This window comes from Cavia porcellus, unplaced genomic scaffold, assembly GCF_034190915.1.
Source record: "Cavia porcellus strain 051 isolate PalLab524CR breed Dunkin Hartley unplaced genomic scaffold, mCavPor4.1 scaffold_9, whole genome shotgun sequence".
NCBI lineage: Eukaryota > Metazoa > Chordata > Mammalia > Rodentia > Caviidae > Cavia > Cavia porcellus.
Window position 1 is genome coordinate 16,482,515 of NW_026947492.1, and position 72,089 is coordinate 16,554,603.

The window sequence follows — 72,089 nt, forward strand, 5'->3', positions numbered from 1 at the left end:
TATTTGGCTACCCAGATATTGGCACAAATATAAATCACAACCCTATTACAGTACAGGTGTTTACATTTCCCAAGAAGTTTCCCTCAGAAATTTTCAATCAGTTCTCAAACCCCAAATCACCTCTTTTGATTTTTCACATTACATTAGCTTTGTCCTTTCAGCCTTTCAATGCAAATGTATATACCTACACATGTTACTTTGGGCTCAGATTCATAAGCTCAGCATAATTTGTGTGAGATGCAACTACTTTTCTGTATGAACCATTAATTCACTTTTCATTATTTGATAAGATGTTATGACAGGATATACCATTTTTTATGCATTCACCAAATGATTTATATACAATTCAACTAACACTCTTAGGCTATTCTACATAAGCTATTGTAAACATTTTTGTGTTATTCCTCTGTGAATATGTTTTAATTTCTCCTGTGAGAAAAACCAAGGAGTGAAGTTGTTGAGCAAAACTCAGGCACATATATTGCTTTATTGAAAACAAAGCTTCTAATGTGAATCTACTGGATATGGTTTTACATTCCCATCAGCAATGCATGAACTTTCCTCCTGTCTCACATTATTCTTAATGTTGTGGCCAAATTTTATGTTTTTTTCTGAGCCTCACAGTTGTTTTATATTAGCTCAATATTACTGAGGGCTGGGGATATAGCTCAGTGGTACAGTGCCTGGCTAGCAAGCACAAGGTCCTGAGTTCTATTCCCAATACTAAAATAACTATAACAAAGACATTGCTAGTTTGTGTCTTTGAACACTTATTTCCTTTGCTCATTTTGAAATTCATCTTTGGCCACTGGAATGCTCACAATGCTTTGTCTCCTCTCTGATATATGACAGCCAGGCTGTAACATGGTGAGTGTTCTGAGAATACAGTAAACCTTTCTTGTTTCAAATGATCTCTCTATTGGCTACTTCAGCTTCCTTACTAAAAATTTCTAAATTGCATGGAATTTTAATTCCCCAGAGAATACTTTCAAGGGAAATAAATGATAGATGCCAAAAAATATGTTTGGAAACCAGCTTGGAATTAGTTCTCCGTGTTTTGTTGGTGATGTCTGCCCTAAAGTTCACACAGATTCAAAGAAGGGTGTAAACCCTCCTAGAGGTGGAAGGGGAAATCACAAATTCTAGAGCACACTCTGGGGCTGAGGGGGCCACAGACCGATCCAGCAGTTTCCCTCTAAGATTCACATGCAAAGATTAACCCAGGGATTCTCTGCAAGGTTGCCAAGGTCTTCGAACCCAGAGGCCCATTTTGGGGTGTGCCAATCATTCCAGCTGACTCCCTGCTTAAATGCCATGTCAGACACTGGATTAATTTCCCCTGAATGGGCTACGCCTTTAGAAACCATCATAATCAGAGAGCTCCAGGAGATAAAGACAAGCTCCTAGCCTCACCCCATACTGAGTCTAAATCTTCCTACCACAATGCTTCAGACTTAGGACACTCAGCATCTAAGCCTGCTGCCACTTGAGCTCCTTAAAGAATGGGAGCCATAATAGTACCATCCAGGTTCAAGACCCTTTTTCAATCTTGGGTATTCAATGATGCAAAGAAAAACTGAGCAAAACTTTTGAGGAACCTGGAAAGTTTGCTGATGGATGACATACCATGACAATGGTTTATATCTGATCTGTAATGATTTCATGTCATTAAAATCTTAGTTAATGATCCTCTATCACTTCTCAGGAAGGAAAGCCACTTGCTGAAGCACCTTCCTCAGGGAAGATTTTATTTTCTTACTTGTCAAGCTGTAGATCACAGGATTCAGCATGGAAGTGACCAGATTGTTGAGGACCTGCACAGTTGCATTAAGCCAAGGGTTTGGAGTTGGCTGCAGATAGATGAAGACCACTGGCATAAAGGAAAGCAGGATGGCCATGAGGTGGGCACTGCAAGTGGAGAAGGCATAACATTGGCCTTCTGCAGAGTGGATCTTCAGAATGGAGAAGACAATGCAGCTGTAGGAGGTCAGGATGAGAAGGAAGCAGCTGAGGAGCATGAGGCCAACACTTATGAACCCCACCATCTCCAAGGCCAAGGTGACTGCACAAGCCAGCTTCAGTATCACTGCAATATCACAGAAGTAATACTGTACCTCACTGGGGCCACAGTAGGGCAACTGGAAGGTGAGAGTGATGAGAAAAGTGGCCTGAATGCAGCCAAAGAATGAGGTCCCTGAGGCCAAGATGGCACGAACTTTGTGGCTCATGATTATCATATAGCTTGGATGGCAATGAAGTGGTCATAGGCCATCACTGTGTACAGGAAGCACTCGGTGCAGCCCAGGAAGTGGTAGAAGAAGAGCTGGGACTCACATCCTGCATAGGAGATGGCTCAACTGTTCCCTGCGAGGTATAACAGTATCTTGGGGGAACCCACAGAAGGGAAAAAAATGTCACATACTGATAATTGCACAGAAAAAAGTTCATGGGAGTGTGGAGCTGAGGGGAGGAGATGATGGCCAGTAGAATGAGCAGGGTGAAAATGTAGAAGGACAGAAACAAGGCAAAGAGCATGGTCTGCAGACCCTCTGTGCGTGGGATGCCCAGCAGGATGAACTCAGTCACCACTGAGAGATTCCTCATCCTCCCTAAAATGCGCTTCACAGTGCACCATCTGACCCCAAAGTGTACACCCCTCTCTCACACGAAGAGGCTCCCTGATGGAGGTTTTGGTTTTATTTTTATCAATCCACAATCAACCTTCTGATGTTGGAAAACATCTACATAAAAACCCAAGATCAACATGTGATTTACTTTTTGTTCTGGTTCCTTTGGACTAAAATCACTGTAGTTTGTATTTCTCACTAATAGCATAGCAACTTCAGATAATAAAAATTACATTCTAAAGAACTCTGAGCAGTAATCAGAAAGAGACAAACTGGGAAAGGAAATAAAATCTGGAAAAGATACCTGAGCAAATGTGAGTTTGTATTGTTTCCTATCTTTCCTCTTTTAGATAAAGTAGGGCTAAAAGTACAGAATTTTGTGTGGTGGCTATGAGAAATAATGGAAATATAATAATTTACTCATCTTTTGACAAGAGAACCTGACAAAACACCCTCTGAGAGCAAAATATGTGAAGGAATACCTGTTACTTCATCTCTCTGTGTATCTCAGTTTTCCTCTTCTCCTTTCTTTTCTTCTGTTTCTCCATTTCTTCATGCTCAGTTGTACCCCAAGAAGTACTATCATTTTGGGAGCAACATACCAATAGTGCAAAAAGTCAAAACTTGTAGAGAAACTTTAGTGAGTGGGTAGTAGATTTCTGAAGGATAGCATGTGTGTGTGTGTGTGTGTGTGTGTGTGTGTGTGTGTGTGTGTGTATTTGTTGGTGGGGTATACAATTCTGTAGAAAAGGGTACTGAGGAAGAGAACATAAGCAAATCTTACTCTAAGCTACAAATACATTTCCAGTGAAAGACTCAGAGCATTAAACAAAAACTTGAAATATACCTAGGTGTCATATTACCCTGGAAGGGCAAAATATCAAGCTAGTCAGTGATACATTTTAAGGACAAACACAATGCAGCAAATTAAAGGCTTTCAAAGAGAAACTGACATCAGAAACATTGCTTACAGAAGACAAGAGGAAATACCTCTCTGAATATAAGGACGATGACAACCCACTAAAAATAAATAAACAAAGTAATGATTCATAAAGAATTTTAACATAATTGAATCTAACTAACATAATAGAAAAGTTTCCAGAAAGCAATATGAAAGTGTTTAACATTTAGAAATAAAAAAAACAAGAATATATCACCAATTTTTAAAAGAGATTACCCACACATTGAAATTATCAAAGATAAATGTTCCAGGAAGCACAGACAAGCCTATGAAAAATGAATGAAAAGGTAGACATTTTGTAGGAGTGTAAGAATTATTAAAAACCATACAGAGATAAACTATGGTGTTGAAAATTATAGCTGATGCTTTAAATATCAGAAACGTTTAAATTGTAACCACTGTTACAAGGAAGAAAAGCAAAATGCAAGAGAATGAAAATAATAAAAAACTTTTCAATAACAATGTGTTTATTCTTTAAATAAATCTCAAAAAACTATAATAAATAGTTATGAAATTAATAAGCAAATTTATCAAGGTAACTGAATATATTAACACACAAAATTTGCATCACTTTCTTATACCACTGATGGAAAGCTTGTTAGAAACGAATTTCCAAACTGCAACACAAAATCCACTTATTTATCACAAAGTACCAAGGCTGCAATTAAACCTAAACATTCATATTTTAGTTAGAAAAAAAATTCATAGATTAACTTTTTCTGATTTAAGGTAAATAGAACATGTGCCATAGGGCCACTACCACTTCTAGAAACTAAAATTAAAACTGATAGTGCACTAGTCATAACACCAAAGTACACAGTTTAAAAGCTAGCAAGATATTTCAAACCATTAATAAAAGCATTACTCAAAGCTGTATAAAAAGGGAAACAAAGTGCATTTACAATCAGAAGACTCAGTGTTCATGAAGTGAGTCCCAAACTAACCTATGTAATCAGTATAGCCAGAATTTGTACCTTAATCACTATTTTCTTGATATTACAATGCTTATTGCAAATTAAATTGAAAACAAAATGTATTAGAAAAGCAAATTTGAAAAATGGTAAGCTGGAAAGCTTGCATCACTAGATATTATAATCTAATATTAACTAAGATCACATATTTAAGAAGATCATTAAAACCCAAATAGAGAACCCAAGAAGATATACAAATACATAGTAAATTGATTTTTAACAAACTATTTGAAGCCTAACAAAATAGTCTTTTCATTTTTGATCCTCCACTGATTTATGGAACAATGGATCCTACACATACAAAAGCAAAATAAAACAAAAATCAGCAAATTACAATAATACTGTGCAAAAGTATACTTTGCATAAATCATAGATTGAAATGAAAAACCCAAAACTACAATAGCTCTGGAAACAGATAGAATGTGCTTTTGACCTTAGTTTAGGCAAGGGTATCCAATACACTTAAAGAATAACCCATATTTTTTAAATGATCGCTAAGAATGCCTTGAAAATTACACCTTTCTCTGTTGAGGCAAGAAGGATAGTTCAAAAAAAGCATTGTTGTGAACTAAAAGAGTCTAAAGAAATAGAGTAATTGAAAAAAAAAATAAATAGAGTAATTGAAGGCAATGAGAAACCCTCACTAGGATTCTGTCACCAAAAATTAAAAAAAAAAAATAGTAACAATAAAAAGACTTGACTGATGAATTAGTCAATTTAAAATAAGTCTTATTAATCACAATAGTATAAATATTATTATGGATTACAAATACTAAATTCCTATAAAGTGTAACTATTAAGGGATTCTGGGTAACAGATATATGGAAAGTCTAGATATTATTTCTGATTGATTCAGAATAAAAAGTTAAAAACTTGAAAACTTGGGGTTGGGGATTTAGCTCAGGGGCACAAGAACCTACCTGGCAAGTGTGAGGTCATGAGTTCAGTTCCCAGTAGAAAATAAACAAAAAGAAAAATGCAAACTTCTGTGAGAATCACTTATGGGAGAATTAAAAAAAAATAACTGAGACTGACAAAGTTATTACACATCACACATTCAACAAAGAAATAGCATCCAGGATATATTTATACACATTTCCCTACCTAAAGAAAAAAAGGCAAATTACTTAAGCAGACATTTCATTTAAAAATATATAGATGCCAAAAAAAATCCATTAAAAGATATTCGGTATCATTAATCAACAGAAATACAGATTAAAACACATCTACTAGATTGAGCTGGAAAGTAGCCTGACAGAACCAACTCTCATGAGAATACAGACTAACTACACTTCTCTTTCATGAATTTAATTCAAGGGAAGTGAAAACTTGTTATTACAGGGAAACTTGTCTGTAAGGTAGTGAATTTGTAATCCTCTTCATTTCTGAATCTTTTCCATGAATTATCCTAAAGAAACTAAAACTCCAGTCACTTCCAACATTGGAATTCTAGTAAAAAATCTGTCAAATAAAGGTAAAGAAAAATAAATACAAGCATATGCATTTTGCACAGGAACAATGGTGGTACTTTCTACTGTGCTGTAAAAGACAACCTAGGTCATATTCTCTGGTCCTCAGGAGACCACAGGAGCCCAGGCTTAGGAATTGATACTCAGTATTTCTATAAGGCGTCATGGGCACCTGCTGTGGGAATTTGAATAGATTTGTTCCCTTTGGGTCAACCCTTTCCAAACTCCTGTGAAACTTTCTCATGACTCAGTCATTGGTTGCTTAGAGGGAGAAATTAAAATTAACCATATTCACCATTCAAGTACAATAATACGGAGACACTTTGAATTGCAAAGTGCCTGCACCCCTTTCTGTTTTGTTCCTTTGAAGAATGGACTCCCATCTTCATGCTAAGTGTATCTTCTATTGCCTGTCCCTTACACCCTTAAGCCCTTGTATATGATAATACTGCCCCATCTCCACACTTCCATTACATCAACATTTCGGGGATTACAGTGATATCTACAGTGAGCCTCAGTATTTAAGACAGGAATGAATAAATCATGAACAATTACTAAGTCATCTGCTGTATTCTAACAAATACATGTTGCGAGCAATGTTAATAAACTAAGTGCACTCAAACAAAGATGATAATTTGTAAACTGTTTATAAGCAATTCATTTTTAATTATTTTTATGAATAGCAATTAATATTGATTGAGCATTTCCATGAAATTGGGGTTGTATTATTTTCCTTGTGCTCAGTAGCTCCTTTAGAGTCAAAAATTGACATTGGTAAGTAGGACAGGAAACTAAAGCATCAAGAGGTTTCCTCATGGTTGGAGTATGGTTAATACCTTTATCATACAACTAGACAATGACTTAACCTTAAATCCCTCTGACATCCAAGTCAATGTGGCCATGACTATTTTTCCACTAAGAGCAGTAGACATGATAGCTGTCCATAATGTCACTTGTGTGTGTATGCTTAGGTTCATTTGTTCATTGCTGAACATATCAAGTAAAGCCATATATTTTGGTTGAATGCAAAAAAAGAAATTATTCTAAGCTGCCTCTGAAGAGGTGGAGGGGCCTGTTTGCTTCCAATCACAATTTCCCGCACATAGGTGGGTAAGAGTCCTTCATGTGGGAGCACAGAGGGATAATGTAGATCTCTGTGCCTGCTGTATCACTTCCTGCCTTCTTTAATTCACTCCTCTTTCTCATGGGAAGAAACCTGGGCTCTGTCCTTCTGGGTCTATATCTCTTTATTCTGTGACTTTTGGGGAAGCTGAGAAGAGATGGGATGTGGCGATGACTATGTGCTCAGCAGAAGGAGGCTAGGAGAGTTTGATTATCTTTACAAGGAAGATTCTGACATTTGCAGTTGTGTTTTGCGGGACCAGTTTGATGCTACCTAGGTGTATTTTATACTTTTCCAGTGACCGCTAAAAGACCATTAAACTAATAAAAGCTTACTTTTCATTTTAGTATGGAAAGAAACAAGAGAAGAGAAACAGTAAAACGGATTCCCTTGAGAAAGAGTGAATTCACCATCAGTGAAAATAACTAGATATGGATTAAAAGACATTCTTTCATGCACATGATGCAGGACATTGCTGATTAGAAAGTGAGGTCATCCTTACATCTGCCCTCTGTATTTCATGACTTTGAGACTCCTTGATTTTATTATAATGTGTTTTTGAATATATGTAAGTAGAGAAAATGTTCTGATTTAAGTATGACAGGCCTTATCTACTTCTAAAACAAGAAGAACTATTACTTTAGCTATATCAGTAGTAGCAATAATAATGGCAGTTTAATGCCATTTGGATGCATTCTAAGAAGCAGAGAGACACAAACCAGAGAGAAGGGCAGAATCCTGATGAAGATTAGTCCCTGAAGATTTGGCAACTCATGGACATACTTTTTTGTAAGAACCACAGTTAAAAAGCAAACTGAAAACTAAATTAGATTTAAAAAAATATCTCCAGGCATTATAACAATTGCTTTAGGTTACATAAAATATTTCCATACCTACTTTAAATCTAAGAGACAAATAATATACACTCCCATTCATTTGGGAAAGTGAAACACAGAGAGTTTAAGTAAATTTTTTAATTTCTACACCTATAAATGAAAAGAGTTGAGATGTACACACAGTACAGTGAGAATGGCTTTTAGAGTAGTTGCTAATTCTGACTTCCTAAAATTCACTAATAAAAAATGTTAGCTTTAAATTATACTTGTTCTTTATAATGCAATTTTGTGCTCCTCTGAATCCCACAAAATCACTTTAAAGTTGTAGCAAAGAGCACCAATTTTCAGATAAAGACACTGGAGCTTAAGCTTTTCTGGAAAGCAACTCCTACCCAGATCGCCTGACTCCAAGTGTAGTGTTTTTTTTTTAACTATGCCACTCCCAGCTCTGAAAAAAAAAATGTATACAAAATTTGGCACTTGGTGAAGAGGAAAATCATTCAGCTTTATTCTGCAGATTTGGGGAAGTCTTCCCAGTATGCTTGCGACCATTAAACATCTTTACCTACAATTCTCTAAGTGGTTATGGCACCAGGTAACAGTTCAGGAATGTAAATCTCTTAAGATTACACAATTTTAGGTAAATAGCTCCCAATGTACAGGGATATCTCACATTCTGAAGATGATTCCCAAATGTGCACATTAGATTATGGTGTAATTTAAGCACAATTTCCATCATATTTGTTCTGTTCAGAAATAGCAGCTTGTTCTGTATGTGGTGGCACAGGCCTGTAATCCCAGTACTTGAGAGGCTAAGGCAGGAGAATTGTTGCAAGTTCAAGACCAGCCTGGGGTACAAAGTGAGCTCAAAGTCAGCTTGAATTGCATAGTGAGACCCTGTTTAAGAAAGAAAGAATGAAAGAAAGAAAGAAAGAAAGAAAGAGAAAGGAAGAAAGAAATTAAGAAAGAAAGAAAGAAAGAAAGAAAGAAAGAAAGAAAGAAAGAAAGAAAGAAAGAAAGAAAGGGCCTGAATTTTTCTTCAACTCCTATTTCTGAGTCTCTATATTTATTAAACCTGCAGACTTTCTTGCTTCATATATATAGCATGATATTATCTTGCCTGTGAAAGTAAATCTCTTTAAATGGTGCTTAAGTTTACTATTTCAAGTCTTCACAATTTTAGTACATTTATATTAACACAAAAGCATTCGTGTAAATAAGTATCCATACACTATTGAAGTGTATTTTGGGATGCAGAAATAGATCCTAAAAAGAACTAAAAGAGGAAATTATCAACTCTGGTTCCTTCAATATTTTGAAGATTCATTAATGTAGCATATATTAAAAAGGAAAAGTAATTTTTCATATGATTCAGGATATCCATGTGAAAAACTGCTTAATCAGAATTTGATAGGAAAATCTAAAGTTCAAACTAGATACAGTTAATGGTGTAAATTTCTAAATTATCTTGCAGAAATTAGCCTTTGCCAAAAAAAACCTCTATGATATTGAATTTATATCATATTTCTTTTTCCCCTAGGTTTATGGATACAAAAGATTTCTGAGTAACAAAAGACGGGAGAGACAAACCTGGCTTAATCATCTTACTAGATAGTATTTCCCTATGATTTCAAGCAAAATAGTTAGATTGGTTAGGTATCTGTCTATTGCAGACTTCAGAAAGGAGAAAATTCCAAAAATTATGCATAAATACTCTGTTAATCATTACAATACAAACCTTTCAGAAACATCTCCAATTTTCATTCTAACAAAACATCTCTGTCTTAGTCACTTTTTACTCGTCGCTGAGACAAAATACCTGAAGCCCAAGTTGGGAAAAGAAAGATTTATTTCTTTCAGTTTTTGGAGGTTTCAGTCCATACTCAGTTGGCTCCAAGGCAGGCAGGCATGGCTCATGGTGGCTGCAAACAGCAGGCAGGAACCAGCAAAGGACAAGGCACACCTTCTTCCTGCCATTACATCACATCCTGGCTCCACCCCTGTGTGGGTGGAGCACTGACACCATCAATCCAAGCACTAGACAATGAGCCATCACAAATGAACAATGCAAACTCATGAGGCCTGGGGGACACAACATAAACCATGACAGCCTCTTACAATAAATACCTACCCTTAAAGACAAAAACAGGCTCAGGGAACTGCTGGTATTTTTTCCATTGAAAGCAATCTTTTCACATTTCCTGATTCAAAATACCTCAAAATTTACCAACATTTCCAAAAGTATCGGACTCATCAGTTATCCATAAATTTAAGTCACGTTGATACTCTGACAGTACTGTCTTTATGTATGGCCTTCCTATCAACAGGGCACAAGTCCGCAGGCAGAGAAAAGCTTTGTGCTCATATCAACTGTTTTATTTTCTTAAGTGGATCTTTTTAAAGCAAAGAAAAATCATCTGACCTATGAGAACTCATTTTCCAAATTTACTGACATCCTAAATTTCCTTCAGTGTTAGGCTTTTAAATAAACAGTTCTTCTTATTTATTAAGGATAGGTGGTACTTAGGAATTCACAGTGTACATTTTTCTCTTTATTTTTAGTGGTTATCCAGAGTTTACGATTTACATTTACATCCCCTCTAAGTCCATATTTCAGCCATACTATATCATTTAATAGGTAGTGCAAACTTCTAAATTAGCAAGAGTAATTTATCCAACTTGTGTTACTGCTGTTACTCATTTTATTTCCACATAAACATAGAGAGGTAATTAAACACGTCATCGTGATTATTAATCTGAACAGTGAAATCAATTAAGAGTATGAAATGCACCTTCTCTACTCCTCTTTACTTCTTTATATAAGTCCTGGTTTCTTATCTACATTTTTCATTCAAGAAACGAGAAAGTAAGGAGGGAGAGACAGGAATGTAAAAAGAATTAAGATGTCTTATGTGCATGTGTGTGTCCCCACAATACATGTAATAGTTACATAATGCAAACACATACTAATCAAGAATTTCTAAAAAGAAATACTTTAAAATGAATGATAATAACTAGAAACCTTCTGAAATTTAAGAAGTTTTCTACTCTGACATTTTCTAGTTCACAGTCAGATATATGTAGAGCATAATTTGAAGACCTTTGGAGAACTAAATGGATGCTGTTCTCCTAAAAATGTACAGTAAATTAAAATATCCCTGAAAAGACATTTTTAATAATACTATTGGAGGGAAATCTAAATTAGATAAATTTTTCTACATAGAATTATGCATGAAAACTAGGCAGAAAAGAAAGACATAGACAGAAAGAAAAAGAAAAATAAAGAGTAAAGGAAAGAAAAATTTAGGTGAATTAGTGATTGAGTATAGACAATATGCTATGATAGAATGTAAATCATGAATGTATTTTAATTTTTTCAATGTTTATTTAAGGTTTCATAACCTGTATTATGACACAGTTGACGTAAAATTATCTCTCTATACTTAAATACACAGCTTAGTAAGGATTTTTCTCCCTGTCCACATCCATAGAAAATTACATGTACGTGTATACACGTGACATAAAGCCATCATCATTTACATATGTGCAAATATATATATATATATATATATATATATATATATATATATATTCAGCATCCTCAACATTTTTCCTTCACCTGTTCCAGGTAAATAACTATTTGCCTCAGTGAGTCCATGCTTTTTAGTGAGATATATGCACTCTAGAGATTTTTCATTCAAAAGTTATCACACCTGATGTTTGATTTACTACAGGAGTAAACCCATGCAGATATTTCAAGATATGTTTAAAAATCAGTTAAAAATAAGTTCTCAAGCTGATTGTTGAAGAATTCTCCAAACTTAGACATAATTTGTTTGAATTAAAAATGAGCAAGTTGTGTGTAGCAGTGGAGTGGAATAATGAGAGGCCGCTATGTTGAGTGTGCAGGTTTCACACAATCACTGTACAGGCCACATAAATATTAAATAAATGAAGGGCTTATTGCGTAGTGGTGCTCTCCAGGGACTGGGGACTGTGACTGAAAGATAGATGTGGAGGCTGCAGTATATGCAGAACTCAGAAACAACCAGTCTTTTATAAAGCTACAATAATAAAAGATAATTGGGGACCCATTAGACTGGGCATATCACAGCATGTACATGGGTCGGTAACAGATTTTACACTGTGCTTAGTTTTATTAAGTCAGACAAACAGCAAATAACCTTAAAGAAGACAAGGAATGGATTATGGTGGGGAAATACTTGTCTAGCCTAGAGCCAGTCAAAGCTAACGATTACAGGTATAGAGTTGATTTGAGTCATGTGATTTTTGGAGTTGGTAGATGAAGAGTGAGCACCAGTCACTGCTGGAAGTTAGTGTTTTCACTGATCTAAGGACTATGGAATGAGCACATGAAGAAAATGGAGAAAGTGATGGAGATGGCCTTAGGAGAATGCATGATCATGTCATCCTCTGTTTCTTTTTTTAGTCTGTGTCTTAGTTATACCTTTGAGATAATCTAGAGAGAAATAGCCTTAAAGGGAACATGATAATAAAGAAATAATGTCAGCAGAATCCCAACCAGTGAAAAACATTTTTGCAGACTAAAAATTACACACATCAATCCATATAGTAGAATATTCAAAGACTTGGGTCTCATGATGTGTATAAAAGATGTCCTCCATAGTACTTTGTTCACAGGAATATTCTTCTCTCTAACATCTTCTTCAGAGCAACATTGACATCTTTATTCCTCAGGCTATAGATAAGGGGGTTCAGCATGGGGACAACAATAGTATAAAACACTGAGGACACTTTCCCCTGGTCCATGGAACTGACTGATGATGGATTCAGATACATAAATGCAGCAGAACCGAAGAACACAGCAATGGCTGAGAGGTGGGAGCTGCAGGTGCTGAAGGCTTTGGACCTGCCCGCAGTGGAGCGAATGCGGAGGATGCAGGCTATGATGAAGATGTAGGAACTGAGAATGGTCAGACTGGGGACAAGGATATTAATTCCACTAAAGACTAGTATCAATAACTCATTGATGTAAATACTGGAACAAGAGAGCTTTAGGATAGAAATAAGATCACAGAAATAGTGGTTGATCACATTCAGCTTGCAGAAATAAACCCTAACCAGGCAGCCTGTGTGAACTGATGCACAAACCACACCTATTGCATACACTGCTGAAATCAGAGAAATGCAAGCCTGCTGACACATGGTGACACTGTAAAGCAAGGGGCTACAGATGGCAACATAGCGGTCATAGGCCATTGCAGCCAACATGTGACACTCTGAGATAGCAAAAACCAAGAAGAAGTAGAGTTGTGTCATGCACTCGGGGTAGGAGATGATGTTCTTCTTTGTCACAAAGCTGATCAGCATTCTGGGGGTGATGACAGTGGAATGGCAGAGGTCAATGAAGGACAGACTGCTGAGGAGGTAGTACATGGGGGTATGCAGGTGAGGACTGAGCCCGATCAGGATGATCATGCCCAGGTTCCCCACCACTGTGAACACGTAGATTCCCAGGAAGAGGAGGAAGAGGGGCAGCTGGAGCTCTGGCTGCTCTGAGATCCCAGTCAGGATGAATTCATTGGCTCTGGAATGGTTTCTGGATTCCATGTCTTCTGCAAAGTTTCTGAAGAGGAGAAAGAAGAGAAAGATTGGTTTTTGAGGTACTCCATCAATTTTTCCATTTATATAAATGTTCTCCCTATTTCTAGTTAAGTATTTCATTGGTCTCAGATTATTTAACATAGCTGATTTACATGAATAACTTTTTCTTAGTTTAATATTTATTAAGCGTTATTTCTCCATTAGCAATTTTTTTCAGCACTGAGCTTGAAGTCAACCTCTTTTCATGGAACTGCACCTCCAAATTCCTTTCTTTGCTTTTCAGCATTTATCTTTTTTTTTTTTTTTTTTTTTTTTTTTTTTGGCCCTGAGGATGCGCATGCCACTCAGGTGCTTTTGCTGTTGGGCTAAATCCCTAGCCTCAATTCCTTTCTTTCTTAAGATGGGGTCTCTCTATGTTGCATAGATGGGCCTCAAACTGGCAGCACTCTTGCCTCAGCTGGGACTGCAGGTGTCTGCTGGGACACACAAGCTGTCATAGCAATGTTCATAATCACTGAGTTATTTGCAATGTCTATACCTTATTCGGTGCTCTTTTGGAGTACCTCTCTCTTACACTGCTTTCTGACCAATGTTTCTAATTCAAAACTTGCAAACTCACATATCCAGGGAAGCCAAGGTCAAATAGTAAACCTGACTTGAACCACAACCTAAGGGAAAGCAAGCCCTTTCTATGGGCATTAACCTTTAATAAACTGAACTTAATTTCTTGCAGGGATGAATGAAGATACTATCTTCAGACATTTCAATACATCACAAAATCTAAGTCCATAACATGCGCAGGTTTTCAAATATTATTACAGTGCAATGACATCTCTAAGCGCCTTTAAACATTCCACTGGGTAGACTGATTCTCAATTGTTCCAGCTTGTGGTCTCCAGATCAATGTTTGAGAGGACTGGGATCAGCAGAGGTTACACACCCAGGCCTTAAGTGCCTGTGTTCGTACTCAGACCCTCCCTTGTAACAACTGACACCCTGGGACTGGTAAACTAGTGTTTATTTAACTTTATAACTCTATGTGAGAAGTGAAAGTAAAACCTAATTCACAATAAAATTTGCAGAGACTCAATAATGAGATAATGACCTATGTGGTTGTTGTATTTTGATCAATTAACATTCTATCAGTTGGAAAGCAAGGGACAGAGACTGGTTCAAAATACACTAATGAACATCCCAATTATTCATCTGGATCATTTATCTGTTATAAAACGAGGCAGTGCAAAGCAAAACACATACACTGGGGAAACAGAGTATTTTACGTCTTATCACCTAGTGTTTTAAACTGTGAAAGATAATTTAATCACGGCATACATAAGTGAAATCACAAATGGATTAGAGTTGAATTATTAAAAATGAGAAATATAAAGCAAATCTAAAAAGCTATACCTTCCTTGTATGGGAAAATAAACCTAAATACAAAGACATAAGCAAAGAGTCTGGAAGAAAATACTAAAGAAAAATCTTTGACATGTTGGAGAAGTTTAAGATTTCTTAAAATGGACATTTTCACCAGTGTAAAATACTAATAAAAACAAACCAAAAGAAAAAACTTAACTCTAAATATAGGGAATTCATATTTGAATACAATTAAGAACTGTTTTTCAAAAGGCATCAAGGAAATGCAGCTCAAAACAAGCTGGGCATGGTGATGCACTCACATAATCCTAACACTTCAAAAGCTCAAGCAGTACAATCATTGCAAATTTGAGCTCAGCTTGGACTACAAAGTGAGCTCAAGACCAGTTTGTACTGTGTAGTGAGACTCTGTCTCAAAAAAGACCAAAAAACACAAGTGCAAACCAAATGCACAAAGGACATTCTTCAAAATATAAAATAGATTCATAAATGATAGTAAAATGATGAAAAATTTTAATAAGCAAAATATGGGAAATATTAATTTGCTTTAAAAACAGTCAAAATCTGTGAGAAATAGTCAAAAAATATATGTCATATTCAACAGTAAAGAAAACATGATACTTCTGTGCACTTACACAGAAATGGGTTTTTAGAAAAACACAATTTCTCAAGATGAATTGAGAAAAATTTGAAAGCTGATTAATAAATGTAAAATAAAGTTTTGAAAGCATTTTATAAGTTACTAAAATATATACAATAAACACAGATTCCTTTGTTTAATATAGATCTCTAAATCCCACACCACACTTTTCTTTTATTTTTGAAAGCATTTCGTAAATTACTAAAATATTTACAACAAACACAGATTCCTTTTTTTAATGTATGTCTCTAAATCCTACATCACAGTTTATGAGTGACAATCTCTTATGGTAGGGCTTAGAAATTTGATCGTTAAAAACATTGAGATAGAACAAGAAATTACCCCCAATACCATTAATGCAGTTCTTGCGATCAGCTAGACGTGAAAGTGACTGGATTAAGAAAGTAAAATCTGTCTAGTGCAATGGTGGTGAAACTATGGCATTCACTGCCGTTTCTGGCTGTTCATTATCAATGAGAACTGAAAGGTTCACCATCACTTTCTAGTGGGGGCTTGAAGGGAAGCTTTTCTCTCTTCTACTTTTTCCACCTTCTCCTCTCCCCTCCCCTACTCTTGCTCTATATGTTTCTCTCAAAGCAAATATTTATAAGAGAAAAAGAGATAAGACACTAACCTCAGACCTACAGATATCAAAGATAAAATGAAACCTACTCTGTTGTACTAGAACTCATAATTCTTTCCTGTATCAGCATTTTAGTTTCCCTTAACATGCATGATCACCAAATTCACACATGGAATAAAACTGGAAGTAATAGGCAGTACAATCGATAGCTGAGTTGTTTATTAATTCATGGCAATTAACTCGTGCTAAGAAATAGAGAAATATTTTATTATCATTCACTAAAATGATGTGTAATATGGCAGTAAAACTGGGATGAAGTCAGATAGGTGTAAAACATTGTAGTATTTCCCCTGATTCAAAGCTGTGAGGATAAATATATTTGTGTATAGCCTTTACAAATATAATTTCTATTATTTAGTCATTCTAAAACCCTAGAATTAATACAAGTTGTGAAAAATGCCTTTGGTAGTGAACCAAGTCATGGTCCTCTATACTCACAAGAACAGATGGAGAACACAGGACTTCTTTTCTGTTACACTTAATCATGCTATTAAACATGGACGGCTAAAGTCAGTAAAGGGTACACTAGGTAACACCCAGGAATAAGGTAGTGTACTGAACACCATGATTAGTAAAGACTTTGTATCACACACTCTGACTTACACTTGATTATCTGAGTTACAGTGCAGGAGAGAGTTGGTGTCGTTGGAAAGAGATCTGTGGAGTTAAAATTTATGAATGTGTGTGTGTGTGTGTGTGTGTGTGTGTGTGAGAGAGAGAGAGAGAGAGAGAGAGAGAGAGAGAGAGAGAGAGACTTACCTTGAGTTAGCTGTTGCTCATTCCCTTGGAATGAGACACTCCCTGTACTCAATGCTACTCTCTAGTTTCTGCCTCTTCATTCTGAAAGCACTAGGAGAATAAAAAATTGTTCACAGACAATGAAAATAGTTAAAACAGAATTTACTAAGAAAAACAGGTGATTTCTTACTGTTTTTTTTTTGTAGTTCTGTATTAAGTGTACCCTTACACCGCTTTGTTTTGTTTTGTGTTTTTCTCTTTTTCCTTTTAAACAAAATTTTAAAAAAAAAGAAAAACAAGTATCAACTTCTAATCTTAGTTAAAAAATAGATTTTTCATATGCAAATATCTGACTCAATATTGTTAATATGAAACAAATGCATAATTCCTCATCAACTTAATGATGTTCCTAGAGCTCTTGATGGAAAATTAAGCAATAGGAGATTAACATTCCCAATGTAAAGATACACTGGTTAGACTATGATGAATCACAATGCAGATAAGATGTGTAACAGTCCAACCAAAGTGTCATAAATCAGAATAGATAATTACCAACTATTATGTCTTCAAGAGGTCAGGAAACACTGCTCTACACCTGAGGTGTTACATCTGGAGCCTCATACTCAGTCGTAGGTGCGCATTTTAGAGAGGGACATTGACAAAGCCCAAGGCAGGCCTAAGCAGTAATACCAAGGGAGATATTTGAAGATAACTGACAGGCACTTTTATAAACCCTAATAGAACAAACGGGAAAGTTTTATCTTGTATATGTTGTTTGAAGTAATTAATGATACATCCTTTAATTAGTATAAAAGCTATGTTGACATTAGAGTCCTTTGAAATGAATGAGCTACTTACTTCTGGACATAAGGTTTAATCTCCCTACAGAAGATGATGGTCCATCTTCAGAGACACTGTAAAATATTCTGTGACTGCTTTAAAGATAAAACCCACACATTATAGCATCTCTTGTCTCTCTTTGTCTGTTTAGTTCCGATTTTCACTCTTGGTTACAGGAATATTTCAGTTCCTAGATTATGTCACACTCACTCAGCTGTGCATCCTTTTATTCTCTATTTCCTCTATATGAAATAATATTAACAAAACTTTTTCCCATGCTTGACAAATATTTAATTCTTTACAAATCTCAGTTAGAATTGAAACCATTACCTAAATACTTTCCAACTTAGTGTAACTGACATTTCTAAAAAGTGCTTTTCAAAAATGTGAAACATTTTATAATTCCAGTGATGGATCAATCTATTCTTTGAAGTCTCAGTAACTGACAAAGCAGCTCTCACATTGTCAGACATTTAAACAGAACATTTGTGAATGACTGAAAAAATTACTGAAAACTATTTTCCTGAATCTTTTCAACAATTAACAACCGACCTCCTAATTTCACAAGTATGAGATGAAAATACTCACAGTGCTTCAGCCTGAGCACCTGAGTGCCAGATTTGACTTTCCACTTTGCAAGTGACTCTGAGTTGTGAGTCACAGGTCCTAAGCATTTGACTATCTCAAATGCTGAGAGGGTGGGGCTCTTCTCAGTCTGTTGCTTTTGAACTTGGTCAGCATCACTGTTCAGGAGTTCCAATGCTTACTTTATTCTCTATGCGTCCCCAATTTCAGGGTGACAAACATCCTCGCTTTCATATTCACCTAAGCAGCTCTGGTTTCTGTGTTCAGAAGGACTTTTTAAGTTGTACATACCCACCAGGCAGCAAATAGCACGGAGCACTCCCAAAGGATCTCTGCTTCTTAAGGACCAGGGACTTGTAGAAAGGAACCAGTTATTACTGATTGTTTCCCCCAGCTGATTAATCTTCTGTGTCAGCTCTAAACTTGCCAATTAGTGGTAAAGATTTTTACACAGGGACTGTTTGTCTTAAAATGAATACTGTAATCCACCAGAACTGAGTATGGATTGAGATTCTGCCTATTGAAAAGCTCCTTGTTAGTGTCATCAGATCACAGACTACACTGTGATAAGTAAATTTTAGAGGACCAGGGAACATTTTGTCAAATTACATATTTCTGATTTTAGGGTTAGAGAATTTGAAACAATAAGCCATTCATTTCTTGCACACAAATGCTTTATATCATGCATAAATGAATAGTTTACATATTTTCTTGAAAAATCTCCAAATTAAATTATATTTTAGGAATCATACAGTTAATTAACATTGGGGAAATTGGTATCATATTTAATTATTGGGGCTTCTTGTTGATCTAAGTACAGCTTCAAGGTTTTTATAATCCAAAGAATTATTTACTAATTACACAGTTAATATATCTCACATTCTTATATTTTTCATTTATTTTCAATAAATTTATTTGATTAAATACTAAATGAGGAATTGAATAAATCCAAGAAAGTCATATTATGAGCTCTAAAGAATAGTATAAACCAATAACTTGTCTATCTTTAAAGAGAATGAAGTAGTTCAATAGTTACATGTTCATGCTAAGCAATACATAATTAACCCAAAATCTATACGTCCAGGGGTAGATACAAATGTTTGGTAAAAATAAAGAACTGCTCCTTAAATTCTATTGTAAGAGAATCATTTAAGGATCTGATTAATACCATACTTGAATTCAGGGACAGGTCTGTCATGTTTGAGATTATATTTTGTAAGCACACTATGCAATTTTGCTTACACTGCTCACCTGCGGAACCTCTCTTTTTCAGAATAACATGTTGGATATTCCCTAGATTTGACATATGTCTAGTGTATAACATTTTCATATTCTAGCAAGTTCTAGCACACCAAAGCTTCAGAAAGACATATTTGGAGTTGTAGTGCAGGCAGGATTCTGGGCTTCCTTTAAGAGAATACCTTTAGTCACCCATACTGCTTCATGAGGTAGACTCTGGCTGATTCAGCAGCCTACCTGAGGTTGCTGAATGAATGAGAATCGGGAGGTCAGTGGAGCATGAATGTCTGTTAGCACCTGTGGAGGACCCCGTGTCACTGTCCCCCAGACTCAGGGTGATTGTGCTTACCAGTGAACAGGATGCATAGAAGTGACTTCCCTAAGCTGGCTTTCAGTTTAACTAGGGAGTCTGACCGGGGCTTTGCAAGCATCTTCAGGAAAGCAAGCAGGTGGCAAAGCCTTACTGTTTGCCAACTGTCACGATGGACCTCAGATAAGACACTATGGGGCTAAGACATGATACTATGGGCTAAGACATGAAGTAATGTCTCTGGTAGGGCTGCAAGAGTCCAGAGAATGCACCCTCCAAGAATTTGCCACAAATAAGATTACTTGTTCAGCACAACCTAAATGTGGCTGCTTTGTTCTTTCTATAAGAACACTTCATTCCCTCTGTTACAAGCCTTGCCTGCCCGATCACCTGTCCAGCACATCCAGCTGCAATTCCTGACCATTTTCCTCAATGCAAATGCATTCAAAAAATATCGAGGTTCTAGTTGCCTTATGGCCTTTTGTTCCCCCTGAACAGCTGATCATTTCTGGTCTCCTATACTTTGCATTGCTATTTTTCCCTTGCTGTTTGTTTTCCTCTCACCCTGTATTGGAACACCTTAAAGAAGGTCGGGAACCCACTTCAGGGATCTAGAAACCCATCCTAACGTTATGAGAATGGATAATCTATTTTCTAGTTCCCCATATTCATAGATTGAGAAGAACTTTTACCATAGAATGGAACATACTCAAAATTTTATCCATTGTATTTAAATAATCTAAAAGATGGTATCTGGGATTTTTAATCTGAAGAAGTTTAGATGAGATTTGGAAATGAAGTTCATATGACAATAGGCTGAAACTTTTAGGACCATGCAAAAAGATGAAAGCATTTTACGGGTTAGATTGAACTTCACTTGGGGAACCAGAGCCCAGTTAGAAGTAAGCTGAATAAGCCATCCAGAAGTGGTCAGGAATCAGCCTTAATCTGTGAACAAGTTAGAAAATAGTAAGAGGGACTTTGGGGTGTGGTGGTTTAAAATCTTGGGATAGAGAAGCTCATTATCTGAGTGGGCCTCATGTACCCTAGGAGTTCCAGTAAAAGGGAGGCCGGATGAACAAGGTGTGAGATACATTGACTGCAGCACATGGCTGAAATGTGGCAGAGCTCAGGGGATTTCCACGAAAAAATGGGAAAAAAGATTTTTTAAGTGATCATATAATAATACCGACTATCACTTCACCAACCTTACATAGCCCAAAATGTCATCCTCTTTCTTTGCAAAGACAATTTTGGCTTCTTTCATTCCTGTAATCTGTCACATTCACTAGGTTGTTCACATTTTTATTTCCTGTTCCTTGTACTCCAAATGATTTTAGCAGACACATTTTCTGTTGTCTGGTAAATATTTATTTCCTTCTGTATTTCATCTAAAATTATATTCATCCTTGTTATCCTTGATTGGACCTTTCAGCTAATTGCTCTGATTGCTTTAATTTCTAAACAGTACTTTCTTCCCTAACTGGATCTTCTTCTGATGTCCCAGCTTACCTCAAATTCCTGAGCTCAAGTGATCCTCCTGTCCCAGTTTCCTAAGAGCCAGGTCTATAACCAGCAGCAGCTAACTGTGACCTACGTTATAAGGCTGATGGCAACCCAGAGATCTCCTCATATGAATTGCCAGTAACAGTTACACTTCTGACACATAACAGGAATTATAAAAAATAATAATAAATAAATACATGAACATTTGCATGAGTTGTCACAATGGTTATTTCTGGACCTAATTAATAGTTCCAAATCAGAGCCACAGAGTAAGCAACTCACCGTTGTCTGTCTGATGCCTTAATTTAAATTCTTGCTTGCAGTTTTCTGTCTTTGACCTGTAGGAGAATGGCATGAATGCTGCCAGTGAGAGTCCCAGGCACCCAGTCTTCTCCAGCTTTGGAGCAGTGAGGGAGTGGTATAGCCTCAGTCCAGGGTATTTAATCCTATCTGCTTCACAAGCCCACAGCTTGAACTTTAACTGTCGATTTCCACATTTCCATCTTCATGTTGTTAAACATTCCCCTCTTTCACAGTCACCTGAAAAGTTCTGATTGCTGTGTTTTGAAGGTTTTTCATTGGTTTAAGTAAGCCAGGCATCAAATATCACAGAGGGAAATAGTCTCTAGGGATTTTCGTTTCTTGGGAATAAAGCTCCTGGTGACTGGGAAGGAGGGGATGAGGAGGGATTGCAACTTAAATATTTCCAGTTGTCTACTATTTCTTTAAATAGATTCTTGTGAATCTTAACTTGTTAATTACAATAAAGTTTTGTGCATACAGACGAGCCATGGACTTTCTAAAAATGAATAGCCTGAATTAGTGAGTCTAAGCCGATTTTGAGACTACATATCACTGGTTCTCAAACATGATGTGATTAGTGGGTTTTATTTTTATGTTTGATTGATCCATTTTTGTGTGTGGTTCTGGGATCAAAGTCAGGACCTTGAGCCTGCAAGATAAGAACTCTGCCACTGAACTACATCCCCAGCTCTTACCTGGTTTCACAGGAGCAAGCCCTTTAGTAGTAAGTTATGTTGTACTGGCATTTGGGTTGATGATTTGAAAATCATTAATTAAACTGCATGTGGTTCACATGTCTAGTATCAATACCTTTTCCAATACCAAGGAACTGTCTTGCTAATTTGAATAATCACAAGAGGTAATAGAATGTCCTGTATTTAAGTCATGGATTTTTACCATTCTGACCAGGGAAGCAGTGGATTATGATTCATATATGCTAACTTATTTCATGGTTGAAGTCAGAGCTGCTTAAATTCTCAAAATACTAAAATAGTTTCACAAAATAAACCCTAGCTATCTTCTATGATGATCAATATCTTTTATCTTTAATAATTTATACTTTATATGTATTGCTACAAAATTTTAAAATATGGTAACTTCTAGATTAGTTAAACTTGTATTAGATACAATTAGAAATTTCAGTCTGTTTCAACTCTAGTCAACTATATGATGCCTCTCTTTAGAAGACAGTGCCTATTACCTTTAGTTATAATGTGCAAAATAATTGATTTAGAAAAAAGAAAAGCGTAGGCTTAACAGTTGAAAAATTAGGACTATTATGTACAGTGTGTAATAAGATAATTTATATGCGATTGAAAAACCTTCAGAAAACATATTCTGGAAACCTTATCATTTGGAGAGTGGTTGGAAAAACTAAAGTTAATTTAGCTAACAAAGATACAGTCCATTTAATACACTGCAACTACCATCAATGTTTAACATATTCTTTTATTTTTTAGATTTATTTTTTATTAGTACATTAGTATTTACTTTTCTTGTATGAAGTTTGTGTATGTAATACCTCTTAATCCCTTTTCATCCACTTTTCTTCTTCTCTGTTTCCTCTCCTTCTGTCTCTCAATACTTTTCCCATTTAGAAAGATCTATCTCCCCCCAAAAAGATCTATCTCCCTACTGTACACTATCACATATTTTACCCTCTATTTACACTTTGAGTTTGTCCTATAAAAGAAACAATGCACTATTTAAACTTGTGTGCCTAATTTAATTCACTTGAATTTATGGCTCCAGATACTTCCATTTTCCTACAAATGACTCAGGTTTAGCTTTCTTTATGGCAGAATAACAGCATGTAAGTACAGTATTTTTCTTACCCCTCCAAGATTTAGCTAATATGAATTGTGCTGTCATAAACATTAGTATGTATATGCCATTGCAATAAGATATCTTTGCTTGGGTTCCATTTTTTTTCTTAATCTAAAAGACTGATACAATACAATTACTAATAACATTTAAAGACATACCTTATTTCACAACAAAGATCTTACCAATATGTCCAACTGTGAATGGAAGTAGATATCTTAATATGTGTTAGTTCCTTACAGTCAAATATGTTCCTTACAATCAAATGCAGCCCAACCGGTAGCAATCACTGATAAGATGATGATCAAGGACATAGTACAGTTTTGGGGGAGGTGGTTAAATCATCTTCAAAATCTCTTCCAATTATAACATTTCGTGAATTTAAAAATGATAACAGCAACTTGTAATAGCATAGAAAACCAATGTTCAAACATCAGCTCTAACTCATATTTGTTTTGTGGCTGTAGAAAAACTACTTTCACTTTGCATCTGATTAATAATAATACAAATGCACACACACATACATGCAACATACTTAAGATAGTTACACTACTGATTTCTACTAGTTCACTGAAAAGAAAGTTTTGTGTTTGATCAATCTTTCATACCTATATCTTGTAATATGAGCAACTGCATTGAAGATAACAATAAGAAACATATTAACCATTGTTACTCTGCTACTGTGTTGCTTTGAATTTTCATTCATTGTTTTTATTATTTTTCCCTTTAAAATGAAACATGTAAGTATTTTCTGTCATGAACATTAAATAGAATGATGCTTGCAAGATGTTTATTTTTTGCTCTTTGTAAGAACTTAACAAATGTTCTAATTGTTATTTTTATTGTAAATCATTGTGTTTCTCCCTGAAACATCTTTCATTTTTCAAACATTTTCGTTTCCAAAAATATCAATGGTAGTTGATTTACCTCTATGTGTATTCCTTGAAACTACTTTCTACCTTAATTCCCTTTAATATAGGTAAATTCAGGATATTTTTACCAAATATGAACCTAAAAATCACCATCTTTTCATGATACCAAAATAAAGATCAAACAAATCTTTCTACCTCTGAAAAATTTTTGTGATCTGAGAGTATTTAGAGTATATTTGATACCTCAACAAATATCCCATTCTTTGCTAACCCTTAAGAAGTCATTCAGAAGTTTCTCAGTTTTGTTTTCTTTCAGATTTTCTAATTCTCCAAACTTTCCCACCTGTTAAATGCCACTTAACAGCTAAAGAGCAGCTACAAAGGATTTAAAAAGACCATTTCTTATTTATTCTTCAATATACTTCTCAAGTTTATGTTTAGTACTTATTCAATTTTGTATTGTCATGAAATATTGACTACAGATTTACACCTGGCTATAAATTGAATATCATGCCTACCAGTATCTAGCATATAGAAAGTCTCAATAAATAAGTTAACATGGAATTCCTGAAAGAAGTTTATTGAGAAGTTAGTGTTAGCTTAATCTTAAAAATAAAACATATTTCCCTATTTGAGTTTAAATGAGAAAGCATAAAGTGTGTACCACCTTTAATATTCCAGGACATGTTAAAGTAAGGGAACGTGTCATCATTAGGCTCAATACTGGAATGTGGGCAGGGAGAGTAATAAATAACCATGTGAATCACTATGTGCCTTGGCAGGGAAGGTCAGATAGAGGATCCCAAGGTTGTAAAAGTCAGCGATTAGAACTTAGATGAACCTCTTATTTGTGCAAAGTTATATGGAGTTTCATTACACTGTGGGATTAAAGGCTGTTGAGAATACTAGAAGAGAATACTGAATACTGAACTTTTAAGGTTCTTTGGTGCTGATGAGATCATAGCTTAATAATTTCCTGTAGAACTATTTTGAGTCATTTGTATGAACACATAATAAAGCAAATGTCCCAGAGCTACTAATCCTCTATGAAGACTGACTTGGTATAATGTTATATTTAAACATAAATATTCAAATATGCTCAAAGTATAAAGTGTATGAATTTATTGTAAGCACAATGATAATGACTTCCTGCCAGAATCATGCCCCCACATTATCAACTCTTGGGAAAATAAGCAGAGTTTTCCTTTATTGCCATTTTTTCCTATTAATATTTCACATCACTATTATTTGTTTGTTTTGCTGACTATGAGTTAGAAACTAGAATGTGCCATTGTTAGGGCTCCAGAATGATACCTATATAACTAAAAAGTTCATGTACAAAGATATTTAACTTTAACAAAAATACCAGCAAATTAAATTGAATAATGTATTGCAAAGATCGCTTTTTTGGTCAAGTGAAATTCATCGTAGGGATGCAAAGATGGTTCAATACACTCTAATCAATAAATGTGATAAAATCACCTCTTTATAATCAAGGGGAAATATATAAGACCTCTTCAATAGATGCAGAAAAGGTATTTGATAAAATTCAACTTAATTTTACTTCTTCTAAGAAAATATTGCTGAGAAATTTAGGAATAGGAGGAACATACCTCAACAAAATAAACGTGTAATATAAACCAATAGATGACATTATACTCAACAGAGAAAAACTAAGAACTTTCTAAGATCTGGATCTAGGATTTCCATTTTTGCCACTTTAATCCATATAGTCTTAGAAGTTCTAGCTAGACCAATTAAGGAAAAATAAAAATATAAGAGCATATATACGGAAAGAAAAAGAAATCAAATTGTCACTTCTCTCAGAGAGTATGATCTTACACACAGAAAACTCTAGGTTATGCATTAAAACACTGTTAAAGTTAATAAATGAATTCCACAGAATTTCAGGATATAAACTCACTAAGTAGATGCATTAGTTAAGGATTGGAAATATTTATTTCCATTGATCCTGACTTACACAAAATGCTGTGATATAATAACACAGTGATATGGTTTGGGAAACTTTAACCTGGAGGCTGAATGAGATCCTCTAGGAGATACTGCCATAAACATACAAGGACTTCCTAAACTTGTAAACAAGGAGAGATGAGGACTTTTGTTTCTTCTAAAAATTAAAGTTTTGAGGACTAACTAAAATATACACATGATACAGAACATCTTGGGTTTATGTATAGACTAGCTTGGAAATAAAATTTATATTTAAAGTTTTATGCAAAAAGTTAAATATAACATTTGGAGGCAACAATTGCAACAATTTGCTTAATAAAACTGTATTTTAAAAGCACAAGTCATAACATGTAAGGAGATCAAATTATTAAAATAGAAAGAAAAGAAGCTGATTAAACAAGGGAAAGAATCAAAATAAACTGTATCAAAACAAAACTTGAATGACCAACAGGTATATGAAAAAATGTTCTAAATCAATAATCATCAGAGAAATGCAAAGTAAAACAACGGTTTTACATCACTTCACTCTTTTAGGGATGGCTGTTAGCAAAAAAGAGCAAATGTTGGTGATGATGTAAGAGAAGCAAAGCCTTGCATGCTGCTGGTGGGAATGTAAATTACTATAATACAGTCAACATACAGAAGAGAACAGTGGTTCTTCAAAAAGGTAAAAAGAGAACTACAGTGTGATCCCACACATGTAAGTGAGGTCATGAAATATTTGTGTCTCTGTGTCCACTTGATTTCACTCAGTGTAATACCATCTTCCAGGGCCATCTGCATTGTCACAAAAGGTAGTGTTTCTTTTTAAAGGCTAAATAGTATTCTTCTGTGTATGTGAAATGAATCTGCTTTATCCAGTCACCAGAAGACAGACTATTCCCTTTCTGCTTCACAACTCTCATGAATAGTGCTGCAGTAAACACGGGAGTGCAGATGCCTGTTTGACAACTACGTTTAATTTCTAGGATGAAAGTGAAATGAAAATTTAAATCTCATTTGGATCGTGCCCAGAACTGAAATCATGCCCCATGTCCAAAATGAGAGAATTCCAGGACTCTGGTATAGTTGTGAATATAATTGGGTGTTCTCTACCATACTGGAGCAAAAAATCCATTGATGTAAAGGGAAGCAAAAGAATAAATATTTAAATGATTACCTCAAGCAGCACCACAAGCCAAGAAACACAGCAGCAAATAGCACAGGCTACCAATAAATTAAATAACTTTTGTATGAGATAGAGAGTTTTAATATGAAAAAGTAATTTAAGGTAGTTTCAAAGATGACTTTTCTGAGGGCACGATTTTAAGTCTCCATAGCCTGGAGAGGTATAGTTTTGAAGAGACATTCTGGCATATTGATTTCTGTAATGAGCCCATAGTACATTGGTCATAGTAACTCAGAAGCTTAGAGAAATCATTTGCCCAGCTTCAACTGGAAAAGCATTACATTAATAACATTATCTTCCTAGGCTTCTGAGAACTCATGACTAATTGTTTTCTCAAGCAAAGAGATCCAGTACCTTGGTGTGATCAACTAGGCTGTGCCACATGTTTTAGAATTCCTAGGGCACAGACATCTACAGCTATGGTTCATTCACCTGCCTTTCCTACCACTAAGAGTGTGGGAAGACTGCCATTAGGATGGTCAGGAGCTTGAGAATAAACATAAATAGGTAAAGTGAGCTGCATTTCACAGATTTTAATACAAACAATTTGATTAGTCCCAGCCAAAAAAAACAACAAAAAAGAGGAAAAAATATTTCTTTTGGAGACAGCAACATAGTTTATTTTATCCAATAATGCAATGCACTTTTTTCTGTTTTTAAAATTAACTTCATTTCACTGAAAATCTATGTAAGAGAATTTTATTAGCAGTATTATCAGTACAGACACTGAACTGCCATGGTTTAAATCAGGCCATTTGGAATCTAGATATCAATTTGCCATCAAATTTGCTATGTTGGCTCATCAGGTGAAAAAACACACTTGTTATTTTTAACCTCTTTAAATCACATGAAAGAAAAATCAAGAAAAAATTCTTATTCTGTGGGAAGAATTAATTACTGGAGAAATCGCATTATCATATTTTTACTGAATTTTCCCACAGAATTCCTGTACTCAGGACAGAAATTTCTGAAGCTTTGTGTACAGTAGGAACATTATTATTTTCAGATCTTGAAGAATTCACCAAAATTAAACTTAAGGGGTTTTAACTGTAAAATTTAAATTATATTTAATTTATTTTAATCCACTTTTTGAAATGTAAGTATTTCCTAGAAGATGGTGGTAAAACCTGGAAGAGGTTAATGAATGCAGGTAGTGTGGGGTACACATATCTTTGCTTGAAATATTTCATAAAAATAAAATAAGAAAATTATCAAATATATGATTGTAGGTAGGAAGTATTCTATGCTCCAGAAATGGGGTGATGAGCTGCACGTACTGAAAGAAACTACAGGACATCTCAGTTCAGTGTGGTTAGAACCAAATTTAAAATATGAAATTAAATTTCAAAAAAATATGGGCTGGGGATTTAGCTTAGAGGCATAAGCATCTGCCTTGCAAGCAGGTGGTCGTGGGTTCAATCCCTGGTACCGATAAAAAAGAGAAAAAGAAAAAAAAAGTTAAAAAAAATAAAAATAAAAACTGGAAAAAATGGAAAAGCAGTCAAAGTACTGGATGCACTAATGCTCAATGTTTACATGTGTCTTTATCTTATGTTTTAAAATAATAGGTTTGCAAATTAAAAGATAAAGCAAGACATGATTTATGTGAACGAGTAGAACAAGAGAGGGTCTTTTCCAGGGTAGACTGGGTCCCAAACTAGAAGTCATAGCCATGACACTGCTGTATTTTAAGATGTTTTGTATATACTGAAGAAGGGAGGTTTGTAGTCACTTCCGAAAAATGTCATTTCATTAAAGCTGAGTCCTGAGATTTTGCCAAATGTATGAAAGAAATGTAAGGTAACAAGGTAGGCATTAATGGGATGGGTACGTAGATCCACACCCCTCTACCATACATTTGAAGTCAAATATTACACAAGAAAATGGCATTAAAAGTTCAAAGTAATAAAAAACATCTCAAAAATACAGAACGTGAGCATAGTGACAAATGGTCCAAAAGGAACACTAAGTCTCTCCCACAATAGTAAATGATTTTTATCTAATAAAGTATCCTCATTTTATGTCTTCTCACAGTAATTTTTTTCTCTCTAACATTTTCTTTAGAGTGATACTGAAATCCTTATTCCTCAGGCTGTAGATCAGAGGGTTCAGCATGGCAACAATAATGGTGTAAAACACAGAAGACACGTTCACTTGGTCCATGGAGCTGACTGATGAGGGCTGCAGGTACATGAATGCAGCAGAACCAAAGAACACAGCAACTGCTGAGAGGTGGGAGCTGCAGGTGCTGAAGGCTTTGGACCTGCCCGAGGTGGAGCGAATGCGGCTAAAATGAAGATGTAGGAGGTAAGGATAAGGAGGCTTGGGACACAGATGTTAAACGTACCAAAGCACAGAATCAATAATTCATTGATGTAAGTACTAGAGCAAGAGATTTTCAGGAGGGGAGGAAGATCACAGAAATAATGATTGATCACATTCAGCTTGCAGAAGTGAACCCTAACCAAGCAGCCTATGTGAACCGATGTACAAACCACACCTATTGCATACACTGCTGAAATCAAGGAAATGCAAGCATGCTGAGACATGGTGACGCTGTAAAGCAAGGGGCTACAGATGGCAACATAGCGCTCATAGGCCATTGCAGCCAACATGTGACACTCTGAGATAACAAAAACCAAGAAGAAGTAGAGTTGTGTCATGCACTCGAGGTAGGAGATGGCATTCTTCTCTGTCACAAAACTGATCAGCATTTTGGGGGTTATGACAGTGGAATGGCAGAGGTCAATGAAGGACAGACTTCTGAGGAGATAGTACATGGGGGTGTGCAGGGGAGGACTGAGCCCGATCAGGGTGATCATGCCAAGGTTCCCCACCACTGTGAACACATAGATTCCCAGGAAGAGGAGGAAGAGGGGCAGCTGGAGCTCTGGCTGCTCTGAGATCCTGGCCAGGATGAATTCAGTGACTCTGGAACAGTTTCTGGTTTCCACGTCTTCTGTGCAGTTTCTAAAGAGGAGAAAGATTTATTGTTTTGATAATAAATCATTTTTTCCATTTATATAAGTGTTCTCCCTATTTCATTAAGCATTTCATTGGTCTCTAAATAATTATTTAACATGGATGATTTACATGTATAATATTTTCCTAGTTTAATTTTTATTAAACCTTATTTCTCCATTTGCAGTTTATTTCAGTACTGAACTTGAAGTCAAACTGTTCGTTGACCTGCATCTCCAAATTCTTTTCTTTGCTTTTCTTTTATTTTTATTTATTTATTTATTTATTTATTTATTTATTTTTGGCATTGGGGATTGAACTCATGACTATGTGCATGCCAGACAGGTGCTTTTGCTGCTGAGCTAAATCCCCAGCCCTAATACCTTTCTTTCTCCAACTGGCAATACTCTTGCCTGAGCTGGACTGCTGGGACACATATAGCAGTCATAGCAATGTTCGTAATCACTGAGTTATTTGCAATGTCTCTACCTTATTTGGAACTCTTTTGGAGTGTGTCTCTCTTATACTGCTTTCTGCTCCACGTTTCTAAATCAAGACTTGCAAGCTTACATATTTAGACAAGCCAAGGTCAAAGAGTAAGCCTGATCTGAGCCACAACCTAAGAGAAAGCAAGCTCTTTTTATTGTAAATAATCTTTAGTGAACTGAACTTAATTTCTTGCAGGGATGGATGAAGATACTATCTTCAGACATTTCAATACATCAGAAAATCTAGCGCCCATAAAATACTCAGATATTACTAAAGTGCAGTGACTTCTCTAAGTGCCTTTAAACAATCCACTGGGTGAACCGATTCACAATTGTTCTAGCTTTAGGTCTCCAGGTAAATGCTTGAGAGAAGTGGGATCAGCAGAGGTTTCTCAGCCAGGCCTTAAGGGCCTATGTTCATACGCTGAGTTTCCCATGTGCTAACTGACACCCTGGGACTGGTAAACTAGTGTTTATTTAACTTTATAAGTGTATTGACAAGTGAAAGTGAAACCTAGTTCACAATAAAATTTGCAAAGACTCAATACTGAGATAATGACCTATGTGGTTTTTGTGTTTTGATCAATTAACATTCTATCAATTGGAAAGCAAGGGACAGAGACCTGTTCAAAATACACTAAAGAGCATCCCAGTTATTCAACTGGATCCTTTCTCTGTTATAAAAGGAGGCAGTGCAAAGCAAAACACACACACTGCAGAAACAGAGTATTTTATGTCTTATCACCTAGAGTTTTAAACTGTGAAAAGATAATTTAATCACTGCATACATAAGTGAAATCACAAATGGATTAAAGTTGAATTACTAAAAATGAGAAATACAAAGCAAATGTAAAAAGTTATACCTTTCTCGTATGGGAAAATAAACGTAAATTCATATATGTAAGCAAGAGTCTAAAACAAAAACATCTGGAAGAAAATATTAAAGAAAATCTTTGACATGGAGAAGTTTCAGATTTCTTAACATGGACATTTTCACCCATGTAAAATACTAATAAAAACAAACCTAAACAAAAAGCCTAACTATAAAGATAGGGAATTCATATTGGAATAAAGTTAAGAACTGTTTTTCAAAAGGCATCAAGGAAATGCAGCTCAAACCAAGATGGGCGTCGTGGTACACTCCTGTAATTCCAGCACTTCAAAAGCTCAGGCAGGAAAATCATTGCAATTTCGAGATCAGCTTGGGCTACAAAGTGAGCCCAAGGCCAGCCTGAACTGCATAGTGAGACCTTATCTCAAAAAAGACCAAAAAAACATAGTGAAACCCTGTCTCAAAAAAGACCAAAAAACAAAAATTCAAACCAAATGCAAAAAGGACATCCTTCAAACTTATATAGATTCATAAATGATAGTACAATGATGAAAATTTTAATAAACAATATCAGAAATATTAATTTTCTTTAAAAACAGGCAAACTTTGTGAGAAATAGTCAATAAATACATGTCATATTCAACAGTAAAGAAAACAAGATACTTCTGTACACTTGCAGAGGAATGGGTTTTTAGAAAAACACAATTTCTCAATATGAATTAAGAAAAATTTGAAAGCTGATTAATTAATGCACAATAAAGTTTTGAAGCATTTTAAGAGCTTCATAAGTTACTAAAATATTTACAACAAACACAGATTTCTTTCTTTAATATATGTCTCTAAATCCTATACCACACTTTATTGAGTGACAATCTCTTATGGTAGGGCTTAGAGATTTGATCCTTAAAAACATTGAGATAGAACAGCAAATTACCCTCATACTATCAATACAGTTCTTATGATCTGCTAGACATGAGAGTGACTGGATTAAGAAAGTCAAATCGGTCTAGTGCAATGGTGGCGAAACTGGCAATCATGCCGCCGCTGGCTGCTAACTATCAATGAGAACGGAAAGGTTTACCATCACTGGTCTAGTGGGGGCCTGAAAGGAAGCTTCATGACGTGGTCTCCTTGCTTTTCTCTTCTCTTCTGTTTCCACCTTCTCCTCTCCCATCTCCTTTCCTCCCTTCTCATTTGAAGAATATAGAAATATTCTCCTCTTCTGTCCTCACCTGTTCTCTCCCCTTCTCCTTTTTTCTCTTCTCCTTTCCTCTGCTCTGCTCTGCTCTCTCCTCTCCTCCCCTCATTATCTACATATGTTTCTTTCAAAGAAAATATTTATAAAAAAAAGATAAGACACTAGACTCAGACCTACAGATACCAAAGATAAAATGAAACCTACTCTATTGTACCAGAACTCATAATGTAATTCTTTCCTGTTTCAGCATTTTAGTTTCACTTAAGATGTGTGATCACCACATTCACACATGGAATAAAACTGGAAGGATCAGGCAGTGCAATTGATAGCTGAGTTGTTTACTAATTCATGCCAATTAACTTGTGCTAAGAAATAGAGAAATAGTTTATTATCATTCACCAAAATGATGTGTAATATGGCAGTAAAACTGTGATATAGTCAGATAGACACAAAACATTGTAGTATTTCCCATAACTGATTCAAAGCTGTGAAGATAAATATGTTTGATTGTGTATAACCTTTAAAGATATAATTTCTATTATTTAGTCATTCTAAATCCCTAGGATTAATACAAGGTTGTGAAAAATGCCTTTGGTGTTAAAACAAGTCATGATCCTCTATACTCACAAGAACAAATAGAGAACACAGGAATTCTTGTATGTTACATTTAATCATGTTATTAAACATGGACGGCTAAAGTCAGTAAAGGGTATACTAGGTAACATCCAGGAATAAGGTAGTGTACTGAACACCATGATTAGTAAAGACTTTGTGTCACACACTCTGACTTACTTACTTACTTACTTTACTTACTTGAATTACTTGAATTACAGTGAGGGAGAGAGTTGGTGTTGTTGGAAAGAGATCTATGGAGTTAAAATTTATGATTGTGTGTGTGTGTGTGTGAGTGTGTGTGTGTGTGTGTGTGTGAGAGAGAGAGAGAGAGAGAGAGAGAGAGAGAGAGAGAGAGAGAGAGAGAGAGGGAGAGGGAGAGAGGGAGAGGGAGAGAGGGAGAGAGAGACTTACCTTAAGTTAGCTGTTGCTCATTCCCTTGGAATGAGACACTCCCTGTACTCAATGCTACTCTCTAGTTGCTGCCTCTTCATCCTGAAAGCACTAGAACAACCAAAAATTGTTGATGGACAATGAAAATAGTTGAAACATAATTTACCAAGAAAAACATGTATCCATTTCTAATCTTAGTTAAAAAAATAGACTTTTCACATACAAATATCTGATTTAATATTGTTAATACAAAACAAATGCATAATTCCTTATCAACTTAATGATGTTTGTAGAGCTTGTGAAGGAAAATCAGGCAATAGGAGATTAATGTTCCCAATGTAAAGACACACTGGCTAGACTATGATGAATCACAATGCAGATAAGATGTGAAAGAGTCCAACTAAAGTGCCATCAATCAGAATATAAAATTACCAACTACTGCGTGTTCGTGAGGTCAGGAAGCGCTGTTCTACACCCCCATAGTGTTACATCTAGAGCCTGATACTCAGTCATAAGTACGCATTTTAGAGGGACATTCACAAGGTACAAGGCAGGCCTAAGGAATAATACCAAGGAAGATATTTAAAGACAATTGACAGGCACTTTTATATACCCTAATACAACAAAAGGGAATGTTTTAGCTTGTGTATGTTGTTTGCAATATTCAATGACATAGCCTTTAATCAATATATTAGATAAAGTTAGATATAATTAGACAGTTGAGTTAGTTATAATCTCTAAATGAATATAAAAGGCATGTAAATGTTACAGTTCTTTGAAATGAATGAGCTAGTTACTTCTGGACATAAGGTGTAGTCTACCTGAAGAAGATGACGGTCCATCTTCAGGGACACTGCAACATATTCTCTGACTGCGCTAAAGAGAAAGCCCACACATTTACAGCATCTCTTGTCTCTCTTTGTCTGTTTAGTTCTGGTTTCCACTTTTGGTCACAGGAATGTTTCAGTTCCAGGATCATGTCACATTCACTCAGCTGTGTATCCTTTTATTCACAATTTCTTCTATATAAATAATGTTAATGACAACTTTTTCTCTTGTTTGATAAATATTTAATTCTTTTCAAATCTCATTTAGAATTGAAACCATCACAGAAACACTTTCCAACTTAGTGTAACTGACTGACTTCCTACTAAGAAGCTGACTTCTAAAAAGTGCTTCCAAAACTGTGAAACATGCTATAATCTAGTGACGGTCCGATCTTTCCTCTGAACCGTCAGTAACTGACAAAGCAGCTCGCATATTGTCAGACATTTAAGAAACCATTTTGCCAATGACTGAATAAATTACTGAAAACTATTTCCCTGAATCTTTTCAGTAATTAACGTCAGAACTCCTATTTCTCCTAATTTACTAATTCATTTCTTATCTATTACACTTAATCATGTTCATAATTCATAAAGTTTAATTCCACACATCTCTTTCTGACAACAACTCTTTCTCATACTATAACTGAGGTAATAAAGTGTAATTCAGAAAACATGATAAAAAGCCTTCAATAATTATGGTGTTCATTACACTATCTTATTTCTTGATGTTATATAGGGTAACACTTGCTCCTAATTTCAAATTACAGGTGCGAGATGAACATACTCACTGTTCTTCAGCCTGAGCACCTGAATGTTAGATTTGATTTTCCACTTCACCAATGACTCTAAGTCTGGCATTGTGAGTCACAGATCCTCAGTATTTGACAATCTTAAATGCTGAGAGTGCAGAGCTCTTTCTCAGAGTATTGCTTTTGAAGTTGGTTTGCTTTACTGTTCAGGAATTCCAGTGCTTGCTTTATTCTCTATGTGTCCCCAGTTTCAGGGGAGACATAGAAACATCCTCAGTTTCTGTGTCCAGGTTTTTCAATGAGTACACGCACACCAGGCAGCAAATAACACGGAGCACTCTCCAAGGATCTCTGTTTCTTAGGGACTTGTAGAAAGGAACCAGTTATTACTGCCTTTTTCCCCCAGCTGCTTCATCTCCTGTGTCAGCTCAAAACTTGCCAATTAGTGGTAAAGGTTTACACAGGGACTATTTGTGTTAAAATGCACATTGAAATCCACCATAACTGAGTATGGTTTGAGATTCTGCATACTGAAAAGCTCCTAGTTAGTGTCATCGGTTCACAGACTACAGTGTAATAAGTAAATTTTAGAGGACCAGGGAACATTTTGTCAAATTATATATTTCTGATAATAGTAATAGAGAATTTAAAACAATAAGCCATTCATTTCCTTGCACACAAATGCTTAATTTTATATCATGCATAAATGAATAGCTCACATATTTTATTAAAAATCTCCAATTTAAATTATATTTAGGAATCCTAATGTTAACACTGGGGAAACTGGTATCATATTTAATTATTGGGGCTTCTTTTTGATCTCGGTACTGCTTCCTAGTTTTTATAATCTAAAGAATTACTTAATAATTACACATGTAATATATCTCACATTCTTATAAGTTTCAATTCATTTTCAATAATTTTTAATTAAATATTAATACAGAAATTGAATAAATGTGGGAAAGTCATATTATGAGCCCTAAAGGATAGTATAAATCAGTAAGACTCATTTATCTTTAAAGAGAATGAAGTCATTAGTTTCATGTCCATGCTAAGCAATACAGAATTAAGCCAAGGGGTAGACATAAGTTTGGTAAATATAAACAAATGCTTCTTAAATTGTGTTGTGAAGCGAATCATTTAATGATCTGATCAGTAGCATATTTGGATTCAGGTACAGGTCTGTCACAATGTCTGAGATTATATTTTGTAAGCACCCTATGAAGTTTGCCTATGCTGCTCACCTGTGGAATCTCTCTCGTTGAGAGTAACATGTTAGATAATCTCAAGATTTACATATCACTAGTGTATAACATTTTCATATTCTAGCAAGTCCTAGCAAACCAAAGCTTCAGCAAGATGCATTTGGAATTGTAGTTCAGGCAGGATTCTGGGCTTCCTTTAAGAGAATCCTGTTAGTCGCCATACTGCTTCATGGGGTAGACTCTGGTTGATTCCTACCTGAGGATGCTGAATGAATGAGAATCAGGAGTTCAGTGGAGCATGAATGTCTTTTAGCAACTGTGGAGGATCCAGTGTCATTGACCCCCAGACCCAGGGTGATCCTGCTTACCAGTGAGCAGCACAGGAGGTTTAGAGGTGACTTTCCTAAGCTGGCTTTTAGTTTAACCAGGGAGTGCATCCAAGGCTGTGCAAGCATCTCAGAAAATAGTAAGGGGGACTTTGAGGTGTGGTGGTTTAAAGTGCTGATAAAAAGAAGCTCATTATCTGGGTGGGCCTCATGTATCCCAGGAGTTCCAGTAAAAGGGAGGCTGGATGAACAAGGTGTGAGATACACAGACTGCAGCATGTGGCTGAAATTTGGCAGAGCTCAGGGGATTTCCAGAAGCTTCTGGAGCTGATGAAGGCATGGAAAGGACACCTCCATCCAGGCCCCAAAGGAACCAGCTCTAACTGTTAACTACTGAGGCTGTATTTGGGCTTCAACACTGCCCAGCTGTATGGTAATAGTAGTAAGCTGCTCTGAGTCACTACATTCGCTGTTAGGTTTTCTCTAAGAATGATTCAAAAGGTTTCATGTTTATTGATTTATCTACTTCAGACAAAGACTGTGATTTACATATAAAACAGGAATGATAAATGAGAGCATGCAAGTTCTATACCAGGTAAGTAAGTAATACGAAAGATATCAAATGATGATTGATCTGACAGTGACAGGTAAGACACTCGAATTTGAAAAAGACACCACACAAGTCCCTAGGACGTCCTTTACAGTCACAGACTTCACACACAAGGTAAATTACTTATTGGGTTTATATTTTCAGTTTTTACAGATTTCACTTAGCATAGTGCCTGTCAGATTTAAAATATGTATTTAAAATTTCAGTGTCGTTTCCTTTAATGAACACACCATACCAGGTATGAGTGGGGACAGATAAACAGGAAGACAAAGAAGGGTGGCTGCGGTTAGCATTGTGATATGACAGAAATTTGTTAAGAGAGCATATTTAAATGATTTTATCACCCTAAATAAATAAAGAGAAGCAATTAATACATTAATCTGCTTGAGTATAGTCATTTCACTGCTTGCATTTATATCAAAATTTTACTTTTAACCAACTTCCACCAAGTCTGTTAAGTATCCTGATTTATCATATAACTGGAATGCAAGGTTGAGGGTATAGCTCACAGTCTTTATTCAGCATGTGAAGTTGTAGGTTGACCCATAGCTGGAAGAGTGAGAGAGAGACAAAGAGACAGAGAGATTGAGACAGAGACACACAAAGAGAAATGCTTGGAATAGTGGCTATTGAATTGAGAGCTGTGGTAGCCACTGGCAGCGGTCCTTAACACACTAATAAGAGAGATGATGACTTGGTTTTCTTCTAGAAATAAAAGAGGAGGCCAGGGATTTACTTCAGCAGCACAAGTGCCTGACTGGCCAACTTGAGATCAGTCCATTCGCACAAAAATAAATAAGTAAATATGGAATATTGAGGAAGAATGCAAATATATACCTTCCAAAAGTTATTTAAGTTCTATGCAAGATTATTTGTTTAGAAATAAAAAATTACATTTAAAGTTCTTAAGGAAAACATTGTCAAAAATTTAATTTTGAGAAAATAATTGCATTACTTGTAATTGAATTTATTTAGAAATTGCTTTCTGGTATGAGCTGCAAAGCTTTAATCCTTTGATTTGAGTAGCTTTTACAGATTTAGGAATTGGGGAACGCCAACATAGGAGTGTGGTGTGGGGGAGTTACTAAGGGAAATAGGAAATCAGCTTTGCCCAAACCTCCTGAAACAGGATATGATGATATGTGAGATAGCTCCCCCAAGGGGCAGGAAGCTAAATTGTTGATGGAGTCCCTGGTTCTACTGGGTGAGGTTAAGCACCAAGACAAGAACTTTACTGCTGACTTGGGCAAAGACTAACTGGGTACTGGAAGTGTAGTAATGCTTCTGGAATGAAAGAGAAAGGCTTATGATTTAATTTGTAGTAAAAAAATTAACTGTCTCATATCTTTTGAATGGAAGGTAGTCTGAGGAAAACAGGTAAACCAGAAAAGTCTAGTGTAACCATCAAAATGTATTTGAGTGTTTATCTGTTTCACCAGAGATTATAGTCCAGTGAGGGGGAAATGCAAAGAATATTTAAGTCTAACATACTTATCATAAGCAGCACAGCGAAAAGTTGCAGTCATTTCCTCATATAATTTAGGTGAAATGTCAAAGAGGAGTCTCCTGGGGAAGTAAGTTTAAGTTCCTATATAGTTGAGAAGTCCATTTTCCAGTACCAATTCTGACATCTTGTTCATTCTTTGTCCTGGGATGTAACAGTCACAATGCAAAAATCCATTGCTTTTATAAATCATTTAATTTAGCAGTGAGCAACAGAAGTATCCTAATGGTGAACTGCTCCTGATGTTCATAAACTGAGAATTCCTGTGGCAAATTGATGCAACATACATAGAATTATCAGTTTATTGACATATGTATGAGTTAAGAGAGCTTGAGAAATGGAGGAAGATCACAGTAAAAAAAATTATTGATCACATAAATTCAGCAGAAATGAATTCTAAACATGCAGCCTGTGGATGGTGATACACAAATCAGACCATGCCTATATTTAACAATCCTAACATCAGAAAAAATCAGGCCTCATGGAACCCGATGACAAGTAGAGCACAAGAGAGAGATAGCAACAGAAAAATGGTAGTCCCTGTTGTGCCCTATTATTTTCCATAAGTGTGGATTTTTGGTCATTTTTATGGTATTGAGTGAAGTAACAATGAAAATGTGAAATTTATCCAGAAAACAGCAACACAATCATGTAGGAAACTGTAGATGTTCAGTGTGTACAAGGGGATTCTCAAGATACTTTCGAGATCTCCAAAATTATCTGGGCCAAGAGTCACCTTGAATCATATCACAGCTCCTGGAGACAAACTTCATAGACTTAATGTCTTCTTATGTTGAAGATCCTGGGAATACACTCAAATAAGCTTCAATTATGTAATGGTTTAAAGAATAATCCCTGAGGGATAATGTAAGTATTAAATGAAGGAGCCCATTCAAAGTTCTAAGCACAGTTCTTGACATTTCATGAAATTTCAACAATATCTTATTTTTCTCATTATCATCTTATCCTTGTTCTTGGTTTGTTGTTGCTGAAATATAAAACTACGTCTTCTTTGACACTCAAGAATCTTTAATTTTATTCTTTGTATTTACCCTGATACATTGATTGCATACAAATTCAAAGAAAGTAAACAGGAGGGGATTATGGAGTTGTGTAAATAAGCAGGCATTGAAAATGTTTAAAAACCTCAAAAAATAAACATAACAAGTTAAAAACCTGGAAAAACAGTGGGTCATATCTAATATGTCAGTGTAACATTTATTCTATTCATGACTCTGCTCACTTATCTAGAATTTTCATCAGGGCACATTTGGCATCCTTACACCTCTGGCTACAGATTAGGGGGTTCCACATAGGTACAAAAGCTGTATGAAACATAGAGAATGCTTTTCTTCAGTGCATGGAGCTGATTTATAAGGCTTTCAGGTATATGAATGAAGCAGAATCAAAGAAAACAGCAACAACTGAGATATAACAGCCACAAGTGTTGAAGGTTTTGGACCTGCCAATAATGGAGCGAACGCTGGCTGTGATGCAGGTGTAGGAGGTAAGGATGGTTCAGGTGGGTGTCAGGATGTTAGATGCACTTAAGAAGGAAACCAGTAATTCACTGATGTGAACACTGGAGAAGTATAGCTCTAAGAGTGAAAAAAATATCACAGAAACAGTAGTAAATGACATTGGTCTTGCACAAAATGAGTGTCCACATAAAGCCTTTGTGAATTGTAGATCCAGTGAAACCCCAAATATAAAAACCTGCTAGAGTCAGTAGCACAAGGATAAGACATGATGGCACTGGAATGCAAGGGATTAAATGGTAATATATCACATGATATTTAATCCAATATGTGACAATGCAGTAAGGAATGCAGAGAAGTAGAGGTGATACATGCATTCAGGGTAGGACATAACACTCTTTTCTCACAAAAAGTTCACCAGCATATTGGGCATGAAGACCATGGAATGGCAGAGGTCAGTGAAGGGCAGACTGCTGAGAGGATAGTACACTGGGTGTGCAGGAGAGAACTCAGTCTAATCACAGTGTTTTTACCCCAGTTCCTCATCACTGCGAGTACATTATTTGTTTAAAAAATTGACTTATGTATTTATCCTTGTGTGTTCATATGTATATGTATCAGTTAGGGAAGTTGGAAATCATTTAATCTTTATAAGAGCAGAAAATCACTGGAAAAATCTGCAAATTTCCTGCAATCATGGGGAAATTGATGATTCTGTTCACTCAGCAGGAAAGACACCTTCAAGGACTTTAATTTGAGATAGTTTATCGACTTTTAAAAGAAAGTATTACTTTTTGAATTTTTATCTCAGCGAAGGAAGGATATTGTGAGTACTCTGATCTTCTGTCTCATATACGATACTATTTGTTAATGTCATGCATATCAGGTGCACATTAAGTTTTGATACAGAGAAGGGAAGAGCAGCACACTGCTTTCTAAATTTAACACAGGATTCGTTAGTTTTAAAATTACTGTAAGGAGGTCCAGGGATGTAGCTCAGTGTCACAGTGCCTACTTGGAGAGAGTGAGGTCATGAGTTCAATTTCTGCTGCCAAAAAGTAAAAAAAAAAAAAAAAAAGAGAGAGAGAGAGAGAGAGAGAGAGAGAGAGAGAGAGAGAGAAAGAGAGAGAGAGAGATCTATAACTACTGTAGTAGTTGTGAGCCTTAACTACTGTCTTTGCTAGGGTTCCAACTACAAAGAGCTGAATAATAGGGCAACTGTGAGGTGTGTTATATTCCCATCTAGAAAATTCTGCTCTGCCTGCCAACTTTCTTCATTCGAGTTGCTACCTGATAACTCAGGAACCTAACTGCTTTACAGATCCTGCTTTTATATCTCAGCAGCTTTCCCAAGAGTAAAGGACTATGAAGCTCTTAAATTTTCAATATTTCCCCTTACCTTAAATAAAGCTCAAGTGAATATATGTAAAATTCCAGGAATGCACTCAACTAATTCCAGAGTGGAAAGAAGAAACTAAAGATATATTAGAAAGCAGAAAAGGACTATTGTAATTTTAAAAGTATATTTTCAATAAAACTGTATTTTCTGGACAAAAGCGCTGCAGACCATGGTTACAATGCCCTGTTTGGCCATCCTGGAAATTCATTCAGAAAAAGTAAAATATAATAAATAAAATAAAATAGAATAAAAGTTTCTTGAAAATTTTAAAGATATAATTGGGACCTTTTATTTTTTCCGCCCCATAATCCTAGCACACAGGAGTCTGAGGCACAAGGATTGCCATGAGATTAAGGCCATCCTGATTACATAGTGAGTTGAAGTCCTGCCGGATTTGCAGAGCTAGGCCCTGTCTCAAAGGAAAAGAAAAGAAAAGAAAAGAAAAGAAAAGAAAAGAAAAGAAAAGAAAAGAAAAGAAAAGAAAAGAAGGAAAATGAATGAATGCAAATCATATGAATGATTCAACAGTTGTTGAGATATTGTAAAGACTCCTTCATCCAGCACAGCATGTGCCTCTCTGAAGTACCTTATCAGTTGATAAAATATTCCACATTTCTCCTATGTGTCAAATATCTTATCTCAAATCACACTGAACTCTGTTCTCCTTCTTAGATGCAATGCAAAAATCAAATGCTAATCCCCAAGAATAAAAGGACAAAGTTGTCTCTTTAAACATTGGGAAACATTTGCATTAAAATTTTAAATTGGAAATTTTCAAACCTCTGAAATTTGGGAAATGCAGGTGAAGTCATCATCACCAATCTTTAGTCTCCCTTCTTTCCTATGTAAAAAATTTCCTGCATCTGTAATGACAACCTCTGTTTGGTCAACCTGTCAACCCCTCTTTCACGTAGAATAATCTAGGTGACTAGCTTTCTATTAAAAGGATAAAAGTGGAAGGACCATTTATTAGCATCAGGCAGGATTCGGAGTTTAAAATGATCCTTTCTCCTTCCATGTATTCTGGCTGATGGCAAAGAGGAGATGAGGGATAAAGCTGGTACCATCCTTTGAGATCTATTAGGAAACTGTGTGTCACAAGACAGCAGCAAGAAGTTTGCTTCTGTGAGCAGCCACAGAGCAGCCCAAATCAACTAGTTTAAGGAGGGGTCTATGTGTGTGTGTGTGTGTATGTGTGTAAATGTGCACTGTGTGGAAACACATGTGTGTGATCCATATCCAAATCTAAACATAATTAAAACAGGGGGTAAAGTGATTATAAGTCTGCCTATATAACATACTTTGGTCCATTAAAAGGCTGATTGTAAGTTAGAAACTATTTTCTCTGGGAAATAAATGCACATTTTCATGAGACATGTGATATTATCTCTGAAAATATTACACTAAGACTGCTTGATGTTATAATAAGTATATTTACTCTATTGTGTTCAGTTGTTAAATTGTAATTACATGCATTTTTCTGTAAGTTTATTATTACATTGTATAGATCTGTTTGTTTTTCTCCTTTGCAATAGCACCCTTCTTTCAATGTTCTCTGCTTCTGGTTTATGTGATACACCTTGTCATGGTTTCTTTTCTTTCATTGCTGAGACAAAATTTCCAATACCCAAAGTTAGAGGGGAAAAAGATTTATTTAGCGCACAGTGTGTACACATTTCAGTCCATGATTGACTGGCTCTAGGGCAAGGTGGCTTATTGGAGATTGGGTTCATAGTAACCAGAAGGTAGAAAAATAAACAAGGGAGAACCACGATGGGTTTTGCCCTTTTTATTATCAAGGCTACTGAGTGCAGGTAACAATCACACCCTTCAACCTAGAGCCCATGAGGCTATCATTGCCCTATGTTGCTGCATAACACACTCTAGTTCCAGCGAACTCCTAAAAACCACATCTCTGCCCACATGAATCTTTGGGGGGACATCTAGACACAAGTCATAACAGAGGTCCATCTCTGATTTGGACTCTGATTTGTTTCAATATAGTATTTGAGATAATATTTTAACAACACATCTTCCCAGATATCTAAAAATTATTTTAAAAACAGTACAGGCATTTCTAACCTTCTTAAAACATATGAATAGTTTCAGGCAAACAGAAATGTTTGTGAAAATATCAAAAGCTTTGTAGTCATATATTTAATATTCATTTACATGGAAAAAATGTGGATTTGCTTGTTTCATGTCTAGGATAATAAATATAAAATCATACATGTGAAGCTTGCAAAGCACATTCAAACAATACAAATTTAAATTCCAACTTATTAGCATGTGATGCACGTTGGTGTATATGTATATATTTATTTATCTCATACATGTGTGCCCATAAAGAGACAGTGAAACTTAATCAGGAGAATGATGACTTTCCAGAAGATTACCTCAAATCTTTGGATTGTAATTTTTCAAGAGCATCAGCATAACTGGGCCAACTACAGAAGGCAATTTATTGGCTTAAAATATATTACTAAAATGTATTTTTTTCCCTGAGTAGATAGTGAGTTTTGTGAAGAAGGGTTATTTGTCATTAGTCAGAAAAACATTTTATCATCTCTGCCTCTCCTAAGAGTAAAGAAGTCACATTAGTTCTAATAGTGAAAGAAAATCAGTGTTAAATCTGAGTTTGAATTGGGAGAAAAACAAAATACGGTCTCTTTGCAATAAGTGAAAATTAAACCAGAAGTGACAGGAAAATGACAGGTTACAATCATCCCCAACTTTTGGAAAGGAATTACATAAACCTATGTTAAAAAAATACCTACTATGTTCACCCCTGGTTAATACTGTAAACATTGCCCAGTATGTTGTTATCTCCTTGTGGGTAGAAATTTCTTACCACCTATCACATGAATCCATATTTCTTTTTATAATTCTACACAAGTAGTAAGAATTCTGAGTTGTATTTTATATATTCCAACAGTCAACAATATTTATTTTTACAGTACAGATTTTCAGAAATGTTTGACAATAATTTAGATTAGAAAATATCATAAAAAAATAGATTATCATAGGAAACTGACTAAATGTTATGGTCACAGCAACAAAAACCTCACTAATTCAGCTGTATACTTTTGTTGTCAAAGAACATTTTTAAGGCAAATTTTACATCCCTATTCCTCAAACTGTATATCAGGGGGTTGAGCATGGGGACGATAATAGTGTAAAACACAGATGACATTTTACTCTGGTGCATGGAATTGACTGATGCAGGCTGCAGGTACATAAATGCAAGAGAACCAAAGAAGATACCTACTGCTGAGATGTGGGAACTACAAGTGCTGAAGGCTTTGGACCTGCCAGAGGTGGAGCGAATGTGGAGGATGCTGGCTATGATGGAGATGTAGGAGGAAAGTATAGTTAGTGTTGGGAGGAAAAAATTAAAAGCACTTAAGCACAGAAGCACTACCTCATTAACAAATGTACTGGAGCAGGAGAGCTGTAGTAGTGGAACGAGATCACAAAAGTAATGGTTTATTACATAAGCACTGCAAAAATCCACCCTCAGCATGCAGACTGTGTGAGCCATGGCACCAACCAAACCCACACTGTACACCGCAGCTACCATCCAGCAGCAGACTTGAGGAGACATGGTGACATTGTAAAGTAAGGGGCTGCAGATGGCCACATAGCGGTCATACGCCATTGCAGCCAACATGTGACACTCTGAGATAGTAAAAAACACAAAGAGGTAGAGTTGAGTCATGCATTCAGGGTAGGAGATGACATTCTTTTCTGTCACAAAGCTGACCAACATTTTGGGGGTAATGACCGTGGAGCAGGACAGGTCAATGAAGGACAGACTGCTGAGGAGATGGTACATGGGGGTGTGCAGGGGAGAACTGAGCCCAATCAGGGTGATCATGCCCAGGTTCCCCACCACTGTGAACACGTAGATTCCCAGGACGAGGAGGAAGAGGGGCAGCTGGAGCTCTGGGTTCTCTGTTAATCCAGTGAGGATAAATTCAGTCACCATGGAATGATTTTGTTTTGCCATTTTCTTATGGGAAATTCATGAAAAACAGAAGAGAATTATTATATTTCACTATTGTTATATCACACAATGAAATGTAAAACATAATTTTATCATTTTCTTCTTCTTTTCTCTATTTCTCAGCCAGATTCTGATATTGGTCAGCCATGAAAGACACTTAGATCTCAGAAATATGAGGCAAGCAAATAAACATCAGATACAGATATTTATATTTACCTATATTTTCATTGTTATGAGTAATAATGTCTTGTTCTGGAATACAAAAGCCAAGTCTGTTGCTCTATTTTGAAATGACATAACTTTAAATAGAAAATATAAGAAATGTGTAGAAAATATGACAACTATGGGAAAGGTTAATGAAGGTAGTAGAAGAAAATAATAACAAAAATCTATTGTTATTCTACACACTTGAAATTAGCAGTAAAACTCCATTTGGAATAGTATCCATTAAAAAATTAAAATCTTATGAGTTAATTAAAGAAAAGATATGTATAGCATTGTATATATGATTGTTAAGCAGCACTGAATGGAAAAAAATTCTTCATAAATTGACAGTCATGTACATGAATGAAAAATATAGAATAGTGAGAAATTTTATTACTTCTGAAATTGATTTATAAATTCAGTGCAACCCTGTAAAAATCTCAGCTATGTTATAATGCAAATATTGATGGTCTAGTGACAAAAATAAATGAAAACATAAGGAACCCTGTGTAATCCAAGTTGATCTAAATTAAAGATTGGAATTACAGGATTCATACTTACTCTTTTGGAAAGGTTTTATTGAGTTATCTTCAGTAAGAAATTATAATAGTGGAACTCAATGACAAAGTAAAAACTCACATGTGTAATGAACTAAAATGTAATATTTCATCTCAGAATAAATATTTTAACAAATGTCTCTGGGAAAATAAGCAAAGTAGAGATAAATGTTAATCTGGATCACATTCTCAGATCCTTCACTATAATTCACCCAAATAGATCATAGGACGAAATGTAAGAGTCATTTTCTAATCATTTCAGTATAATGACACAAGATTGAGATACATGAGGTCCCTTATAGGGAAAAGAAGTCTTAGAAAATACAACAAAACAGAACATGTATTAGGAAATTGAACATGAAAATTGGGAAAATTTAGTAAACTGTATGTAGATCTTGAAAACAAAACACACAGAAAAAGAAAAATGATTTCAATGCTGTACCTGGAAAATAATTTATCTTTAGTGTTCATTAAACATAAACTTTTACAACCCAGAGATTAGGAGGACAGGGCCCAGGGATGTCACACCTGAGCAGCAGGGCACCTGGGGAGTCCACATCCTCTACTTTTTCTCGAAACCTAAAGAAGTAAATAAGTAAATAGACAGATGAATGGCCAAAATTTAAAATACACAGAGACTCTGAATAAACACTGCTCCATTTCAATTATGTGAGTGGCTGCTAAGTATGTGACAGTACCTGTATCAGCCTTGATTATTAAAGAAATTCACAACAAAACCACAGTAAGAGAGCATTTTATGTCCTTCAGCGGGGCTGTAGTCAAAAGATAGAGAGCAAGTGTTGGCAAGAAGGTGAAGAACTGTGGCCATTATACAGTTTGTGCATTTGCAAAATGGTACAGACTGCTAGGAACACACTGGCAGTTATCAGAATTTGAAAAAACACAGTTAGGATGTGGTCCAGCAGTTTCACAGCTATACAAAGAATAGAAGATGTGCATCTCCACAAAAACTGTACTTGTGTATACAAAGTTACATTGCTGAGAACAGCCGTAGAGGAATCCATGTAATACTCATCCAGTGGGGATGGAGAAGCAAAGTGTGTAAATCAAACAAGCAGAATTCTGCAATAAAATGAATACATTAATGAATTCTACCACAGCCTAAATGAACCTAAAACATTTGAGACGAGAGACACCACACCCAGAACCTGTCCATTGTCAGAATCCATGTGTTTGATTCAAAATAGGCAAATTCATAGAGTTAGAAACAAGCTGGGAATTGCCAGCAGCCATGGCAAGGACACACTGGATAGGACTGTTAAAGCTATCGAGTTCTACATGGCTTGGTGTGGAAAATGCAAGTTGAACACAGTTATGTTTGTACAACCCCACAAATTTACCATCCCCCTAATGATGTGTAAAAGTGAAAGCACTGAATTGCATGTCACTTACAATTCAATAAAAATGTGCAATAAATGTTAAAACCACAAGAAAATAATAATGATACCAAATGGGTCACACAACATTCCATGAGAACATACTAATTTGTCTCCAGTTGGAAGCCTGGCTCACCCAGGTTTTACATGATGGATTTCTGTGTCTTTATGACAAATGTGCTCATTACAGTCTTCCAAGAAATGTGGAGCCCCTCCACACACACACACACACACACACACACACACACACACACACTGAAAACCATCCCACCAACTACTCCTCCTTCCACAGCCTGCCTTGTCTTTTCAATCCTGACAGCACCTGTGGGGCTCTGACCCGTCTCTTCTGAGCAGCTCCCCATGAACTACGAATGGCACAACTTCCTTCCCTTGATTCATTTTCTGCTCTGAGAGCTACACCTGGATGTTTGAATGCCTTTGACATTGTGAACATTTCCAGATAATTTGTTCTGAGTCAGTTTTCTGAGCTCCTTTTATTTAGGTCTATTTTAGAAATAAGTGAATCACAAGCAGAATGCCAAAACTTTTAAAGAAACTGAATATTATGTTCATTATTTTAACTCATTAATAATTCTATTAAATCAGAACATAGTTATTTGGGTTTTAGGGCTTTTTTGGTACTGGGGTTCAAACTCACGACTTCTTGCTTACCAGGCAGATGCTTACGCTGCTGAGCTAAATCCCTGACCCCAAAATTTTAAACATACACTTGAAACGCCCCTGAGAGCATTCAGTATAGAGATTCTTGCGTAGAATCCTTGCTGTTTAAAATGTTTCAGTGCAAAGGGGCCAAGAAGGCAGAATAGACAGTGGGATAAATGTCACAGGATGTGTCCTATGGGAACATAGCTATTATGATGTGGGTGCACAATAGGGCCAGTAAAGATTTTTTTAAAATGTTATTTAAAAGGAAAAAGAGAAAACAAAACAAAGTGGTGTAAGGGTACAAGTAATACAGAACTAACAGAACTACAAAAAAAAAAAAAAAAAACAGTAAGAAATCACCAGTTAATAGATTACACATTATCATCTTAGAGATAGTTGCTCAAGTCACAGTATCAAAGCATACAAAGTGGACATTCAAACAGTGAGCCTGCAAACAGTTGTGTTCAGTGATCCAGCCAAAAACGTAAATATGGTCATCTATTTAACACCCCTAAACATACTTGCAGTTGTAGCCTTTAGAGCACTTTTTTCTCCTTTCTTTTTTACAACACAATTTACACATGTTGGATTTTATTACTCCTTGGTTCTTATCACTTTTTTTGGAAGAGAATAAAGTCAAATAAAGATTTTTAAAGGCAAAAATAAATTTTCCTTTTATCCTCATAACAGTTAGCACAAGACACAATCATTGCCCTGAAGAACCTTTGCTGTGCCCTCAGCTTTCGTTCATAATGGTTCCTTAGATTGTCTTTTGTTTCTTCATTGCTCAGAACATCTCCCTTAAAAGTTGGCGTCTTTAAGATCTTTCAAAGCGACATCCCATTGAAAATTCCAATTTCTATCTTCCCACAAATATGTTCATTATGTTCCTATGTAGAAAATATTAATTTTGCTATATTGAGAATTTACTACCTTTGATTTCACATTAATTATAATTTCAATATAGTACAGATTTATTACCTTTCATAGTAAGTCTAATTAGAAGTATGCTTGATAAAATTGGAGAAGTTCAAAGATAAGTTAACATAGATTCAGAATAACTGAACAAAACCTCTGTACTGTGTGAGTTGAAGTGAGTGAAAATGAATTATTTGATATAATTTTATATTTCAAATACAAAGAGACAATAAGAGAACCTGTGCTCATTGGGAGTGTGCCCCTTAGACAGAGTGTGGGTAGAGACAGAACAGAAAATTATTGCTGTGCATTTCTCAACACAGGAGAGAAACTGCAGCTAAAGTTCCCTAGTATTTTCAGTTATTGTCTGGGACTCACACATACCATCATCCTTCCCAGAAAGAACAGATGGGATATTTTTCTTCTCCATTGCTTTGCCCATAAAAACAGAGACATTAGGAAGAGAGAGCAAAAGTACACTATGGATCACTAACCCGGTTCTCTGATACAGCTGGTGCCCAGCGTACCTTGGCTGTCTGCAAATCTTGATCAATAGCTAGTTTTATATGTTGGGTATAGACAATAAGGGTCTGATTAGTAATAAACAATTTTAATGACCTCCCAGTAGAATCTTATCCCATAAGCATCAGTTCTGGGGAAAATAAACACTTAGATTTTATCCAATTAGTTCTCAAGTATTCAGTGTTGTGGCACATTTAAAACCCGATTCTTGTTTCATTATGAATTAAATGAACAGTGTGAAAGATATCATTAGAGTTATTCTGAGTTTCATGTGACTACTTTAAAATATTCATTTAGGGAACATAAATGAATTGTGTGAAATGATTTATGAAAAGAAAACAAAAATGTAAAAACAGCAAATATTGTTTGTAATATTTGAAAGTTTTTATTTTCATTGCCCTATACTATTCATATTAACATAATAAGACACAGTCACAAAAAAGTCCATTTTGAAATATTTTTCTAAGAGACTGAGTAAAAGCAGCTTTCATTGAGGTTTCAAGATAAAGTAATACAGGTGCAATCATAACTCCCCCAAGGAATGCTTTAGAAGTTAAATAATGAGAAATGGTTCATTTTTCCTCTAAAAATTAAGACAAATGTTGAAAAATAATATATTATATTTCACAAGACGTTTAGATAAGTTTAGAGGTAAGTTAAAAGACAGTTGAAGCATGCATTGTAGAAGGTAATTTCATACTAGACTAATTCTGAATATAAATATAATAAATATAATTACTGAACATTTATCAAATGTTATATGAATTTAAATACTAATTGAAAAATTTTATTTAGCAAACTTGCTTTGGAATATTTTCCAGTTAGAAGTGAATTTTAATTAGTGCGTTATGTATTTTTGTTTTGTTTTGGTTTTTGCAAAATGCTTTACTTACACATTGTAAGTTTTGAAGTGTGAACACATACTACCAGAATAATCCAGAAAGGTCATGAAACACTTTACTCATCAATAATGAATTACTCTGAAAACTAGAAATAAGAGTGTCATGGAATGATTAATAGTTTCAAGATTTCAATGAGTTTTAGAAGTGTTGCATCCTCGAACTTTTATTTATAGTAGAGATATCAAAGAAGACATCATCAGAATAGACAGTGATGAACCCAGGATGAGACTTACTAGAGCCTGGATTGGTAAGAGATGAATTAGAATGAAAAATTTCTATTTGCTACTGAAAGTAGTGTGAAATTTTAAGATGAGACTGAATGGTGACAAAAGCCATTTCAAAATGAGAAAGAGTCAAGGACAATGGCAAAGCTATAGGAAAAAGCAAAGAATTGTTAGGATAATATAGGCTCTGCCCCATCAGCATGATATGAACTTTTGTGATGGGATCTTAATATTTAATAATGTATCTCATATTTTCTCCTGCATTGTCCGTTTTATTTTAACTACATTGAACACTATTAGAGTCCTTGGATACAATGCTAAACCAAATAAACATAAGAATCATCCATTTAAATACTGCAAGATATGTAATTTGTAGTTTAACTTTAATTTGAAAAATATTTAAATATATAAATATCAAAAAAAATTCTTAAATCGTTAATTCTTTTTGATACACATTAAATTTGATACTCAATTATAAAAAAGTTTTTATGTCCTGTATTAACTCCAAATCATGTGAATCTTACAGTATTTCCATATCCCACTTGGAATCTGGTTGGTCTATGTGACAAGGTTTTTACCAAAGGGACAGAGGTGCCATGAGTTATATCATCACTAGGCCTTTTCTTCAAGTTTGGGGACATTCTTTTCTCCTTCCATATATTTCAGGTTAATTGTGAAACAGAGGGAATCTGGAGTGATCCTTGAATAGTAAACATGAAAGTCTACAGAAAGACAATTTAAAAGGAGCATATTTCTATGATGAACCACAGAGCTATCCCCAAGTGATCTTCTGGTTAGGTCAGCACACTGTATGGATGTCTGTGCAAGTGAGTGCACACCTGCACACTCATGTGAGTGCTATAAATGAAGAAATCTAACCATAACTTCTACAGAAGGAAATAACTGTTTTTGGCTAACTTTATCTCTTGAGACATCTTGATGGTCTCTAATAACACTAATTATAAGGGAAAAGCAATTTTGTTTTGGAAATTATTATAAATTGTGCATTAACTGAAATGAAAGAAAGAGTGTATTGGAGGAAATAACTCACATCACAAAGAGTTCTTAGTATTATAATGTAGGCATTCTCTCATGTTCTTTTCTATTATTAATAGTTTTAATAAAATATGTTCTTCTACAAATTTAGGTATGATGTTCTATGTATATTTAGTAATTTTCTTCTTTCTATCAGCTTTCCTTCTCATGATAGATCTCAGTATCTGGTTAGGAACCGAGTGTCTAACTATTCTAACAATTTTTCTTCCACAAATTTCAAAATGATTAATGACATTTCAGACATTTCTTGTTTTATAACTTTTTAATTGTTTTAATGCCTATATATATTTTTAAATTTAACAAAATTCATAAATAATAATTTATATGTCTTCCCAGTAACCTGAATAATTTTTGTGCATGTTGTTTAGTACCTAAAGTAATAAATATAGGGAATATATACACACAAACTTTGCAAAACAGATTCAAACAATATAATTTCATTACTCAATTTTACATGTGTTACAAGTTTGCACACACTGAAATATGTATCACATAAATAGCTGCTAATAAAGAGACAGATATAAGTATGCGGTATTTTTGTAGACTAATAAAATGCTATGCAAAGATAAGAAATTGCAACATAGTAAAGCTTTCTGCTTGTTTTGAAAGAATTTTTATTTTTATATTGTGGAATAATGGCAACCTTATTTTTAGGTGTTCATGTGACTTATTTGAAGGCAATATAAGGATAAACCATGCATATTTATACCTTTTCCATGAGACAAGGGATTTCACTAATGCACCTGCACCAGTTGAGGTGCTCACACTTTTTTAACGAAGCGTGAATACCTCTGTGCTTTGCGTGTTGACATGCTGTAGTATAGAGAGGCAGGAATAATTAGATGCTACTTGCAGATTTCCAGGTAGTCTCAAGCCAACTCTTTGTGAAGGTTTATAATTTCGAAGCATCAAACAAAATATAACCAAGACATGCCATCTAAAAGTGGCCCTAATTCAAGTGGATGTATTTGGTGTCCAACAAGCTGTTACTTGGGAGACATAAGAAGTTTCATTGCAAAACGAAGGTGTTAAAACTGCTGAGATTTGCTCTTGAGGACAGTTATCTCCCAGGAGAACTGCTTGGAGTTTTTAGTTGGAGTCTCCAAGAAGACCCAAAGGATATCAGCTGGAAAAAAAATAAATTTACTTGTCAAAAGTCTGCTTCTTATCCCGGGGGGGGGGGACACTTATTTTTCAAGTAGAATGGGAGTCTAATGTAGCAAAAGTATTTGTCATTAGTCAGGAAAAATTTAAATTTTACATGTGAAAGAATAACCCACATGAATGGAATAGGAAATGATTATCAGTTGCAAATCAGAGATACTATATGTGGGTGGGACTTTTTACAAAAGCCTTAGGTCAATAGTTTATGAAAAAAGAGTTTACAATTGTCAGAAATTAGGAACTGTAGCATGATTACAAGACTCCCTGTAAAAGGATGTTCCTAACATTCAAATATCTGCTTATTATTGTCAATGTCTGTTTTTAAAATTTTATTTAAGAGGAAAAAGAGAAAAACACAAAACAAAACAAAGCAGTGTAAGGTTACACATAATACAGAACTACAACAACAACAAAAAAAAACATAACAGTAAGAAATCACCTGTTAATAGATTACATATTATCATCTTGGAAATAGTTGCTCAAATCACAGTATCAAAGAATACAAAGTGGACATTCAAACAGAGAGACTGCAAACAGCTGTGTTCAATGATCCAAAAACATTAATATAGTCAGCTATTTAACACCCCTAAACATACTTGCTGTTATATCCGTTACAGCTCTTTTTTTTTTCCTCCCTCTCTTTTTTACAACAAAATTTACACATTTTGGATTTTATTACTCCTTAGTGCTTATTACTTTTTTTGGGGGGGGATAATAAAGTCAAATATGGCAAAACAAAGCTGTCAGTCAAAACCAAGGATAGACATAGCACATGATGTAGAACAGAGTACAAGGTTATCAACAATGGTTATCAACGTTGTCTCTTGTTTCCTTAAAAAGAATTGTCTATCTCATTAGATATTATAAAGTTGGACAAAACAGTAGAGAACAAGACCAATAAACCTGAGGCATTGTAAACATTACAGGACTTCCAAAGGAGACAATAGTCAAACCAGAATGGGCATCTTAGTGAATCTTACTGCCTTCAAAGTAGTTGCCTATACCCTCAAACTTGATACTATCGCACAGAATGGAACAGAGTCTAATCAGTCAAAACAAGATTGTGGGAGTATTACAGGACTTCAAAACAAGTTAATAGGAAATCAAAAAGAGTTACTATTATATATCCTAATTTTTTTAATTTTTCCCCTTAATTAAAATAAACATAAGAAATAACTAAATGATTTTTTTAAAGAATAAGGGAGAGATTGAGTTAAAACAGGACATAACAATATAACAATACAGGTCAAAGCATGACTGTTTCAGCAACCTCGTGCTTCATCACCAAATAACCCGACTTAATAGTAGTTACCATAGTGTCTGCCTTTTTCCTTGAAATATTTGGATAAAACTTCATATACTATAGCTTCACATATTTCCATATCAAGAAGCCCAGAATAAAGCCTTTCTAATTAATAAGTGAAAATTTTATAAGGCTTCAAGGCCACATAATGGGGAATCATGATTACCACATATTTTTATATATTTGAATCATTACTTACATTAGGGAAACTATTCGGTATTCACACATGTGAGATTGATTTATTTCACTTATGAGTATGGTCTCAAGCTGCGCTCATTTATTGATAAATATCTCAATGTGATCCTTCTTCATAGCTGAATAATATTCCATTGTATAGAAATACCACAACTTTTTTATCCATTCCTCAGTTGATGGACACTTGGGTTGTTTCCAAGATCTGGCGATTACAAATTGTGGTGCTATAAACATAGGTGCACATATATCACTGTGGTATGATGCTTTCAGTTCTTCTGGGAATATGCCTAGAAGTGGAATAGCTGGAATAAATGGGATTTCCAATCCCAACTTTTTGAGAAATCTCCATACAGACCTCCACAAAGGCTGTTCCAGTCTACACTCCCACCAACAGTGCAGGAGAGTTCCTTTTTCCCCACAACCTCTCCAGCATTTGTTGTTGGTTTTCTTGATCCTGGCCATTCTTTCAGGAGTGAGATGGTATCTCAGTGTGGCTTTAATTTGCATTTCTCTAATGACCAATGATGATGAGCATTTTTTCATATATTTATTTGCCATTTGCATTTCTTCATCTGAGAATTGCGTATGCATCTCAGATGCCCATTTTTGGATTGGATCTTTAAATTTTGGAGGTCTGAGTTTTTTTAATTCTTTATATGTTTTAGACAAGAGTCCCTTGTCTGAGAGAGAGTTCACTAAAATCTTTTCCCAGTTTGTGGGTTTTCTTTTTACTATGCTGGAGATTTCTTTTGACATGCAGAAACTTTTTAATAAGAAGTGGTCCCAGTTATTGATTCTGGGAAGTATTTCCCGTGCGGTTTGAGTCCTGTTCATGAATTCTCTACCTACTCCTATGTCTCCAAGGTTTCTACCCAATTTGTCTTCCAACAGATTTAGTGTTTCTGTTTTAATATTCAGATCTTTGACCCATTTAGATTTTAATTTAGTACATGGTGATAGACATGGGTCTAGCTTTAGTTTTCGGCAAATGCACATTAGCAAGCAAAAAAATGAAATATTTAGGAATTACTCTTACGAAAGAAGTGAAAGACTTATACAATGAAAACTATAATACACTGAAAAAGGAAATTGAAGATGATCTCAGAAAATGGAAAGACATCCCTTGCTCATGGATAGGAAGAACAAACATTGTGAAGATGGCCATTCTCCCAAAACTGTTATACAGATTCAATGCAATCCCAATAGAAATACCATCAACATACCTTATAGATCTAGAGAAATCACTCCTAAATTTCATCTGGAACCAGAAGAGACCTAGAATCGCAAAGGCAATTCTAAGCAGCAAAGACAAAGCAGGAGGCATCACAATCCCTGACTTGAAATTATACTACAAAGTAACAGTAGTAAAATCAACATGGTACTGGAATCAAAACAGAGCTGAAGATCAATGGAATAGATTAGAAGATACAACCACAACTACAAACACAGTCGATGTCTTTTGATATGTTTCTGTCTCCTTGGGGATAGGAGACAGCATCTTATGCACCCATATGATATGAACACAGTCCTACATACCTCGTACAACTGGGAATTTTATTTTGTGTATTGTAGTTGGTAAACGTTATTCGTTTTGAGATCACATTTCTTTTTTTTATTTAAAGAGAGAAGAAAAAGAAGAAAAAAAAGAAAGGACATAAAAATGCAGTAAAAGGGTACAAATAATTAAAAAATATAGAAAAAATATATATACAGTACGAAATCACCAGTTAATAGGTTATATGTTATCTTCCCAGAAACAGTTGGCCTATATTAAATCTATTTCCCTATAAAATGAGACTATGGCAAATACTGAGTTCAGGGAAGTTACATGGAAAGAAATATGTATCTTATAATTAATCTGTTACAATTTTTAGAGAAATGAATTAAATAAAAATTTTAAAATCTGTATCATTTCACTTAATGTACACCAGAGAAATTTTTGTATTTGATATCTAAAGCCAACATGGGAAGAACATGCACACAGAATTTTAGAGTCTAAAATCAAAACCAAATACACGGTTCCAGTTTCAGGAGTCATTCCACATTTCTGAAGTCAAGATCAAGGGGACACTCACATTCTTCTGTACCCGGTTCAGTTGAGAATCTACAGTCGCATCTTTTCTAGGCATACAAAATTAGGACCACAGACACAATCTTTCTTGCAAGATATGGTATGAATTCATTTGAGGTCTGCTGAAGCATAGGTTTCATTACAAATTGCTTGTGGAACCCTTAACCTATTTCAATGAGCAGATGAAATGGAAACAAAGTTTCAAAATAAAGGAGAGAAAAGAACACTCTGGCTTCCAGGGATAACATTTCCGTGCTGTTTGTTGTTTCAATATCATTCATTCTTTTCCCCTCTAAAGCCCTGAGACTTATACTTGTTTCCTAATTCTTTTCCTATAAAGCACATTAATCCAATTCTCATCCTTTTGCTACATCACAAATACTGACTTCTTCTGTGTCCTTTTTCATCAAGATCATTACTTCCACTTAAGCTCTGTGCTAACTCATTGCTCTGCCTCACTTCTGAGTGAGGCAGACTTCCTAACATTGGTTAGATCTCAGCTCCTGTCCCACCATCTCAGGGAAGTCCATTATCATCTGTTATGAAATACAGTTACTCTCTGTATCATCACCTTAAATTAAGACTGCATAAATGTTGGATGTGTGCGTTTATGCTTTATTGTTTGTTCATTATTTCTTTCTTCCACCTATCCACCTAAACTCTATCACTACGTAAGTGTTGACAATTAAGATTTTGAGGTAGCAGACATGTATTTTGTCTTCACCACTACCACAATTTTACACAGAAAACAGACCCTGAATATTTTAATGTCTAAAACAGAATTCTCAGCCTACATTTGGTGACCAGGTAAACCACACCATTTGTACTATGCAAAATTCTAGGACAAAATGAGATTGAAAATGTAAAGAGCTAGCTACTGAGCTGAAGGTGTTGAATTAAGATTATAGAGTATACTTGAAGAACCAATCAAATTCCAGTGTGCATAGCTGTTTAACATTTATAGCAATCTGCTTACTAAAGAAGATATGGCCCAACTTTATACCCACATTCTTGGCTGAAGTCTAAAAGCTGCATACATGCAGCTTCCATTTGTCCTATCTTATCTAAATATTTTACTTTCCTGACCTTAGAAAATGTAATCAGAAAAAAATCTTCAGCCTCTCTTTACATTACACAGTAGAGACTAAAGTATGAACAAAATTAGAGTATCTGTGTTGTTGAAAAGCACAGCACTCTCTGAAAAATAATGTTATTTAAACATTCAACAGAGATTTACAAATAAAAATCAAATTACTAAACTAAAGAAAATAGAGTGGCACAGTAATTTCAGATATGAATTCTTTTGTTTCACAATAAACATTTCTAGATTTACTATCATGTACTGCATTTCCACTTAATAACCTTACTAAGTAGGTGAATGACATACTAAATGATCACTTTATTCCTACTTAAAAGGATAAATATGATCTTACCTGTATTACTTAGACTTGTGAAAGGATTTATGTAAGTCTTTAATGTTCTATATTTTAAATAATTTTCATGTTTTGATTACTTGCCATTCTCACCATAGTTTTATATAGCATCAGTGCTAATTAATATGATATAGATAGCAAAAATGGTTTCTATTTATGTACTAGTCCTTTTCTTCAAAATCTTTTTTAGTGTAATATGGACATCCTTGTTCCTCAAACTATGGAAGAAAGGATTCATCATTGGTCCAATAACAGTACGAAAAACGGAGGATATTTTATCTTGATCCAGAGCTTCAGAGGGGAAGGCATAAGGTACATGAATGTTGATGCTCCAAAGAAAAGAGAAACAGCAATGATGTGAGAGCTGCAGGTGTGGAAGGCTTTTGACCTGCTTTTTCTATAATGGATACAGATAATATTGGAGAGAATCAAAGTATAAGAAATAAAGATTTTAAGACTGGGGCCTATGACATTGACACCTACCACAAAGAACACCACTTCCTTACTAATGGAGGTACTCAAGCAGGACAGCCTTAGGAGAGGAGGGATGTCACACACATAATGATTGATGATATTGCTGTCACAGAAGATGAGTCTCAGCATACACACTAGGTGGGCCAAGACACCCCAAAGCCCATTGCATCCACACCCACTGGTCATCATAAAGTAGACCCAATGGGACATGATGAATATTAAAATAGAAACACTAGAAGGCAAATTGGATAAAAACCTTGAAGACATAAGGGTAGGTAGAGAATTAATGAACAAGAATCAAACCTCATGAGAACTACTGACCAGAATCAATAACTGGGATCAGAAGTTATTAAACAACTTCTGCATGTCCAAGGAAATCTCCAGCTTAGTGAAAAGAAAACACACAAGCTTGGAAAAATCTTAGTGAACTGTCTCTCAAACAAAGGACTTCTTTCTAAAACACACAAAGAGTTTTAAAAAAAGTCAGACCCCCAAAATTCAAAGATCCATTCCAAAAATGGGCATCTGAGATGAATACACACTTCTCAGATGAAGAAATACATGTGACAAATAAATACACGAAACAATGTTCATCATCATTACTCATTAGGGAAATATAATTAAAACCACACTGAGATTCCATCACACTAGAGAAAGAATGGCCAGGATCAAGAAGACTACCAACAACAAATCCTGGAAAGGCTGTGGGGGAAAAAGGAACTCTCCTGCACTGTTGGTGGGAGTGCAAACTGGTGCAGCCAGACTGACTGTGGAGGTCAGTCTGGAGATGTCTCAAAAGCTGGGATTGGAATTCCCATTTTTTGCCGCTATTCCACTTCTAATCATATTCCCAGAAGAAGTGAAAACATCATAGCACAGTGATATATTTGCACCATGTTTATAGCAGCACAATTTGTAATAGCCAAATCTTTGAAACAACCTAAGTGTCCATGAACTGAGGAAAGGATAAAAAAGTTGTGGTATTTTTATACAATGGAGTACTACTCAGCTATAAAGAATGACCATATTGAGATCTTTATAAATAAATGGATGCCGCTTGAGATCATACTCATAAGTGAAATAAATCAACTTCACATGTATAAATACTGAATAATTTCCCTAGTGTAAGAAATGGTAAGAATATATAAAAGTATGTGGTAACCATGATTCCCCATTATATTGTTTTAATATCTTATAATGTTGTCATTCATTAGTTGGAATGTTTTTATTCTGGATTGTTTGATTTTATTGTCTTTGATGGTATGGACAGTTGTTTTGAAGAAAATAAGACAATATAATCGCTAGTGTTAATTAAAATCAGCTTGGTTGAAGTCCTGCCAAGCTTTTGTTCTTCTGTCTCCTTTGGTTTTACCATGTTTTATCATAATGGATTTTATTATATGTGAAAGTATAAACACATTTCTAAACACAAGAAGATAATATAGAAAGTGTTGTTCGTTTTCTGTTAGTTGGTTCTAAATACACTGTATTACTTTCATTCTCTTGAATGGTTTTACATTGTCTTTTTATGTTTGATGCTATAGTATATCAACGTATACTCAAATATTTCAAGGAAAGAGTTAGTATGGTAACTACTGTTATGTCAGGTTGTCTTGTGGTGAAACACTATATTGCTTAAATTGTCCTGTTCTGACCTGTGTTGTTTTATGTCCTTTTTTTTTTTTTATCTTCATCTCCTTTTTTAAATAAAATAAGCCATAAATGACATGTGGAGCAGGTGTTCAATGGCGTTATAAAGGGGAATGAATGAAGAGCATTTTCTCATTTTTTTCTATAACATATACTAGAAAATACAAATTCCCTGTATTCCACTAGTGAAAGATTACTGTGACAATACTTCTATTTTTAAGTAAAAAGTATGGAACAAAATAACTTAGTAAAACATGTAGGGGACACTGCTTTACTCTCAGATGCAGTCTGAGGGCAAACTGTGTGAGAATTACTGACCTCCTTTTAAAAAATAACTATACAGTGTAAGTTTCCTCATCATTAGAATCACTGGGAACTTGCACATCCTCTAGGATAGGTCTAGTGCCTCTCATCAAATGACAGCAGCATAGACAAGGCCCAGAGACAGATTTGGATCAGTGCAGTGCAGGAAGTACACAAATGCCCAGGCATGCCCCTGTGAGAGAAAATTGGAAGCAACACAAGGTTTTTTATTCGTTATTTTGGAGATAATTGAAACTGCTGTGAATTAATATTGGTGTGGAGAGTGACTCTGAGGAGTCATATGCAGAAAGTATTCAGGAGAGATTCAGGAAAATGTATCACAAAGCAGATAGAAATAGGTCATAAAATAGCCCAGATTACTGCCTTGTGTACTACTTAAGAGAAAATTCAGGAAAACTAAAAATATTAGTGAAATTTATACATTCCGTTTTGAATAAGCATCTAAGCCAATAAGAAGATGTGTACTTAACGCTAAGTAAAGCTCAGGAGAAAGGACAGAGGATGGAAAATCATTCAAAGATCATTTCCATGGATATTTAACCAACAGGGCTGGAAAACTTCAAGAGAGAAGATACAGGAAATTTAAAAAGCCAAGGAAAATTGTTTTGAAAACCTTAAATTATAGATTTGATACTTGAGCTAATAAAAAATCCTACAACCACTAAAATTAGTTCCAGTTTCTACTCTCAAATTTCTCCAAATTACTAAGGGTCCAAAAGTCCCTAAAGATAAATGTGAAACGTGTCCCCCAAGACCAAATTCCTCAGTCACAGCAATGGTGAAGACTCTAGTGATTAATATCTGTGTTTTCTATGAAATATGGTTTATTTTGCTTAGGTGATGCAAGAGCATGAAATGCTTCCCCAAAGTCCCATTACATTGAATCACATTGCAAGAGCAATTTATGTCAATTCCCAAGCCAGAGCTCAGAATGGAGGCCATTTTCACATCCCATTCTTCCAGTGTCCAGAGGAAAAATATGGAATGGAAATAGAAGGACTCCTAGCTGTCCTCACCTTGCAAATCTTCCTCCTATTGTTTCTTGTTTTCTTTGCACGATGATCCCATTGCCCTAATTCATGTATAACCAAGCACGTGAATTGGGCATGATTCTCACCAACTGTACAACAGCATCTTTTCTCATTCTGAATGTTTAGGTCTAATGAGTTTGACTTTTTCAATGACTGAGAAAATTTAACTCAAAAAGCTGTATTAGCAATAAATTTTCACAAGGATGCCAAAAATAAAAACAGACACATAACTAAATGAAATTTTGATCAGAAAGGTTATGTCACACTGAACTAATCTGCGACAAATACCCAGAAACTCTAGCTCATGTGTTTTTAAATTTGAATGTATGTGATGGAGATAAAATGAGAAAATTCAAACTCCAAGTACCAGAGAATGAAAAGAAAGAGAAAACACAATTCCATATATCTACCCTGGGGACTGGGATCCCAACCACCACTTGTGATCAGCTGCGGAGTAAATCTAAGGCGGCTCCCAGGTGACTACACGTGATTTCTTACTGATTTTTTTTTTTTTTTTGTAGTTCTGTATTACGTGTACCCTTACACAGCTTTGTTTTGTTTTGTGTTTTTCTCTTTTTCCTTTTAAATAAAATTAAAAGAAAAAAGAAGGGTTGGACCAGCGTCTAGAGCTTACTGAGTTATTTCACAGGTGTGCAGCTGTGGTATGGTAGACAGAGCAATAAGGTCTGGTCTTAATAAAGATGCCTGGGCTTCAGAAAAGCTAAAAGAGCCAAGAAACCCCTAGCAAATGAGCAATAAGTGGGAGAGGAAGCAGGTGGAAATGGCAGGGAATCGAACCTCAGCTAAGTGTCAGATGACCTCAGCAGCAGCTACCTATGCAGGCCTTGGCTTCTGGGTCTTAAAATTAATGAAGACCTGCTGGTTTTTGTAAGAATGAACATTTAAAAACACATGCTTTTGAGTAAAGAATGAAGATGTAAAAGCACAGGCCCGGCATGCACACATTATGTAAACATGTTATGTAAAATTTTTAGCATATAGAACTGGACAGATTATTATTATGGACAGGCATGGAGAGCAGAATTTTAAAAGTGCATGCAGCACTGCACACCAACTAACAGTATTTGTCTCCAGCTCTGAGACGGGAAAAGGGAAGGAGCCAAATGAGGGAGAAAGAGAAACGAAAGGGAGGAAAGAAGAAAAATATAAAAGATCTTATTCTGAGCTTTGTTATTTTTGATACAGAGCCTCTCTGTGCTGTCCAGGTTGGTACCAAACTCTTGGACCCAGTGATCCTCCTGCTTCAGCCTCCTCTATAGCTGAAACTAAAAGTGTATGCCACTACATTTCTTAATCTAATTTTAACATGTAATTTATTTTCATTTCTAATCAGTAAGTACTATGCTCCTAAGGATTAAAGATCATTAACTACAAGAAATTGGGAGCACCCAAGATTTCAGAATACAGCTGGGCAGAAATGCATACCTTAATGTAAGGAAAAAAAAATTAGTCACCCCCTTCACTTTTTTTCCCCCAATCTCAGTAGATTTCAAACCCTCCCACTGAAGACACACTTGAGATGGTACATAATAGGCAATAATTAATATTAAACTGACCCAAAAATAAATTGAGAGTCTGTCCTAGGTCAACCTCACTTCTGGTGAGATCCACAGGTGGTCTAAGGACAGATGAGTCTTCAGGCCTCTACCAGAGCTGACACTAGCAGTGTGTGGAGTTCTGGTGCAGCAAAGCAGGACAACGCAGCGGCTGATGAATGAACTCGTGGAAACTCCTTCTAGCTAGGTAGTCCAGTTAGTAGATAAGCACCAGTTAACCGTGATCTGTTCCTCTGCACTTTCCCAAAAACGCATTGTCCCTCAATTTCTGAATCATGACGGAAACAGCAGATCACCTCCACTGCTTCCTGTAGCCACCAGCACACCCCCAATCATCTGTGCACCTAATAAGAGACAAAGGCATCTTGCCTCTCCAGGTCTTGGCTTGTCATTGAGGTGTGATCGCTATGGTTCCCTTGTAATGTAAATACACCTTGTCTGTGTTTTACTCTGTCATTATTCCCTGAACTGGAGACCATAACTGGTGCCCATTATGGAGCATCTTACCTGCTAGGGGAGGCCACCTGGAGTGATCACTGCTGGAGAGCATAGACAAGGACAAAACATCACCCGATGAACAACAGGGACACCAGAAGAGTGACATAAGTGACTACTCACAGACTCTAGTAGGTTTTCAACAGGGCTTAAAAATTAGGCAACATTATATGTGTATACCTACAAGTTGTTCTTTCGTTTCAAACACTTTCTTTTCCTTTTATAATTACAATATGTATTAGACATTTTGGATCTTATTACTCTTTCAGTTTTTTATTATTATTCATTTTTACCCTAGAGGGACCATATGGTATTTACAAATGTGAGTCTGATTTATTTCTCTTGTTAGGATAATCTCAATTTGCCTCCATTTACCTATAAAAAACTCAAGATCATCCCTTTTTATAGCTGAATAATATTCTGTTGTATAAAAATACCACATTTTTCATCCATTCTGTGGTTGATGGGCATTTTGGTTTTTTGATGTCACCTTGTGAGTCTTGAAGTTAATTTAATTAAAAATTATTGAAATCTCAGCATTGTTTGGGACAGTGGCATATCTTTCTGGGAGAGGGCTGGGTGAAGGATGTGAGCAATTGTGTGTGGAAGTTCTATCTTCCCATGGCTGTAATGTAAAATGCTACCACAGGTCCTGCCTCTCGTAGGTGGATTCTGGCCTGGGCAGTTGTATTACCAATAATGTATGTTAAGGCAAGTGGTGTTCTCCCATGAGAAATGACACTGATGTTTTCCCTGTTATGAGTCACCATGATCCTTCTTCTTTCCCTTTTCACTCTATTCAGGCACAAGCCTACTGGACAGTGACATCCACGCACAGACTGGGTCTCTCTTCTTCAGTGAATCCATCATCCTCCCTCAGAACTATGCTAAGCAAATCACTGGGCCAATCCAGTGTCACACGGCCAGGACCAAGGCAAGTCCAAAAAGCACCACCCATGAGTGCCTGAGACTTTGGGGAGGTGATCCAGATACAAACCAAGACACTTCCCTCACTTCCACAAAGATTAGCAGATGCAACTTCTTATCTAGCTTTTTAGTTTTTAAAGAATTAATTTGAGTTTTTTAAGAGTGCTATAATAGAAATTTCACTATGACAAGTTAGCTCAACAACATGTGAGAAACAAGAGAGGGTTTCCATCATGGGGAAGTCATTTGTGTGCACCAGTGTGTTGAAAAAACAGTTACCTCTCACTCCACAATCTGCCAGAACTTCCCAAAGTAATTTGCACTCTCCAGGACTGTAGAGAAGACAGTCTGAGAGGATGCAGGTGAATCTCAGCACTCACTGTTTCTCAATTCTGTCAGTACCAATGAAACTGGAGACCTCACTTGATTAAAAACCAAACTTTCTGCAAACATTCAAGGACATTTCAGTAGACTAAAATCCATCATGTGAAGGAAGGTAGGAGAGAGTGAGGACGGGGCTGAGAGAAGGCTTGTTTCTGAGAACTTGGTTTGACAGTTGGCAGGGAGCTACTTTCTGTAGAGGATCACAGTCTCCAGATTCTGCTTCACATTAAGAAGTCATGGCCAGTATTTGTCAAAATAGAACCACACACAACAAACATCCTACTGCCAATTTGGCAGAAGTTCTGACCTTCTGCCCATGAAATCACCAGGAATTCCTTTGGAGTTAGAGTTACAGCCCTTGAGCTCCTAATTAGCCCAAAACCTCCAACATGCCTTCAGGGTTATCCATGGTTTCCTCTCTGCACTTTTCTGATCTCAAATCACAATATTCTAAAAGGCTTAGGAGTGTGGCCCTTCCCCATGCAGATAGCACAATGTGCTTCTTGCACTCATCTAAGATCCCTCTGGTAAACTGAAGACCTCGTTTTCCTTAATGTCCAGCTCAGAGTCAGGATTTCTCTCTTACAAAATATTTTCCTTCCCTCTGTTCAAGGGAGTCTCATTCTGTGAAACATTTTTAATATTCATCCTTCTCAGGGACAATTCAGAATCAAGATATCTACATCAAATACACCTGTGTGCTCCTCCCAGCTCTACAGTTACTGAGGATAATGCTCAAGACACACATCTTCCCTAAGCCTGTCTGTTCTCCTTTGATAAATGGAAACTATTCTAACACAGAATATTAATTTTTAAATATCAGGATAATAGCACTTAGAATCATACCTGTGACCAAGAATAGATTTGTTGTTGCATGTTTTTCTTTGCAATATGCTATGATCCTATTTGAAACCCTGTCAGATCCACTTGGTGGTACTAAATAACTTCTTGTTGAATTAAGATACTTAGTGAGAATTTCACAGCAAGAAACCAGAAAAATCATACCAAAAGATGAAAATGAGTCAAGGTATCTATGGTAACACCCTCTCCCTATTTGGTTTGGTTCAAGCCCAGTTTTGTAGTCCTCCAGGCAGAATTTTCGATCCACTCACATCCAGCAGAAGCAGATACCACTTGGTCCTAGAATGAATGATCCCTTCTCTGGCACAAGTAAGTAGAAATATGGAATTGACAAATCCTAAATAGCGTCTTGTTCCATTTATGATTTTTTTATTGAGTAGAAAAAATTAATTAGAATGATGATCTGAAGTAATAGCATTACTCTTTTAGAGTCAGGATCCCTTTATGTCTTAGAAATAAATTAGAAACTTCTAAGAGCTAGTTTCTGTAGGTCTAATTGAGCTACATTTCTCTCTCTCCAAAATTGTAACAAAAAGTTTTAAAATATTTATTTTAAATATAGCAGTGGATAGTCATGGTCCTGCATACCTGTAATCTTAGGACTCAGAAGGCTGAGACGGAAAGATCTCTGCAAGTTTGGGGCCAGCCTGTACTGCAAAGTAAGACTCTATTTCCAAAAATCAACAAACTAAAGGAAAAAAGCAAAGTAAAATATTAAAAAAACAGTATAAAATAATATATAATATATAAATATAATGTTATAAAATAATATATTGTGAAAAACAATTATAGCACATGCTAAAAATTTCGTGAGAAGAATTGTTTTTGTTTGCTTTGCAAATGCATTAATTGCAGTTTCTGCTTTTATAGAAGACAAGTATATTTTCGTACCTGGATTTGTATTTCATTGTTTGTGATCTGTTATTTTGATTAAAATATGTGTACAAAAGTTGCCTCCATATTTAAATGGAAAACAAGAGACCCAAAGACTATTGCAAGCTGGGTGTGGTAATTTATGAGTTTTAAACAGGCAATCTGAAGGCTCTGGCACCACACTGTATCTTGGAGTCCAGCCTGGACACTGTGGTAATTCAGTGAGAACCTGTTTAAAAATAACAATAAAAATATATAGATAGATATAGATATAGATGTAAATATAGTACAGCGATAGATGTAGGGATACATAGTCCAGGATGTAGTTCAATGCAAAGGCATCATGGTTTATTCAATCCCCAGTGACAAAAAAAAAAAAAAAAAAAATTACCTACAAATTAGATCTGAAATATAGTCATGAAACTTTTTTACTCTCACTTTAAAATCCATTCGTATGGAGCTGGGGATTTAGCTCAGTGGCATAAGCACCTGCCTTGTAAGCAGGTGGTCGTGAGTTAGATCCCCGGTACCAAGAGAAAAAAAAAAAAAAAAAAAAAAAAAAAAAAAAAAAAAAAAAAAAAAGATGAAAATCCATTGATAGGTCTTGCTATCTGAACAGATCTTTCACCAAGATGATCAAAAAATAATTCATTGATTATTTGTAAAATATTGATTCACCTGAATTTTGCAGAACTTCAAAGTGGTTGTGCCTTTAATTTACAATGTATAAAGCTCCCATTTGTTAATATTACCAATAAGATCATGTGAAAAATTTAACCACTGAGAAGTTTGCATAGCTGGTGGTGAAAGAAAAGAATTTCCAATTTTTGCAAGAAAGTTCAAAATTTTATCATTGTCCATGTTTTCTGTCAATTATTTCCCTGACACGACATGCTTCATGAATTCATTTGAGAAAATAACCCAGTCTGAATCACTACAGTTTGTCTATCACTTATTTTTCCAAGTGATGTATCATAACAAAGAGGCCAGTTAAGCTCACTCTGCAAAAAACAATCCCATGAGTGCTTTACACTGCAGTCTGCACAGGATTTTATCATGCGCAATTCCACAGCAATACAAAATAATATAAGATGTAAAAGCAAGTATTGAGATTTAATAAAATAATTGATTCTGCTTGATAAGACCATTCTTAAAACTACTGGGCATTCTGATTTAATTGTGAGTTCATAGTAAAGACGAGTATGCTGACTGGTATATTGTTAACAGGGTTGAGTTGATGTGAGGCCAGAGGCTAAGGAAGGCAGTTTATTGAAAAATTACATTAAAGACACAGATATGGGGAATCTTTTCCTCCCAGAATGGACCCAGTGCAGGTCTTTTCCCCTCCTGCTTGAATTTCTTCTTAAGAGTACAACAGCAATTTTGTTAGGGAAAGCTTATTCTTTCTGTTGTATAAAAAGCATGGTTATTGAGCCTGCACTTTCTGATATTTCATTTTAAATTTGGTCAGTTTTAGAAAGAGTCAGCAAGCTAGGAACCAGAATCACCACTTATCCTTGAGACAAATTCACTGAAACATTAAACAAATTTCATTAAGCAAATTTCAGAAGACTGACTCTGTCAGCTCTGAAGCTCTTTTTCAATCAAAATACTGAAAACAACTTACAACTTTTAACCTACTGACTAGAGAAGTAAAATTTTCCTTCTCTCCTCACAATTTTTTAAATTTTTTAATAGGTGCTTTATCATATAACAATAACAGAACTGATGATCTTATCAAAGAACTAAACACAACAAAGATCACTCTATTCAAGAAGCACTAAGACTCCCAGCTGACAGTTCCCTTTGGCGTGTCTTATAGCCCTTAGTCTTTGGGAACTCACTGTCAGTATACATGGGAATCAGGGTGAAGAGAAAAGTCCATTAATGAGATCATCTAAAGGAATGCTAAAAGCTAACTATCTTTTACAAGACAGGGATCGGGCAGATTCCAAAGCTGTTCTTACCTTGAAATTTGGAAAGACTGGTGAAGAAGACACTTTCAAATGAAGTGGTGAGGGAGTAGACTAAATAAATTCATTCTAACACATACTGGGTTGTACAACTCTGGAATCATTTGCTTAATTTCTCTTTGTATTCATCTCCCGCCTAAAAGACACTCTCTCCATTGCAGAGTTGCTGTCAGCATAAATAAAGCAATACACATGCAATTCCATTTGCCAAAAGATATCCAGCCTTCTAAAGTAATCCCCTAAAATTAGATATAAATAGAAACAGTATCACCTACTCTCCCTCAGTTCATTGATAAGAAAGGTTTGCAGTAATTCTGTTTGGACATTTCATGCCTCTATCTTGTACCTGAGTAACTACTGTGAAGATAATAATATGCAATATATTAGTTATTGTTACTCTCCTATTAGTCTGATTTTAAAGTGTTGCTTTTTATTTCTATTTTTTTTTCTTTCAAATGAAAGAAGAAGCAATATACAAGGAAATTCACTTCTGAAAATACAGAGTAAATTAAATATTTCTCCTTTACATACAACAAAACCCCCTGGAACCTTTGTTATAAAACCCCTGGAATCTTTGTTATAAAACAAATATGAAAAGGCACTAAAATGTATAAAATGCAAATCTTTTAGGAATCTGAATAAACAAAAGAAGATATGGCAATGAGGTCCTCCTAGTTTCTTTTTTACCTTTTGTGTTCCTAATCTAGAGTTGAAGAAAACGACAACAGGAGAATATTAGGAAACTGACAATAAGAAAAGCTCGGTTCTTCTGGACAGAGAACCAGGAAAAGAGCAATCAAACTCCTCCTCTCTACCGAAATGCCATGCAACTTTGGGGAGACATGTAGGCACAAGTCATAGCATTTGATAGTGGACTATTTCCTCACTCAGAGTATAATTTTGACCTGAACTTTCTCATATATATGTTTTTTGGGGGGTGGGCTCTGTACTGGGGATCGAACTCAGGACCTTGTGCTTACCAGGTAGGCAATTGAGCTGCTGAGATAAATTCCCAGCCCCTCATATCTTTTTTTTAAAATTCAATCATCCAGTGAACAACAATCCAGTGTTATTTAATCCATCACTATTCTACAAATGTGAATATGTTGTACAGAGATGCTAAGGAATTTTTCCAAATATCAGAATGAGGAAATTTGGAGCAGAATTCACACACAAATCTTTCGAGTCTCTATCTACTATTTTTGTGAGAAATTTAGAAATCGCTGACTTCATCACCATTTTCCTCAGCAGGATTCTCAGGTAAACATTTCCAGTCAGTGTTTAGAGGTTAAAGCTCTAGTGTACATGCCACGCATTAAAAGGTACTTTGGAGTAATCACAGGGAAGACAATGCGGGGAATCACTATGGTCCTTGAAAATTTTCAGATAAATAAACATGGACATTTGGACATACACTCCTGGATAAATACTGTTAGAGATGTGGGAATAAAGAGAGAAGAACACAAACAATAAAATTCCCTTAAAAGATCAAGGTAAACGGGTAATGGAGGATGTACAATCCTTAAAGAGAAGAAAAAACCCAAGTGAAGAATGGAGTTTCTAAAGACTTACAACAGAGCATGGTTAAGGAGTAAACACAATCCCTTGATTTCCTTCCTACGTCGAGGTCTGTTCTCCCGAGACACTCAGAAGCATCTTCCTTGCTTGTAGCCAAAAGCATTATGTCATTAAACTCATGTTAAAAACCTCTGGCTTTGGGGCTGGGGATTTAGCTCAGAGGCATAATTGCCTGCTTTGTAAGCAGGCAATCAGGAGTTCCATGCCTGGTACTGATAAAAAAAAAAAAAAAAAAAAAAAAATCTTCTGGCTTCGTGTGCAGTAGAAAATGTGATAAGAAAAGATTTTTATTATTCTTCAAGACTGATGTTTTATAGGAGAAATACTTTTCATTATTAATTATTGCCATCCTTTCAGGAAGATTTCCTGTTGAAAGGAAATGAGAAAAATTAGTCTGTGCCATGTCCTCCTGAAATTGAAGCAAACAAAGCCTGAAAAACTGATTTGTCCTTTGCATGCCACAGGAGTAAAAATTAATAAGGAAAGATTAAAATTCCCTCTCTTAATGAGGGTAACTCTTGAAATCTATTGTTATTAATGCCTTTCATTTTAACACCTCCCTCAGAAATTACTAGCACTTATAGTTAGAAGTATATAAATTGGTGTGCTGACATAAAGATTATAAAATGATCTGAACAAAGAGTATGATTAACATATCTAAAGTTTGTACAGTCACCCTTGTGTGTACTCAGTATGCATATGCACATAGCAAGAGGAGCACTAAGATCTTCTCCTCTAATTGTAATTATGCAAGGTTACACTGTTAACTACTGTACCCATTTTGCAAAAAGATCTCCAAAGCTTTATTATCTTGCATAACTGAGTAATTTGAGTCTTTGGCCAATCTTACCAGATCTTTTCCTCTACTAGCCAATGGCATCAAACATCCTTCTCTTTGTTTATGTAAATGTAGCTATTTTATATTTGTACATTTACGTAAGAGTCAGAATTGTTTCTGCCTGTGTCTTGTTTTTTATGCTTAGCATAATAAGGCCATACTTTGAGATAAAGTCCCAGGTTCTAAAATATGTAATTTTTTGATTATCCACAACCTAAAGCTCAAGCGAAACTAGTAGAAGAATGTCTTTGAGGGTAACAAAGAGTGTTCAGAGGATTAGTGGATATAGGGTATTTTTATGAGTAATTTTTTTTG

At 35.5% G+C, this 72,089-nt stretch overlaps 2 protein-coding genes and 2 pseudogenes across 2 annotated transcripts; all 4 read right to left on the reverse strand.

Annotated features, from left to right (window-relative positions):
- Window positions 1–1,694: 1,694 nt before the first annotated feature.
- Window positions 1,695–2,604, reverse strand: LOC100731854 (olfactory receptor 10D1B-like; annotated as a pseudogene).
- Window positions 2,605–12,643: 10,039 nt separating this feature from the next.
- LOC134477532 (olfactory receptor 8G5-like) lies at window positions 12,644–13,581 on the reverse strand. The gene has a single exon (XM_063255645.1). It carries the CDS (start codon window positions 13,577–13,579, stop codon window positions 12,644–12,646), a length of 936 nt encoding a protein of 311 aa, XP_063111715.1. The 5' UTR covers window positions 13,580–13,581.
- A 14,629-nt stretch (window positions 13,582–28,210) lies between these two features.
- Window positions 28,211–30,552, reverse strand: LOC100728542 (olfactory receptor 8G1-like; annotated as a pseudogene).
- A 14,686-nt stretch (window positions 30,553–45,238) lies between these two features.
- On the reverse strand, window positions 45,239–46,189 carry LOC100727967 (olfactory receptor 8G50-like). The gene has a single exon (XM_013155421.3). The coding sequence runs from the start codon at window positions 46,178–46,180 to the stop codon at window positions 45,239–45,241; it is 942 nt and encodes a 313-aa protein (XP_013010875.1). The 5' UTR covers window positions 46,181–46,189.
- Window positions 46,190–72,089: the final 25,900 nt, after the last annotated feature.

What these genes read in the sequence shown, in the direction of transcription:
- LOC134477532 (XM_063255645.1), bottom strand. Translation starts at nt 13,579, where the DNA reads ATGGAATCCAGAAACCATTCCAGAGCCAATGAATTCATCCTGACTGGG.
- LOC100727967 (XM_013155421.3), bottom strand. Translation starts at nt 46,180, where the DNA reads ATGGCAAAACAAAATCATTCCATGGTGACTGAATTTATCCTCACTGGA.